Raw genomic sequence first — 72,089 nt, forward strand, 5'->3', positions numbered from 1 at the left:
AGAAAAAGTAAACATACATACACTCTAAAAAGTGTGTGTGCAGAAAGTTGAAATCGCTTAAAATGTTGAGTGAAAAGCAACATTTCTCCTTTTTTCACTTCTGCCACAGCTAAAGCAGAAATGTAGATTTTCAATCAAAATTTTAAATGACTTCAACTTTTTGCAAATATTTTTTTTATTTTGTAAATGTTTTTGTGAAGCTGAAAAGGTAACAGTCAACAGACACACAAAACCTGATTCAGATACACACACGTAAAAATTATAAAAGTTAGGTTTGCTTTCTTTCTGAGCACAGATTTTATTTGGGAAATGTTTTCATCAATTTGTGTTTTATAACTGAGAAAAGAGATCATTTTTATATTCACCAAAGTCAAATATCCTGCAGCACCCACATTGTTACTCAGACGTTGTCCATTATTCATTTATATTTCACTGACCAATATTAAAATTTAAGTAGAGAACTGAGAGGCTGGTGACACAATGTGAAGTTTTAGCTGCAGAATAATCTGGAGCTACTTTCAGCTGCTCTCCTTATCACAAGGGGTCACCACAGCAGGTAGCTTTGCATGCTTTGATCTGGTAGTTTTATGCCAGATGTCCTTCCTGATGCAAACCTGAAGGGATGTGACCTCCCACCAAAGTCCTAAAATGCAAAAAGCATGACCTTGGGACATCACCCTGAAAGGTTTTCTAGAAATTCTGTAGAATCCAAATTCAGTTGAATCCAGAAACATCTAAATTCTAAGCACACCCTCCACACCAGGTTCATAACTGATAAAATAGACACAATCCTACCAAGAGATCACAAGCAGTGTGAAAACTAACCATGAAAAGGAAATGCCCCCCTCTCTCCCATAAGTCCGTACAATACCTTTTTTTTTTTAATTTAATTTAATTTGTGTGTGTGTGTGTGTGTGCGCTGACAGGGCCAGCTTTCTGCTGTTGGTACCTTCATTCAGGTGTCAACAATAACTACTGTTTGTAATTTTAAGAGCCCATGCTGTCTGAAGTGGCTTCAAACAACAAGGCAGCTCAATATTTTGGAAAGTTTCATCTGAGAAGTGAGCTTTTACTATGACTTTCACAGGGAAAAACTACAACGGAAATAAATTTGGAATATTTTTTAGACAATCTTGACTGAAGAAATTACCACCCCTTCCTTTTCTGTACGCTCTCTTCATTCCCTTGGAAAAAAACAACTGTTCCAGCTTCAGCCATATGCTTAGTAAGCAAACCTTCAGTTGGCACTGTATGTGAAGTGCCATGTACAATGATTATTATCAAAAAAGAGATAAAATAATATAAAGAGGCTGACAGAGGTTTTATCGGGAGAGGATGTTTGGCATAATCTTCTCTGAAACAGCAGAATCACATTTGCTTTTAAAAAGAGATGAATTAAACTTTGGTTCAAATGGAAAATTCATAAAGAAATTAGGGTAAATTTAATCTGCCAAATGTATTCACTGAGTTCCCATTCATCAAAAGTTGTTCTGAAATGTTAAGAATACTGTCTACATTAATGTGGTGTAAAAGAATACAAAGAATACAAAGTTCAACAGATGGTCATTTATATTCCTAAAATGAGCTTTATGTCATGGCTGTAAGGTACAGCTAGCCATTGTTGCTCAGCAATGTTTTCCATCATCTGTCAGAAGAAGAAAGGCAGGACCAAGGTCAGCAAGGCACCATGGTGCTCACCTCGTCAGCTATGTGACGGGAATGTGAGCTGGAAAATGAATGTGCTGCACTGTATACACACACACACACACACACACACACACACACACACACACACACACACACACACACACACACACACACACACACACACACACAGACACCTGACCCTGCTCTCACCAACTGACTGGAAAATGTTCTCAGGTGTGTTCTGTTCATGCTGCTTTTTTTCCTTATCTGTGTATTACTTGAGGGCAAAATACTTATTAATCAGTAAATATTTTAATGATTTCATGTTGTTTCAGTTATGGTTTTATGCACATCAAATCCCTTTTGATACTGTATATATACTGAACATGTCTCCATTGCTCTAGAGTCCAGTGGCAGCGTTCTTTATACCGCTACATCTGACTCTTTCCATTGTGCTTGGTGATGTAAGGCTTGGATGCAGCTGCTCAACTATGCAAACCTATTCCATGAAGCTCTCTACACACTGTTCTTGAGCTAATCTGAAGGAAATTTGGAGGTCTGTAGTGATTGACTCTGCAGAAAGTTGGGAACTTCTGTGCACTATGAGCCTCATCATCCACTGACCCCGCTCTGTGGTTTTACGTGGCCTACCACTTCGTGGCTGAGTTTATCCCCAATCACTTCCACTTTGTTATAATACCACTAATAGCTGTGGAATATTTAGAAGTGAGGGTATTTCATGACTGGACTGGTTGCACAGGTGGCATCCTATCACGGTACCACACTGGAATTCCCTGAGCTCCTGAGAGTGACCCATTCTTTCACAAATGTTTGTTGAAGCCTAGATGCTTAGTTTTATACACCTGCAATCGTGGAAGTGATGGGAACATCTGAATTCAATGTTTTGGATGGGCGAATGAATACTTTTGGCAATAAAGTGTGTGTGTATGTGCGTGCGTGCATGCATGCGTGTGTTTATAGATGTGCTTGTAGAATTTTTGTACTGTATGCAAAAACTGATTATAAAAAAAGTTCATTTAATGTTACTCTGCCACTGTTAACAGTGCACAGTGCTAGCAGTAATTTAAACAAATAACTACAAAGCAGTATATTCAAAAGCAACAGGGCTGTGATTTTGAAGTGCACAGGCTAAGAGCCACTATAGCAAATACATGCAAAATGACCTTAAGCTCAATACACATCCATTTGATACTTTTCACACATGACAAACAGAATCTGAAGAAACACTCCAGCCCTCTTCATGAAAGAAAATCCGTTTAGAACAGCCAGCACAAATTGAAGTGTCTTTGCTGCTGTTCCATGCTTACTATAAATCACTCTCTGTATGTTGTAAAGTTAATGTTTTATTAGCACAATGAGCTTTCCAGTATTTTGCAACATTAAGAATTTTATGTTGTAGATTTTCTACTGCATTCAAGTGACAGACTCAGAATAGGCACGAGTGCACACAGTTGATCTCAGTGCCAGCCCACTGCAGCTGCTGGCTCAGCTCATATCCTTTTACACACACACACACACACACACACACACACACACACACACACACACACACACACACACACATGCTATCTCATAAAAATACACTATTTAGCCCACCTACAATTCCTGTGAAGCTGCAGGTTGCTTTGCAACCCACTTCCACTCCAATTAATCCTTTTATGTTTTTTTTTTGGTTTTTTTTACTTTGTATCTATTGTCAGTGATGCTCATCGGTGATGTAGGGTTCTCTGTTCTCTCCACCTCTGATGTTCCCTATAGTGTAGGAAGGCCTTGAATAGAGCTACGTATATTAAAGCCAAATAAATTACTGCAGAAAATATAAATTTTCTTTTGACTGTAGTGGCACTGACTGAAATGATTTTTTTTAGCCCTTGATGTTCAAATTGTCTGTGGTTAAGCAAACTGCTGGCCCTTCAGTCAACCTTTCCTTCCCTGATTCTTTTTTGATGGAAAAGTTTTGCTGTATTGCTTTAATCCCTTCCTTCTGCAATTTTGAATGTCTGGCAGTCATTGGCAATCACTTTAGCAAGCCCTCCATCTATATTCTCCTGTCTCTCTGTGGGGTTTTGGCCTATTGATGGTGGTTCTGTGAGAATTTGTGCCTGGCAAGGCAATAGTGGCAATGATGTATGCCTACTGCTAATTTCACAGGCTGATATTTATGTGATTGACATTTCATGAAAACGTTCACTATTTAGTAAGTAGCTCCTTCTCTGCTCTGTTGTAGTATCCATCCATACATTTTGAACCCTAAATCGCAATGTGTGTGTGTGAGAGGATAATCTTTAAGCGCTGTATGAATGTGTAAATTATTGAAAGTGGCTCATAGTGTATTGCTCTTTCAGTGTTTAATCGGGCTAGAAATGTGCTATCTAAATTATACTGGTCCAACGGCCAGCCAACGCTGGTTCCAACTTAAATCACCTTTCTTCCTCATCCTGATGCTCGGTTCGAGCATGTCACGCCTAAATGCATTAGTTTGCCACCATGTGATTGGTTGGTTGGCAGTTGAACAGGTGTACTTAAAAAAGTGGCTGTTGAGTGTATGTCTAGTCAGGTGTACGTAACAAAGTGGTGAGTGTATGGCCAATTTGCAAACAAAAATTCACTTCAAAAGTAGCCTAATTCCACAGAAAAAAAGCAAACGAGGAAACCTGCTTTGCTAGATCTCACGTGTGTTGCTCAGGGGACCCATCCCTAATCCCCCGATTCTCTGCATGCAGATAAGTCAAACTGCACAACACCCACCATCACATTCTCAACCTGTTGAAGTTTGGGCATAAAACACAGATAAAAATGAGTTGACCTGAAATTACACTGAAATTACCATTTAAAGTAGGAAGCGTTCATATTCCAATGCTAATTTCTCAGATGTGTGCAGCTTGAATGTCACTGTATAAAGTCCTTTTCTACAAAGTCTAGCTTACAGGTGACCAGCTCATCTGCCACAATTGTTTTCAGCCACTTCCTCTCCGCTTTAATGTCCACTGACTTGTTTCATAAAGGCTGCACTCCTGAGAGATTTCCTAAGGCGCCTGGCTGTGATTACACGGCTTCTTTCATGCCACGGTACTTCTCTTTTTATTCACATTTTGATTGGCTGGGGTAATGGAAACATTAGCCAGCATGGTCTTATTTTCCCCTCTTCAGTCCAGATTTTTCATGCCTCGCTTGATGCTTGTATGCACCATCAAGGTTTGTAGCTTATGCCTTGGAGCAGTTTTACAGAAGCTGCTTCACTCACGATTAGGGAACACTGAGGGTCGTTTTAACCACAAGTTCTACAGGAGCTCAACTATTACTGCAGAGAAATCTCACATAACTGTGATACACATATTTTATTCACAGCTGTATTTCATTTTAATCTATAATCTATAATTTAATCTCTTTTCCACTTGACTATAAATAAAACCACAGAAACATACACGGAGAGATGAAAACAGCATTTAGACATGAAAAGGATTTTTAAAGGATTTTTTTTAAGGCTTCCAAAATGCTAAAGTGATTAAGGTTGAGCAATATGCGAGGCAGTATGTGTTACATATTGCTTTATTGTTCGATTGTATGTAAATTTCTCTACTCCACTAGTCCTTAACAATGGGGAACAGCAGCTTAATGAAGGCAAAAAATAACAGCTTCAGGCAAATTGTTTTGCACTTTGGCACCTCGTCTTTGTCCTGATGGCAGATATTCATATTTAAAAAAATGAGGGGGTGTTTAGAGTCCACTGTGATTTTTGTTGCTTGCTAATACAGGCTCTGTATGGGTTCATATTCTTTCATTTCAATTATCTTTATTGCTGTTTTGTGCCAGTGGTCCTGATTTTCACTCGCTTTGTTAGGTTACTAAACCATGCTGTAATGTTTTCTCTGATGATGCCCTCTAGGGTTCTGCAACAACACACAACATCACGTAATTCATGATTTCTTTGCTGTGAGCTGATTTTTTCTTTCAAACATTGCTAATCATTTGCACGCTGCATTCATAACCACAAAAATGGACGTGCAGATATCTCAATATATTGATGCACACAAAATCAAGAATTAAGAATTTGTAATTCTGCTAAATTAAAATCTGGAATAATCATGGGTTTATTAACAATAGTACATACTGTAGCTTCTTCTGACGCTACTGTTGCTCACTACTTAGTGGTAGCCTATACATTCAACTTCATTTGTATTATCAAATGGGAACACTGTTTCACATACAAAGAGTTTAAAAATACACAATGATTTGTAAAAGTTAAAAAGAATCATAAAGCTATAAAAAGCTAGCTGCTGTTGTTCGAGCAGTACTGCAGACTTCTTGCATACGTCAAATATGGTGCTAAAAAAGTGTGAAAGTGTTGTCTCACTTAAGCAATATTCAGTGATAAAGGTGATTAAAGTTTTGTGATATGTAGTGATATGAAATGGCATGAAATAGAGACATATTGAGAGCTGGATTAACAATGTTGACCTTTTGTTGTTTTTGTTTTTTTTGGGGGGGGGGGGGGCACTTATGGTATTATTTTTTAAAACTCACACACACACCTCATTTTCCTATTAGACAAAAATTCTAAAATCTAAAAGTAATGTCTACATATAAACATGGGAAACTGTAAACATGGATTAGTTAATTTTTTTAAATTTGCTGAATTAAAACCATCTAGTTGATATAATAGGACTAATTATATGAAAAATGGCTGAATAAACCAGAAAAACTGTAAATGAGTTCTGGAGAATGAATAGGAGCTGTAATTTACTGGAACAAATGGTTGGAATTTGTATAAGAGGTAAATTATCACAACAATCTTCTTATGTTCTTTGCCCATTTGAATTTCTTTCTTGGCGTTCTACTCAGGGCTGAAGCATAATTTCCCTTCTTGTTCCTCATATTCAAAAGGGACATGAAAATTGCCCAGCACTGAAAATGTAATAGGACTGGAAAGCTGAGCAGCTAAGCCAGGGCCATGTCAGTGGTGTAGCTGCCCACTGCTGACGCATTTATTCTGATGTGTAATCTTCTTGGCTACTTGACTTCTGCTTATTGTCTAATTGTCACTACTTTGAAACTCTGCCAGTGTGGCTCAGTGTGGCTTTCCCAGGCCAGTATATTAACATTTCTCTTGTTCACAGAATAACTGGATATATGTGTACAGATTCAGCTGCTGGAAACTGCTTTAATGAAAAAGCTGGTACCTCGGTGTGTTTGGCTCCAATTTAGTGTAACCTTTAGTGTATTAATGTAAGAGGAGCATTATCAAATGCAGGTGTTTTGGCAACCTCGAATTAGTTGCAAGTAAGTAAAGCAACTGCTGGGGTTTACTCAGCTGTTTCTCTAATGGATATTTGATTTAGTGGTCACACATGAAAAATATGCTTACAGACTAATTTTCTAAAAGGTAGCACCAATTAATGTCATTTGACATTTGAATCACCATAAGATTTTAATCACTTCTGAACTCTACAAACACGGAAAATTCATCCTGACTTTCTTTCAATATAATTACTATTATTTCAATTTAAATAAGGAGGAAAGGACTCGAAAAGCAGTGTTTGGGAATGAGCACTGAGTACTATGCACGGTCTTTACATCAGTTTTTGGCCTGCCTTTCACAGTAATAAAGTTTGAGCCATGGCAATTGAATATCTGTCAGAGATACTCAGAATTAATCTCTCACTTTTTCCTCGCACTGCCTTGCTTGGGGTTATGCCAGTGGCCTCCCCCTCAGAGGTTGTCCTCTGTGCAAGAAGGTTTATTCTAAATTGGAAACCACTTGCAGATTCTCCAAACTCAAAGGGTTGGGGAGACTGAAGGGAACACAAAGGAAAAAGCTCTTTAGCCCTTCATCCTTTTTCCTTGGTAGTTTTGTATCTTTTACTTCTTTGAGGTGGTCACTGATTGTGTGCATCTATTGTTGGAATTACTTGTTGGTGACTTTAGATGTTGCACCCTGACTAGTCTCAGACCCTTGAAAGTGCTGTTGAACGGTTTCTTCTTTTCAGCTGCAGCCACAGCTGAAATGGTTTCATCAGTGAAACTGAACCTGGATCCCTTTGTCATTACTTGGCAGTGAAGGTGGGCTCTGCGTTTTTCTTTTCCAGTTCAAAGAAACTGGGTGAATGGGTTTTGTTATAGTGCTCCTGACCCACACAAACCTGAACCTGAAAGATGGCAGATTCACTGAAATTATACAAAACGGTGCCCTACAAAATGTCAAGCTTAAAAAAAAAACAAAAAAGAAGCAAGACTAAAGATTAAAGGCCATGCTATGAAACTCTACATGTGCACAGAGAAATGTTAAAATCTGTGTGGCAACATGTCTCTAGCATGCTGGCCGCAATTCACCATATTCACTGTTTTAGTACAGTGGAATAGATGATGAGCTAAATTATTGAACAAGATATAATTTTGAACTGGAGTGATAATAATTTATCCTAAGTAGGCGTGAATGTCTGTAGAAAAGTTTATGGGAATCCATTCAAAAGCTGCCAAGCCATTTCACAAAGAGCCACGTATGTGAACCTCAGGATGGCACAAGATAAAAAGACCAGCAATCATCAAAGCCACCACCAACTATCCTCTGGGATTCATGCACAAAATCTTAAGGCAATCCATCATTACAGAAACGTCAGCAGACTGGAACAGTGTCACTGTGAGGCCACACTGCTTACATGGCTAAAGTCTGATATGCTGTCTGATATATAATATAATTTTTTTGGGGGGGGGGGGGGGGCACAATATAATGTGGCAGTCAGTTAAAGATGCAGCGAAATAATTGTTGCACCCTGTAATAATCTGATCTCAGCATTTGTTTTAGGTCATTTTTCCACACTTTCATTTTTTATTCACCGTAAATTAAACTCATCTACCCCCTAGCTGAGATTCATTTGGACATGTGTTAGCACAGTTTTACTACTCAGGTGCAGACTCAAACAACTTTAGAGAGGTGTTCCCAAATAAACTCAGTTTGTTCTGGGACTGCGACTGAACCTTGATCGGCCCAGTCTGCCAGTTTTACTTTGCAATTTTGAGCTATAAGGCTCACGTTGCTATAGTTTGTTTTGTATTTTGGGATGTGGCAGAGTATGCAAACTGCAGCAGCTTGAATGCTAACTGAAGTAGCAGCTGGCGTGAAAAAGGACAGAGGTCTTGCTTGCAATGATCTCACAAAATTTTAGTGATGTATTTTAGTTCACTTTCATTTCTCTGAAAAGAAACTCATTCTTTTGCAGTTCCCTGTTTGGTCACAGTTAGTTTCTAGTTAAACATGCTTAGAGCACATTTCAGGCAACAATCAACAAGTGAAGCAGATTTCTAGTGACAAGTCAGGTCAAAAATGGACAGATCTGCAGGGTGAAGAAAATGAGCCTGAGTGCATGGTTCCTGAAAAGCACATTTTCATTTTTGAAACATTCCATGGCAGATTGCCCATCTGGAGCACTGGGACATTTACCAGTGCCCTGATAATCATTTTGGCCTGACAAGAAAAGTCAACTAGAGCCATGATAAAATAACAAGAAGGGATGAGCTGGTAGACATCTCAGAATTCACGCATCAGTTGTAATCATCTCACTTGTGCAGTTACAACAATCTCTCCATTCATGAATAACATCATTCTTACTTTCAGTGGCTCCATAGTGTAATTGTTTACACATTCACCTATTGCATGAAAGATCCCTGGTTTAATCCCGGGAGGCCTTCACATGCATTTGTGAAAACAATTGTGTGGCATTCAGATTACAGCTAGAGTGCATGCAGCTGATGAAATGCAGTCAGCCAGTCAGTAAATAGTACCTCTATGTACCAGGGACATCCTCTCTCAGCACATTAAGCTCTTTCCAGCTCTATAACGGTGCAGGAGGAATTACTGATACACTTTAGTGGTAGCATTATCACTTAACAAAATTGACGGAGGTTTGATGGATCAGATATTTAGAGACATTACCAACAGTAAACATTCGTTTTACATGGGCGGCACATTATTCTTTTTGTGTACATTTAGGCTTTGATAGTTTCAGCGAGAGGAATTCGTGTCAAGCCGGGCCATCACATGGTGAGTGATTTCAGAACCAAGCAATCAACACCTGTGATTGATGTCCTTGGTGTGATCGCAGCTCACAGAGCTATCTGCGCCTGACTCATGACAGCGTCTTGGATGAGGCACTTTCTTCAATGGCTCCTGGTAATGAGATGTTGGTGGAGTTGTGGAGAATTGGGAACAAGAGCACATATACCAAGGTATCAATAATGCATCATCTCCAAGGTGGTGTAATTGTCATCTGTATTTATTATTGACAAAGAACGTTACAAAATACAAAGCAAGCCATCAAACAGCTACAGCAGAGAAAAGCGACCTCCAGACAGGAGCGTGCACAAAAACACTGCATCAGATAGAAACTCATCAGGTAGGACTTCACAAAAGCCTGCGTTCATGCTCCTGACAGCGCAGAACACAAAGTATCCATCACAGCTGTTTGTCAAAAAAATTAAATATGCTTCAACTGAGAACAAAGGGAGAAATTGAAAATTGTACAAATAAGTGGTACATCACACTACAACTACTACAACCGTTTAATTTTTTTTTTTTCTCTTCACTTTCTTCTTCTACTTGTGTTTAGCCCTCACCCGCTGGTGTGAAATGATAGCAAACACACTGATGGAACAATAGATCAAAATGAGCAATTATTTAAAAAAAAAAAAAAAATGCATTTGCTGCCACAATTTGAAAACACAATACCCATTGAATTTCACATTGCACTGCACAATCAATTTCAAGCAACTTGACAATATTGACAGAAAAAGCCTTCGCTTTAGCGTGAAAAAGGTCCCTCTCACGGAGTTCCTTTCTCATACATCCCCTTGACACATCTTTAGCTTACACACACTGTACATGTAGCTCAAAGAACTAGAAGATCCGTCCTTTAATAGCCGGGTGTGAGCTATATACATAGTGTGGATTGCACCAACTCAGGTATGGCACTTTGTTGTGATCTATTTACACCTTTGCTCTCTTGGGTTTTGCTGAGCAGATAAAAATGTGCTGCATTCTGCAGTTTCAGTGAATTACTGTCATGACAGCTATTGGACCCTTTAACAAACAGCCTCTCGTTCTGCATATCTGAGCTGCACACTCTTCTATCTCATATCGATACACCGGCCACTGACCCACACAGGCTCTCCACAGTGAGTCCACAGCAGTTATCCAACATAAGACTTTGGTGTGTGTCTCTCACTGTTAAGTTTAAAATCCACACATAGATCATTAAACTTCAGAAGATTTTAAATTGGCAAAACAAGTTTAAGTCGTTCTTATACTTAGACCTATTTTTAAAAGCTCAATTAAATCCATATTTTTGCTTTCCCTGTAGCAGCAAGACTAAAATGTCATGCATATTGGATTTATTTGAATTACAGGGCCTCTGGTGGTATATTAGCAAAGAGAAAAGACATTTGTAAAACCTGTGTACAGTAGGGTTGGTAAAATGATATCCTGTAGGGCTGGGTAATGTAAAAAATATAAACATCTATCATGGGACTTTGATATACATGTGGTCAGTTCTATGCTGTTCCAACACAGAAACAAAACTTTTTCAAGCCAGTCTAATATTGTACATACTACACAAAATAATGTTACTTTACAGCAAAAGCACTTAAACTTTCCATCTAAAATGTGTAATGATAAATTAAAGGACATGACATCAGTGTTGAGGGACTCGACTGGGAACACACCATTTAGAGGTCCTCTGAAAACTCAAGATCGCCTTTATCCCTTTTAAGGAAATGTTTCTGTCCCGGTGAAAGTGGTCTCTTCCAGGAAGAGAAACCTCCCATCCATCCACAGGGCACTTATGGTCATATAATCAATAATAATAATTTAAATGAATAATTTAATTGAGTATGAAATTGATAGGATTACTATGGGAGATGTTTTATGGAGTGTTCTTTACTATCATCATCAAAACACCAAATGAGAGGGTGGACAACCACATGCTAAGGAGCGCTGAAGCTGCTGTGGTGGCATGTGGTCATCCACCCTACTGAGACCATTTATTTTTGTTTTTTTTTTTAGTTTCTCACTGGTGTGTTGCTAGTTTGACATTAGTCCCACATGACTGCACATCATGGTGGATGGTTCACATCTTCCTACTATGAATAAACGCAGTTTATTCTTGAATGCTGCCTTGCCCTGTGAGTGACATTAACAAGAGAAATAATAAGACATGAGCCCCTGCACCACACATCCCTGACCATATCTGTCCACTGAATGCACAGAGACATCAGCCTGCCATTAGACTAACAGCAAGTCATCAACCAAAGTGTAAATGTGTAAAAGTGTAAACCGAAGGTGTGAATGGTGGTCTGTCTCTATGCAATTGCCTTGCAATAGACTAGAGACCTGCCCAGGGTGTACATTGCCTTTCACCCTATGACAGCTGGTAGAAGCTCTAGCAGCATGCAACCCTGAATTGGACGAGCAGTTAAGAAAATGGAATAAAAATGAGTTAATGTCCACTTTAAGTGTGTGTTTCTGCCACTAACGATTAAAACATGTCTGAAGCTAAGCTCTATTTAAGTACTGTTTGTTACTAAGGGAAGAAACTAGTGAAAAGGGGGGTGTTTGAGGCACACTATGGAATTACTTCTTTTTTTTTTTTGCCTGTTTGCAGGCAGTGAAAATGCTTCTGATCAGCTGGCAAATTTAATTTAAATGTTAGGTATCTGGGGGTCCCCGGGGGAATATCTGATCTGCTGAATGTCCACTGTGTTCACCAGCAGCGCTCGCTAAATCTGTCAGCTGTTTCGTGCTGAGCAGGTAGTGTGGAGTGAGAGCTGTTTGTTCAAAACCGCTGCCTGCTGTGGCTGAAAGTGGCACGATCAGACTAATGGGAATGAACAAAGAGTTAAGGTAGACAGCTAAAATCGTTTTAAACTTGCTGTAAAGGTCCGTAATGGCAAGGCTATTATCACACAGACCTATGATATTCACTAAAAAAAAAAAAATCGGTGTCATGCAAGTTTATAGTGTAAAGCTTATAGTAAAGTTTATACAAAAGGTGTCTCAGTATTACATCATGTGGCTGAGGTGCATTAATAATTGATACTTCCTGTTTTTGAGACAAATAAGCAGAGATTTTCTCTGCAGACTGTTCCTGATCATTCTTACAGCACAGGGCAGCTCATCTCGTTGCATCCTATTTGTCTACTTGCAACTGTTGTCAAATAAAACAGACATACAAGAGGAAAAAACCTTGGACAAATTAAGGTGGAACTGCCTGTATATTCAATACATGTCTGAATCAATCCCGCAGCTGTCTCTGATACCCCCTTTAAGTGGAAAGTTTGTTTCCAGTCAGGCCTTGACATCCTTGCTCGATGGAGAAGGCTCTTCATACGGCATTTTTTTGGCACTTGGCAGGATGCTGGCAGGTACATACTGATCAGATGGTGTGTGGAGCTCGTCCATGACTGTAGTGAAATGGTCAGGACTTTCCCCGTTGGATGTGTCCTTTATGACACTGTAGGTGAGTGCCACGCTGTAGGTAGCGGGTTTCTCGATGCGCTGATGGCCACAGTGACACAATTTCTTAAAAGCGGCACGGAACTTCTGGGACATGGCATTATAGATGATGGGATTGATGGCGCTGTTTAGGTAGATACAGAGACGGCAGAAGAGCAGGAACCAGGTGTCTAAGTAGGCCTTGTCCAGGAAAGAGTTGACCACCACCAAGGTACGGTAGGGCATCCAAAGCAAGGCGAAGAGGATCACCACCACAGCTAGCATCTTTGTCACCTGGTAAACAAAAAAAATCAGTCGTGTTAGAGAAGATTAAAAAAAAAAAAAGTTTACAGGAGTGTTTTTTGATGCTCATTAAGTATATTTGAACCACAGTAAATCATACTACTGCACAGGCCTGTTCAATAGCACTTAAGTGGTGAAACATGCAGGGGCTTTTTTTTTGTGAAGCAGCCCATTTGTTTCAGGTTTCAGAGCACAGCACAAATACTTCCACATGAAAAACAACTCTAATTTGAAAAAGATAAAGAATTAAATGCTGCAGGCAGTAACAGAATGAGATGGAGCAACCACAGTGAGCTGTACAATTCAGTTCTAGTAACCATAGGTGTCACCAGTTGACCAGAAAATCTGAAATCTTTTTTTTAATTCATAGGTCTATGTAAGGGCACTGGATTCATTTTAAAAGTGGTGGTAGTGGCAGGTACGTGGATAGACAAAAAATACAATTTAAAAAAAGGAAAAAAAAGGTAAAACTAAGCGCAGTTTACCTCCTGACCTTGTGAACCTTTGTTCTCCTGCCTTTAAGCCACCTCCACCCATCCAGTGTTGGTTCTTTAATCCCTTCACAGTGGGAATTGCCTGAAAAGGCACGCAAAAAGCTTAAAGCGTGCTGTCATGACATGGGAAATGTCATTACAAACAGCCCACTATGATCTAAAAGTCATGACAACATTTCCAGCAAGTGTTCAAAGATTTAAAACCGCAGTGAAACATCAGGTGTCCTCGTTTACAAAGAAGATGAAGGTGATAATAAAAAAAAAAGGTTATGCTACTCTTTATTTCAGCTTCATTTGATCTAATGTCTTGGAGTAGATGGGAATGACTGAAATGTTTTGTGATCCACAAATTAAAAATAACTTTTGGGCTGCGTGTGGCATCATCGTGCCCCCGCTCCCACACTGATGAACTAACCACGATATTTAAACACCACAATCTTTAATTTAGAAGAGGAAAGCTGTCCCGTACTGAACTTCAAAATGCTGTATAGAAAAAATATAAATTTGTCAGGACAATTTATTTGCATAACAGCTCATCTCAGTGTCAGCCCACATCAGCCGGTGGTTCCGCTGATGTGCTTCTGTGTTTCCAACTGGCAAACTCTCATATAGGACGTGACCCACCTCCAGCTCAACTCCTCCTTTTCATGCTGTGTCCGACTTCATCAATGTCACGTCTGTTGTCATTGATGCCTTCTCTGATCTGTATTCTTAGGGGTCATGCTGCACCTCTCAGCCTCAAGATTTTCATGCATGCAAATGGAAAGGCAAGAAGCTGCCAGTGCAGAGCCATACTGTCATATGTAATTTACTGTAGAAAGAAATAACCACAGTTGTTATGACCAAAACATGAATGTCAGGGCTGAGTAAATGTGCTCAGGTTACCAAGTCAGTGTTCTCTGTGAAATTTCCAGGTTGATGAAGGGAAATTCTGGGTCCCCAGTTGCTATCAAATGCCTAATTCTACCTTTGTCTTCACAACTTTGTGCTCAAATTTGATAATGTGGGTCCAGAAAACTAAGATACCGTCACAATGTTTGGACGTCTTCATGAAAAGGATGCCAGAAATGGTAAAAGTTATAAGACAAGGGGCTGCAGTACCTGAATATTACCTGCTTCAGTCCCAAAATTGAACCTCTCTTCCTGATACAGACTCTTTTAAAGACCCCTGCCATGATTTATTTCACATCTAAAACTGACAAGACTGTTTTTTCAGGTTTTGGGTCTGTTTTCGTAGAATACGTTTTTTGTCTGAGGTTCCATCTTTTTGAGAAAGCCGTGACCATCCATTTTCTTCCGCTTATCCAATTTAGGTTCGTGGTAGGGCTGGAATCTATCCCAGCGGTCACAGGGTGAGAGGCAGGGTACACCCTGGACAGGTCGCCAGTCTATCACAGGGCTGGCACTTAGAAACAGACAACCATTCACATGCACACCTGCAGCCAATTTAGAATCACCAGTTAAACTAACCTGTAAGGTTACTTGGAGAGAGAGCCCATGCAGGCACAGGGAGAACATCCAAAGTCCACACAGAGAGGCCCCGGGCTGCACTAAACCCAGGATTTTCTTGCTGAGAGGCAATGGCGATAACTATCACACCAATGTGGAAACACCTGCGAGCTCCTTAATTTCCTTCCTTAATTTCCTTTAGGATCTATCTATCTATCTATCTATCTATCTGTCTATCTGTCTATCTATCTGTCTGTCTGTCTGTCTACATTCTTTGCATCTTTTTTTTTTTTGTTGTTTGGGGTTTTATTTTTGTTTTTGTTCCATCTTCTCTTTGCAGTAAGAGTTGTGAGATCAGTTTGGGCACATGTGACAGACTTCAAAGATTTTTAGCCTGTCATCAGAAAGACTTTTCATTGATAATTTTGTATCCATATTCTAGGGGTATCATTTAAGTTGAGAACCTTTTGATCTTAAAAGCTGTGAAAATGCCAGCAGGTCTGTTAGAACATTGGTGCAAATAATACGAGGCATGGATTGACCTTTTTACTGGTGGGGTGGGTTTTTGTCAATTACTTTTCTGGAAAGTGTTTTGGGGTGGAGTTACTCACACAAAAACAAAAAGCAGCACAGAGCAGAGGGCTGTTGAGGCCCTAGAGAGAAAGGTCAGCAGCTACTTGCAGAGATGGCTTGGCCTGCCCGATAGCCTCTGCAGCACAGCTCTGTATAGCACAAGACACATCTTAACACACCCCATCATTGGTCTCACTAAAGAGTTCGTGGTGTCAAGGGTACCGGAAGCTATGCATTACAGAGAATCAAAGGATCCAAAGGTGGTAGCTGCACGCATTGAGGTCTGCACAGGCAGGAAGTGGAGTTTGGAAACAGCATTGGAGATGGCTCAGTCAAGGCTGAAGTAGAGGGAGCTGGTTTGGTTCATACCACAAGGGCATGCAAGGATTGGGCTTCTTCCCGTAACTAGTGTTCAGAGTGCTGCAGGAGGAAGTGCAGGCAGGTATGGAGGAAGTACGAGCCTGCATAATGGTGGGGATGGTGAGCATGAACTAAATGGGAAGGTGCAGTGCAGCAGAAGATCACCTGGTCTGACATCTGACAACTAGCATTTGATTGCATCATGTTTTTAGTTCAGACTGTATACGCTGCTTTATCTAGTCCTGCAAACCTCCACATCTGGGGCAAAAGTGAGACCCCCTGCCTGTCCCCTCTGTTCAGGGAAAGGAACCCTAGAACATCACCTCAGCAGCTGCCCAACAGCCCTTGAAGGTGGACAGTATCACTGGTGTCATGACAAAGTTCTTTAGGAAGTTGCTGAGAGTATTTCCAGTGCCAGTAACACCAACAAGGTACACCAAAAACCAAAGACCATCAAATTCCTCAAGCTGGAGAGAAGCCCCATAGACTACCTAGAGCAAGATCAAGCCTCTTCACCACTGCAACCCACTGGGAATTTGAGGTAGACCTTAGCAAGCACCTGAAGTTAATCAACTTTGGTTGGGTCACCTGGGTGAGCGTGTCTGATTTGTCAAAAGACCCAAAACACCCTGTGACCCCACATCAAATCACTGATGATGATGTAGCGCGTCGGTAGGATGTATTGTTCATCATACTATGAAGCAAGTGTAATAGATTTGCATATGCAGCATATATTAGCTAGGAATCTATGTAACTCATAGAGAGCATCATCAGGAAAATAATTATTGAAAATGTGTGCTTTGTACAGCTGATTAATACACAACTCTGAAGTAAGCTTCTCTGGAACAGGTCAGGTGTGCTGCATAAGCAACCTTCATGAGACTGAAAACTCAAGCTTTAGGCTCAAAATACCTCACTAACCCATTTATATGGCTTCGTGGTACAGCTCTCAGGGACTGGATAGTTTTTACTGTGCTTTCAGCATGGGGGAAAAAGGGACAAATAGTCTACTATTGACCCATTCATTTTTCAATTGATGTAGTACTTGATCAAGGCAGCACTGATGCTACAGTACATGTCAGTGAATCAGTGATGCTGCTGGTTTTGCAAGTTTAGAAAAAACTTTTTGCTGTTTATTTATTTTATAGTCATTGCTGAATAACTAACTTGATCAAATATTTAATCCCAATGTAACAAAGCCTGGATTTGTTCATTTAATTACCAGGTGAAAATCTTGATGTTTAAACGTGCATGGAATCAAATCTTATCCATATTTATGTTGTGTTGTCTCAGCTGCAGTGAGGTGAGTCTAATTGAATTGGATAGGGGCAATGCAAGTGTCATCAGGGAGCGGAATGCCTAATCTTAGCTCCTCCTGACATTTAGGTAACTCAGTAAAGTAGGTTTTTTTTTTTTTGGTTTTTTTTTGTTTTTTTTTTTTGAGCTTCTGGCGCCGCGCGAGCAGGCAGCCAGTTTCAGCAGCTCCGCACTCATTCCGTGTTTTTTCTCATTTTGTTTAGTATTAGATGTGTTTTTGTGTTTCTGTATCTTCTGCTCTTTTTCCTCATGATGGAGCAGACTTTTTTCTGGAAAACTTTGTTTTTGTTTTTTACCCTTTTTATGGTGTTTATGTTTGGAGACTGCGAGAGGGGCCACGCTCCTATTGTTTACTCTCGGGACCAGCTGATCTCCATCGGGCGCTCCGCTGTGCCTACTCCTGCAGAACGACTCGATATTCCCCGCGAACTGAGAAGGAAGAGACGCGGGAGACGTGCGGGCATAGGTCGTCGTTGCCAGGGGAGAAGGTACAGGCCCGTCATCCCGTCCATCATCATGGGAAACGTGAGATCTCTTCCCAACAAAGTGGACGAGCTGGCGGCGCTAACGCGACATCAAAGGAGCTACCGGGAGAGCAGCCTCATGTGCCTGACGGAGACGTGGCTAACCGAGCTAACCCCGGACTCACACATAAACATGGACGGCTTTCATTTGATCCGTGCCGACAGAACCAAGGAGAGTGGTAAGAAGAGGGGCGGGGGTCTGGCTGTGTTTGTGAACGATAGATGGTGCAACTCCAGACATCTAACCATCAAAGAGACGCTCTGCAGTAAGGACATTGAACTGCTCGCTGTTAGCATGAGGCCGTACTATCTTCCTCGGGAGTTTTCACATGTTATTGTGATAACTGTGTATGTGCCGCCCTCTGCTAACGCTGCTGCAGCCTGCGATGTCCTCCATGCTACTACCAGCAGACTCCAAACACAGCACCCACAGGCCCTCTTTCTGATCTCAGGGGACTTTAACCACGTCTCCCTGTCCTCCACTCTCCCCACCTTCACCCAGTATGTCACCTGCCACACCAGGAATACCAACACACTGGATCTACTGTATGCCAACATCAAGGAGGCATATAGCTCATCACCTCTGCCTCCCCTGGGGGGCTCAGATCACAACCTGGTTCATCTCCAGCCTGTGTACAAACCCTTGGTACACAGAGAACCAGTTGTGACACACACAGTGAAGAAATGGTCTGAGGAGACTGAAGAAGCTCTGAGAGACTGCTTTAGCTCCACTGTGTGGGAAGAGCTTTGTGCCCCTCATGGGGAGGACATCGACAGCATCACGGACTGCATCACTGATTACATCAATTTCTGCGTGGAAAACACTGTGCCCACCAGGAGGGTACGGTGTTTTTCAAACAACAAACCCTGGATCAACTCTGAAATAAAGGCTCTCCTGAAGGAGAAGAAGAGAGCCTTTAGATCAGGAAATAAGGAGGAGCTGAGAGCCGTGCAGAAGGATCTGAGAAGGAAAATCAGGGATGGAAAAAACATCTACAGGAAGAAGATGGAGGACCAGCTACAGCAGAGCAACATCAGTGGGGTTTGGAGGAGTTTGAACTCAATTTCAGGCCACAAACCAAGCCCTAGGGTTGTGGGAGACTTAGAGTGGGTGAACAACCTGAACCAGTTCTTTAACAGGTTTGACCAGCCACCCACCCCTCCCCCAGCACAGTCCCCCCTGCTGTCAGCCCCACCATCTTTAATGACTGCCAACCTTTCTTCTTCTTGGGACCTCACACCTCTCAGCTCTCAGCCATCACCCACCCCCTTCACTTCTGAGGACTCCATCTCACAACCCCCATCCCCCACCTCCATCTTGTCCCTCTCAACTCATCATGTGAGGAAGGAGCTACGTAAGATCAAGGTGCGAAAGGCTGCTGGTCCAGACGGCATCAGCTCCAGGCTCCTGAGGTGCTGCGCAGATCAGCTGTGTGGCATCATGGGATACATGTTCAACCTGAGCTTGAAGCTGGGGAAAGTACCACAACTGTGGAAGACCTCCTGTGTGGTACCGGTACCAAAGACCAAACATCCAAAGGATCTTAGCAGCTACAGGCCGGTAGCCCTGACATCGCATCTAATGAAGACCCTCGAGAGGCTGGTCCTCAACCATCTACGCCTCATGGTGTCGTCTTCGTTGGACCCGCTGCAGTTCGCCTACCGGCCTGGCATCGGGGTGGATGACGCCATCATCTACCTCCTGCACCGAGCTCTGACCCACCTGGAGAAGCCTGGAAGCACTGTGAGGATCATGTTCTTTGATTTCTCCAGTGCTTTTAACACCATCCAGCCAGGACTTCTGAGAGACAAGCTGGAACTGTCAGGAGTGGACCACCACATCTCCGAGTGGATACTGGACTACCTCACTGACCGCCCACAGTACGTGAGGACACAGGGCTGTGTCTCTGACAGGCTGGTCTGCAGTACGGGGGCCCCACAGGGAACTGTGCTGGCACCGTTCCTCTTCACCCTCTACACTGCAGACTTCTCCATCAACTCCCCACGCTGCCATCTGCAGAAGTTCTCTGACGACTCTGCCATAGTTGGCCTCATCACAGGTGAGGATGACTCAGAGTACAGACAGTGGACTCAGGACTTTGTGGACTGGTGCCAGCGGAACCACCTCCTGATCAACGCCGCTAAAACCAAGGCGCTGGTGGTGGATTTCCGCAGGCGCAGACCCACCACACGGACACCGGTGAACATCCAGGGAGTGGACATTGAGATAGTGGACTCTTATAAGTACCTGGGTGTTCACCTAAACAATAAACTGGACTGGACTCATAACACTGATGCGCTCTACAGGAAGGGTCAGAGCAGACTCTACCTGCTGAGAAGGCTGAGGTCTTTTGGAGTGCAGGGGACACTACTGAAGACCTTCTATGACTCTGTAGTGGCATCAGCCATCTTCTATGCAGCAGTATGTTGGAGCAGCAGCTTGTCTACAGCTGAGAGGAAGAGGATAGACAAGCTCATCAGGAAAGCCAGCTCTGTCCTAGGATGTCCTCTCGACTCAGTGCAGGTTGTGGGAGACAGAAGGACTCTGACCAAAATAACATCACTGATGGACAGGATCTCCCACCCCATGCATGAAGCTGTTGCTGAGCTGGAGAGCTCCTTCAGTGACAGACTGCTGCGTCCTAAATGCACAAAGGAGCGTTACCGCAGATCCTTCCTCCCAGCAGCTGTAAGACTTTATAATCATCACTGCTCCCAACAAAAACCACAATAACCTACACAATGTAGGATAATATATAATATACTGTAAATAGTCTGGCCTGTTAAGGTTCAACACACAGGCACATCATGTACATTGTATATAGTGTTATTATTATTAGTAGTATTAAGGTTAATCTTGTTTGTTGATTTTATATATATATATATTCTTTTCTTAATAGTGTGAATTATTATATTTTTATTTATATTTATAATAACTGCGGCTGCTGTTACACCCAAATTTCCCCTCTGTGGGACAATAAAGGCTGTTTCTTCTTCTTCTTCTTCTTCTTCTTCTTCTAAGTATGTGGTAGAAGGGAGTGGTCATTGCTTGTGTCCACAGTGAGTTGTGAATACTGGCCATAACAAACAAACATGACTGTATTTTTGCAGGAATGTGTTAGAATGAAAACCGCACTGATGGTGAAAAGGCCACAAAGTCTATTTGAGTTAAGGTTAACTGATTTGAGAATCCAGCAGAGCATGGAGCTCCCTCAGGGTACCACACCCCCTGTCATTCCAGGAAGGCTTCTTCCCCTGATCTGATAAACAAACATCTCTCTCTGATGTCTACCTAGGTGTCTGCTGTGGTGTGTCTTTGCCTTTAGAGGATTCAGGTTTATTCACAAAACTCTTTAAAAAAAAAAGAAAGAAAAAAAGAAGCCAGTTCATGAAATAGTTGTACCGTGTGCAGTAGTGTGATGAGATAAGATAAATAGAAGGGATGAGCTCCTCCAGAAAATCCTTGTGTCTCATCATTTTTGTCCAGTATTTAAGTGAACAATCTGCTTCTTCTTTAATCTTCAACTATTGGATCTCCTCTGTTTCACAGCAGGGAGAGGGATGGACTGAACCCAACCTTATTTACACTCCACACAACTCATGACAGTGAGTGGGTGCTGCTAGTACTTTAGTGACTGAATATCAAAAAATAATTTGTGAAGCTTAAAGGGAAATTTCCAGAAACTAAATAGTAATAATAGAAGCTGCATTCAGCTATATGAATTTTCCCTATACCCCTCCAGGAATCCCTGTGCAAACACTGGGCCCTACTGTATGTGTACTTAAAGCATCTGAGAGAAGGTCTGCTAGGTTTGTAGGGACATAAAATCTGTCACGTCTTGTAGACGTGTCTGAAAAGCACGAAGCCACTATTCATTCACTGCAGCTGTGTGTGTGTGTGTGTGTGTGTGTGTGTGTGTGTGTGTGTGTGTGTGTGTGTGTGTGTGTGTGTGTGTGCGCGTGTGTTGTGCCAAAAAGTGATAGTCTGCCAGAAAGTGATTTTTGATGTTTCTATGTGCTTTTATGTGTAATGTCTTTGCTTATATTGGTGAATAGAGTGTAGTCAATAGGATTTATGAAGGGCTTAGATATAAAATAAAGAAATGAGCTGTTATTCAAATATGTTTATGACTCTGCATTATTGCACATACATTATAATAAAGCCAGTCCTCTTTGGTCACTTAAAATATCTTTATAGAGTGTAATGTCATATTTGTTCTGATTTCTGCTGCCCTCTTGGCTAGATATCTCCTTAAAAATCTGGCCAATCGCAATTTTTACCCTGATAAATAAAGAATATATAAAAGTCGCTGCCAAAAACTAAATTCAGCTTCTAACTTGTGACAGAAATGTTGTTTCTTACTCAAAATGACTTGATATCATTCACGAGAGATATGTTTGACATATTTTTCACAGATTATAGGTCAGCAAGTCATTTACAACAGTTTAAATATGGGCAATCATTTTCTGGCAATCACTTTTTGGCAGACGATCACTTTTTGGCACAACACCGGCCTTAGTGAAATGCAACAATTAAGAAAGTAGCCCCGCCTCTGACACGAACGAAATCGGTGCAGCATTGACGGAATTGCAGCTGAGGATTTTTGAGATTTTTGCTGGAGTTTGCAAATTCTCACCCCCCTCACATGGAGACAAGAATAAAAAGACATAAAAGATCAATTTGATCTTACAGTTATAGAGCCAGCAAAATTTGGTGGAATGCATTTTTGCAGGTTCACGGTTCAGTGTTATGTTTGTGTCCTTCTTCCCAGAGAAACGGGTCTAAAAATAAATGAATATAAACAGCAAATACTTGTTTGATCACGGTGATGCTTCACAAATTCTCAAGCTTTTTTAAGAACTGTTTTATAAGGATATAGGATCCCATTTTGAATACCCCCCACCCCCACCCCCACCCCCATATGCCAGATTTCACGCTGCACAAAATTTCCCAAATTCCAAACAGCTCAGTTTGGATTTTTTTTTTTTTTTTTCTTTTTTTTAGAGGTCAGCGTCACCCTAAACATTCAGACATTTCATTGTCTGAATGGTTTTCTCTCTGGACAAAAAGCAGACAAGCAGGAGAAAGATTTAGGAAATGAGTCACCTAATTTGTTTTTAATTAGAAAGAAATAGAGCCCCCCCACAACCCCATTCACACAGAAAAGTGCTACGGGGATGGTGATAATGAACAACCTGTCTGCGGGACGCAGCCGTGGTGCTGCTGGAGGAGCTGGCGCTGATCATCCTCCCTCCCTGAGTCGTCTCCTTCTTCCACTTCTTGGTGCTGTCCTTGGGATCCGAAGGCAGTGGATTTATGAAAAGTATCCTGGCGATCAATCCGTACAGAACCGTGGCCAGCATGAGAGGCAGCACGTAAAACACCGTGAAATCCGTGAAGTAGATGGGCAGGTAGTGACTCCTGGACACTTTGTAGGCGCAGCTGAGTAGCACCACGTTGTCATAGACCAACTTTTTAGTGTCTGACAGAAAGAGCCACATGATGCAGTAAACAGAAGTTAGCGCCCACACCAGCATGATGATCTTCTTAGCCCTGGATAAAGTGCATAAGAATTGCGCTTTAATGGGGTGGCAGATGGCGATGTAGCGCTCCACTGTGAAGGCTGTTATGGAGCAGGAGGACGCGTTTATCCCCAGGTACTGGAAATAAGTGATGCCCAGGCAGCCCGCGTAGCCGTACACCCACTGCCCGTGCAGGGCGTCGGTAATGTTGGGCAGCCCGGCGGCCGTCAGGACCATCAGGTCAGCCGCCGCTAGGCTCACAAGGTAACAGTTAGTGGGAGTTCGCATGTGCTTGGTGGTCAGGACTACCAGTATGACCATCACGTTCCCCACGATCCCTACCCCACATATCAGCGACACCAAAAACACGCTGACCACTTTGTATTCAACGGAATAGTCAGTCCACACGCCCAGGGTCTGGTTGTCATGCACCGACGTGTCATTCTCCACAGTCATGTTATCCATGGTAAGGTTTTCCATGACAAGAGGGGGCTATAACTCCCTGAAATTTAAAGAAAATTACACTGCGCATTCAAAAATATACATTACACGGTCTTTGCAAAAATGTGCAGGGCCCCGGCATGAACTAAGAGCCCCCCTCCCTCCCCTCTACAAATCCTTTAAAAACTTTATTTCATCCGCATAGAATCCAGTCAATTTGTCTTTTCTTTTCAGTGAAGTCCATCCAGCTTTCTGATACCGAGAATCCATCAAATCAAAATCCAGTGCGTTTTTTCCCATTCAAACATAATAAAGAGATTGTTGCCTGAAGTTTGCAGCCAGAGGAGAGGAGGTGTTGCAGGCAGCCCCGCGCTTCGCTCCTATCTCACCGCTCACACAGTCATGACTGAGAGCTTCCTGCAGAGCATCTCTGCTCCTTCGAGCCCAGTGAAGTCACAGGCTGACGCACAAATGGATCCACAAACTTTTTTTTTCCTTCCTCAAGCCGTGGACTCCCACGGGGCCGTTCATATCGACGCTGGTATGTTTGATAGGCGCAGTGAAACACGTCATGTTGTTTGTGACTGCAGATGGAAATATCATACATGTCTTGCGCAGGATTTATGTGCAAAAAAAGGCGTAAGGACGGTATGACAGTGTGAATCTAGGATAATGGTTGTTTATTCAACAAGTAAAAAGTAACTAATAGCAAGTTAACAGAAAATGCCAAAAGAAAATTACAGATGATAGATATTTAGTAATAGGATAAATAGCCACAGTACAAATGACAATAAAAAGTACAGTTTGTTATAAAGATTCATTATGAATACCTACATTGGCATGAAAATGACAAATTTACTGTAATTAACAACTTTATTTCATAATTTCAGAGAGAAATGTAATTTTTACGTCACAAGTTAACATTTAAATTGTTCTGCTAAGTGTAGTATAGAAACTGTGCAGGTTTTACATACAAAATATGAATTCACCAGACACTTTATAGTTCTGGGCTGGACTGTTTTAATTCTTCATGGCACAGATTCAACAAGGTGCTGGAAACATTCCTCAGAGATTTTGGTCCATGTTGACATGATAGCATCACACAGTTGGTGCACATTTGTCTATCATGAGAATATCTCGTACCTACCTAACTACCTAACCAAGTGGCATTGAGGTTATGATCAGCACCACCCCTGGAAAGCTAATGCATATGTACAGTATACAGTATACACACTTTGCATGTCCTTTCGTTAATATTATATTACTGCATTTGTAAAAAGAGACGGTAAAACAATATAGAGTGCCAATATCCAGATACCTGGTACCACATGAAGTTAGTAATATAATAAAAGATAAAGCAGAATCCCATAAAGTGCAATAAAATAATACTAAACATGTTATTGAGTCCTGCAGGCACTGAATAAAACCTGTTATGGCACTGTGAGGATATAAAATTATCAAATATAGACAAGGTGACTTTAATATCTCTATAGTGCAATATTGTGATGATGTGTCATCTGCTATGGATCAACAAATGCTCACAGCATGACTTGCAGCTCTGTAATGTATGACAGCAGTACCACATTAGATTTTTAAGCTCATTTGAGCCTCTGAGATTATATTACACACTTTGTCTTTACTCAAATTGACTTGCAGCTGAACCCTGTGTTCAGTGTAGCAGGGGACCGGGCTGTCTTTGCGTCCTTCTCTCATTCTGTTGTCTACCTGCATTAACATGGCTTTCTCCTCAAGAAGCAAAGGAACTGAAGGCTCACACTGTTCAGCATTGCTTTTCCATTACCACACTGCCACGTCGACGGAGAGAGGCGAGAACCCATGAGCAACAATTCTCCTAGGGGTTAACACCTGTAACATTAGCTGAGGGTGCATGTGTGTGTGTCGCTGTGTCGCTGTGTGTGCGTGTGTGTGTGTGTGTGTGTGTGTGTGTGTGTGTGTGTGTGTGTGTGTGTGATGGCGCTGCCTCTCAGAGAGGGAGAAAAAAAAGTCCTCTGCTGTCTGCATCTATCTCCATCTGCATGTAAATCCACTGTGGAATATCAAACTGACACACTCATGATTTAACTGTTTGTGATTAGAACTCTTTCCCGCGTCCCTCTGGTGTTTTTAGGTCCCGTAGCCAAAAAAAGAAACAAACTGACCGAGGCAGTTTGCTCATCACTGGTCCAGATTACAGTGATAGTGATTGTTTTCCTGGGGAAGTTGTGCAGGCTTGAGTAAAAGGGAAAAAAAAAAGGATAAAAAATTACTCAGCTATTAGCAGAGTAGGCAATGCAGCTGTTTATATTACTGTGTGATTAACCTTCCCATGGAGGGGGGCCTGTTCAGCCATGAGAGCTCAAAAGTATGTAGAGAAACAGCTACTCTCCATAGATTGTCCACAGAATGTGTGGATAAACAGCAAAGCAGGTAAAGCCATCAGTAATCATCTTGGGTTTCCTGTGTGTCAGTCTGCAGCAAGTTGGTTCTGTTGGGTTAATCCCATCATCTTTGCAAAGATTTAATATCAGTGTCCACATAACTCATCAGACTGCATTAATTCATTGTCACCTCTATATCGATTCTCTCTGTGCTATTACGCTGCACCACGGGGGCGCAAATTAAGTGTTTCGGTTCAGGTGGGAGACCGCGACAGATCATCGCTCATCACAGCTACACCAAAGGGGTCAAGATGTAAAAATCACACAGTTTGCAGGTGGGCGAGAAATTTTGTAATTACTCCCCTGAAGAACACATTCAGACCTGCCAGGTCATTTTCAACGAACATTGATTCTATTAACGTAGAAGGTTATGCTCGCTGTGATTCATTACTGATGCAGCTACATTCAGCTGACTGTGTATGGAATCATTATTATTAGTCAGGCTTGTGTGAATTGAATAAGATCAATGGTTTTGTTTTCTTTAGCAGGTACTTTAGGATCATGACCACAAGTTTATTTATTTTATTTTTGTGCAAAGGCCACTGTCAGTCCCTTCCTTACTTGTAACAGCAGTTTGACATTTTAGAGAATTTGATTTCTGATGCAGCTTGCCTGAGGTCTGAAGATAACCACAACAACAACAGCAATCCCCTCACCTGCACATTCATAACATTATAATAGACACTAACAATAACTCGCTGCCAAACAAAATGTCAAACTATCCCTTTAAGTAAAAGCAAGCTACAGAATTTTTTTTTTCTCAGCAAAATGTCATAACAGTATGAAGTTCAAGTTATTCAGCGCCATATACGTGGGATGGCACATATTATCATGATATATATATTCCCTTCATAAACTGCACTCTCAAATAAATTTGAGGCAAAAATACAGAAAGAAATAGAAATACTCAAACACTGTTCTGTACTTGAGCAAAGGTACTTTCCACAGCTAATCAGTTCTTAACTTTCCCCTTGATCCTGATGCTGTTTCCTACTTTCACCATCATTCACGGTGGATCTTCACTGCCACCTCATGGTTAAGACGTGCTACTGACTTTAAGCGAGATGGATGAGCTAAGCTACTAGAAACGTGGACTACTGATTACGCTTCATGGAACACACTATAGAAGGACTTGCAGCTCTCCCAAATGACTTCACCCATTGACTTTAAAATATGTATAAACAATTTTGTTACATCATCAATGGGACCTTGTTCTTGTTTTAATATGACTGTGTAAACATTTGGCATTTTATTTATTATTTAGTGTATTATTTTATTGTTGTAAAATTATTATGTTATGGAAACAGGCCTCTTTTGCAAATGACACACTGAGTCTCAATGGGACTACCTGTATAAATAAAGGTTAAATAAAAAAAATACAATAGGTAACAAATTTCCACTTTTGTCTTGTCTTTGGGCTTAAATTATTTTTTCTAGATCTGTACATGTAAACAAATGAAAAATGTATATTTTTGATCCCAAAACTTTTTTCCCTCATAATGCCAATTATTAGTGTTTTTCATTTAGGTTTTAACCTTTTTTCAGGCCGTTTTTTCATTTTTCATACAAATCAAGAAAAACAGTACATTTTTCATTTTAAAAATTTGTGTCAGACGTTTAAAAAAATTCATCTTTATGTCTTCAGAATTTATGTTTTCTGTTTTGTGTCCAAAAATAGTAAAAAAAAAAAAAAAAAAAAAGTGAAATACAGCTATTTGGGGGGCAAGAAAAAGATTCTAAAAACCCACAACATAAAGTTAAACAAGAATAATGAACATTTTCTACTGTTTAACAATTAAAAAGAGTTAGAAAATAACATTTGTATTTTAAAGACAAACATCATGTAACATTGTGTTATTAATAAAAATGCTATTTATGTGTACGTACTTAAGGTCTGTGAGTGCATTTTTGCATCCTTGAAAGTGTGGCCATGTGGTTGCCACACAGTTTTGCTTTAGTTTTTACTTTAAAAGACTTTAAGCCCAAATGTTGCTCAGATTTAATATCGATTCGGTTTTCATGCTGTAGAATTTTTCAGCATTTTCCTCCTCCAGGTATCCAGAAATGTTTTTCTTTCCTCTGCCTCCCTAACCCCCCAAATTAATTTATATTTTATGAAATGCATTCCTTCAGAGTTTCTTTGGGCTGATATTTCACCTCCAGGAATAGCCAACTATTGCTGAAAAATCACTAAGATACAAAACAAATCATGATAGAGAGCCAGCCATCTGATGCTATAAAAGGGTCTCTCTATCTACTTTTGCCCAAGAGGGAAAAGAACTGTTATGAGAGTGGCTACAGATATCTGAATATCTTATCACTGGACACATTCACAAATTCACATCAGTCCCTCATGTGGTAATACAATCCATTATTCATGTTCTGCAGCTTTTAAGAAATAGGTCCTTTTGTTCCTACTTGAAAATTCAAGGTAAACCTCAGAAACAGAAAATTGTAGTGATGGTAGAAGTGCCAATAGACTACTCAATGCTTGGCTCACTGCATTCACCAAATATAAATGAGCTCTTTGGCTCAAACTCAAGACTTTCCCATTTACCCAATGAATAAAAGTCATTCCATTTTCTCGCAAATGTTTGCCTTGTCTATACTAAATAGCAGTTGGGACTTTGCCTGCACACAAAGCTCCCAGAGCTTAACTGATGTTGACTGTGTATTTGTTAAAAGAAATATGTGATAGCAGCTAAAACATGTGGTTTGTTGTGGTATAATTAGGCCACAGCATAATAACTGCGAGAGATAATCAGTGCTGCAGATGGAGACGGGGAGGCAGAAGACAGGATAGACCATTATCATCAAGTGCACCGAGAGCTTTATAGTGCAAAAGCAGCTGTGGCGTGAAGGGATAACATCACATTAATTATGATAAAGAGAAGAAGGGTCGATGGAATGGTGGATTTAATAAATTATCTGAGCTGGCTTGCTTAATCACAAAGGCTTTTTTTGTGAAGTCTAATCTTTGCATGTAACATAAATCTTTGCCTACACACACACACACACACACACACACACACACACACACACACACACACACACACACATACTGGTTTTGGTGTATTAGAAGGACAATTTTTTCAAACCAGTTTTTTGCAACACTAAACGGACACCCCTTTCCACTCATGCTAGAAAGATGTAGTAAATCTTAAAAAATTCTGTTTGAACTATACAACACAAATCTCACTTCAAAATTTAGATACACACATCAGAACTCAAAATATAAGAACCTGACACAATGCTGTATTAAGAGGACAAACAATAATGAGGTACTTAGCTCCGCCCATGACACAAACAGTAATTGCCAGGGCCAACTTTATTTGTCAGGACAATGGCCATACACATACACAAACATGTAATTTTCATGCATAAAAAGGCCAACATGGATAAATGAAAAATGACTAAACAGAAAGACATGGACTGCATTTTACAGCACCTTCACTAAGTAAGCGGCAGTAGCAGTAACTTTCACTAAGCAACAGAATCCTATTTGTGAACAGAAAGGAAAAATTATGAATGGCAAAATGAAATTATGCAAGTCTGTTAAATCATCAAACAGATTAAACAAAAATTGAGTGAACAAGATGAACTTACCCATCGTCTCACAGTAGAAATAAAACTGAAACGTACAGTAACCAATCCACACCAAACAATATATACTGTAAAATATCAGTATGTTTACATATTCTGTTCAACACCCAGTTTGCCAATATAACTGGAATACTGTCAGCCCTTCTCCTGCCTCCACAAGATGAAATATTTAAATTGTCCACCAGTGATATCATCAGGACACAGAGATTGCTTCTGGTCTTACCCTTAATATCCCATGTGTCCTGATGATATCACTAAAGGACAATTCATCACATTCCCATATTCTATCCAGGATTTTCTTTTCTTTTCATAGTTATGCCCCGATTCCTTACAAAATCTCTTATGTTTTGGATAGAGCGGGCAGCCAGAGCAGGATCTTCAGCCTTCTTGCATTGCTGGCATTCAATCATAGTGGCCAGTTTTCCTTTTTTGATGTGTTCGCCAAAATGTCTCATTTTTATTTTTTATTTTATTTATTTGGGACAATGCACATTAATAAAACAATCAATACTTAGTACAGATTGTAAATGAGCCAGATTATAGCATGTTTGCTAATTTGCATCTGTAGTCCCTAGGCAGAAGGACAAACAACAGAAAACGTCATGAATATACAATAGTAGTAAAAGACAACACATTGACAAACATTAAAACAATATGACTGCGACAACCTCCATGGGAGACCATGGATTCTTTTTTGCTCTTCTAGCACTTTCCAGAGATACTAGAAAAAAGACAAATAAATTATTAATGAAAACCAACTCCATTTTAAACAGTTTTTAAATAAGGAAATTTGTGTTTAGTATATTATTTGTTAAAACAATGGTTCTTGGCTATAAATTATGTACTGATGTAATGCCTATTTATTCCCCTTTTAAAATGTGAATTAATAAAGAACATACATTAGCGGGACAAGCTACAGAAATGAGCATGTGCGTTGCACAGATGAAAATAAATTTCTGCCAATGCTAAACAGCTTATTCTGCCATTGACACTTGCTTGGTAAGTGTGGTTGATTATATGATTGAATTCTGAAGAAAAGGCATTTTCGTAATTTCAAAATAGTATTTGTTTGACAAACAGGCCTCAGCAGCTTTCATAGAACCATCCAAAGCCAAAAGAGGCTTGCTGGTCCCTAGATCCCACTCAGCACCACGTTTCTCTATAGGTGCTGTATCAGCAAAAGCCCAAAGTTGAGAACCCTGGTGTACTAAATCTAACTTAATAACCAAATTAGAAAATATATTCCCATTGCTTTGCTTATTACAGTTTTTTGGTGTTTTGCTGTTTTGAAAAAACATTACAGATTAAAATATGTATAAAGAAAGTACTATAAACATTAGTCCTATTACTGATCACTAAATTGCATCTATTTTCTAGCATCTGAATATTGACAGTTTGAAAATGTATCAATTTAATACAAGGTACAGTTTTATATGGTATGTGCATTTAGGCCAGATATATTAGCTAAAATATCAGCTCACAGTATCCTGCAGAAAGAGAATGGTCACCATATTGCCTTTGGGTGGTGTGGATAATTTCTTTTGACCATGCTTCAGTTGTGCTTTTGTGCTTAAGTAATTTGGTGTTTAGTGACTTGTGTATGTGTGGTAGCATTTACCAGAATGTTTATTTGTGTTCTTTTTTCTGCTGGGCTCTTTGTCCTTCTTTAGTTTTGTGTTGGGTTCTTTCTCCTTAGCATCTGTGTGTTTACTTTGTGCTGAAATGAAGAAAGAAAAGATTATAAAACAAAAAATAACAATGGTCTGGATGAGCATTTATTTGTTGTAGGTAGGTTTCTTAAATACTGTGAAGTCCAAGATTCTCCTTTATGGTGTTAAGCAACTAATGGATAAATAATGAATTTATTCTCTTAATGATGAAATCCAGATGTACGGTTTAGACTTGTAGTTCACAGCGACACATGGATGTGTGATATGCCCAGTGCTACTACAGCTTATAACAAAAGATATTGAGCTGACTTATGCACTAAAATAAGACTCAAGCAGTGACTGGAAAGTCGACCAGCTTTTGCAAAACAAGGATGCGATCACAGAGAGAGCTAAGCAAACCAGGCAACTAACAAGGAGACATTCCACCAAATACATACTTTAGTAGATCAGCCCCTTCTTTCAGGTCAGATGGTCACCACAGCAAGTCAACCTCTTCCACCTCCCCTTGTTCTCTACATTTTCTATCCTCACACCAACTATCTGTTAAGTTTCCTCATCCACATCCATCAATCTCTTTGGTCCCCCTCTCTGTCTCCTGCCTAGCAGCTCCATCTCTAACATTCTTTGATCAATATGTCCACTGTCCCTCCGCACATGCCCAAAACAATCTTAGTCTGGCCTCTCTAACTTTTTCTCCTAACTGTCCAACCTGCGTAGTCCCTCTGACATTTTCATTCCAAATCCTATCCATCCTCATTAGTCCCACAAAGAATCTTAACATCTAAGCCTCTGTCATATACAGCTCAGCCTTCTGCTCAGTGCCACTGTCTCTAAATCATACAATATAGCTGGACTCACTCTTCTCTTTTAAACCTTTCCTTTTACTATTGCTGCAACTCTTTGGTCACACACCACTCCTGAAAATTTTCTCCATTCATTCCATCCTGCCTGTACTCTCTTCCTCACCTCTTTTTCATGACTCTTCATTTCTCTGGATAGTTGATCTACTTAAATTCCTCCACTTTTGCAACCTCTGCTCCTTGTAACCGGACTGTTCTACCACCGTCCTCATTCACACTCGTATTCTGTCTCACAACTGACTTTCATTCCTCTTCTTTCCAGTGCAAGCTTTTATCTCTCGAAGTTCTCTTTTACCTGTTCCCTGCTCTCACTGCAAATCATGATACTGTATGCAAACATCATATTACATGGAGATTCCTGTCTGACCTCAACTGTTAGTCTGTCCATCAGCAGGACAAATAAGGGGCTGAGAGTTGATCCTTGATGCAGTCCCACCTTCAACTTGAAACTGTCAGATCTCAAAACTACATGCTTGTTGGGAGGTTGCATCGCTACTCCTTGTTAATGAGGGGATGCCTCACAGATAGAGCCTTCTGTCTGCTGTTGGGGCAGTTTTCTTCCTCGGTGGCCCCTCTGACCTGTGGGGTTCCCCCGGGGTCAGTTCTTGGTGCTCTACAGTTCTCCATTTACATGCTACCCTGGGGTCGACATTTAGGAAGTATAATATTCCTTTTCACTGCTTTGCTGACGATGTGCAGGTTTACATGCCATTAAAGGCACCTTCCAAGAAATCTATTTATGCTGTGTTTAATTGCATGAGGGATATTAAGACAAAGATGGACTTAAAGTTCTTAAGATTAAATTAAAACAAAACAGATTAACCTGTTTGGTCACCCTGACTTGGTCCAGGTTCTTACCATTTCTCTTGGCCTACTAGCACCTTATATACCATCACAGGTAAGGAATCTTGGTGTTATTGATGGGGTGTTCAAATTAGACAAGCAGATTAGCTCTGTGGTCAAGGCTAGCTTCTTTCAGCTTCGGCTTCTAGCCAGAGTCAAACCTTATCTTAGAAGGGGCAATTTAGAAAAAGTCATTCATGCCTTTATTACATTGTGCTTAGATTAATGTAACTCCCTGTACTTAAGCATTGGCCAGTCTGAACTCAACTGTCTGCAGTTGAAAGCTAAGAACATTATTTGCTTAAGTTGATTCATCATTGTGAATGGTATGATAGGAAGTGCTTTTATTTTTATATTAGGAAGTGCAAGCCTAGACGCTGTAGTTGCTGTTGTGCACACTGAAAAGCAGCAGCCATGCCTATATGTTAATTGTTGCACTGTAATGTATTCAATGAGTAAATTGTTAGATTGAAAAGACTGTCCTGGTCATCAGTTATAGCTACTACTTCTGTATTCTACATTCAGATCACTTGAAATTTAGCTTACATATCACCCATTTATTTGAACTGTTGCTGTGACAACAAAATTGAAATGAGTGAAGAAGGTCTGAATCCACTGTGCATTATTTCATAGCCTAAAAGCAATCAAAAATGGTGACATGTTAGTATACTGAGGATATGGGCTAACCTTGTGATAATGGTGATAATGGATAATGGAGGTTCCTCGACAGGTTGCCTAGCCATCAATGGTCCTGCAGAACCTGTAATAAAATATAATATATTTCATTGCATACATAGAAAGATGAGTAAAAGTATTACAGTGAAATTTTGGTTAACTTGCTATGTGGAAAGGTAATGTTTACTCTCATAATAATAATAATAATAATAATAATAATATCTTATGGTTATTTGCCTTTTCCCCTGAAATTTGAAGTCCTTGGGACTGAATTTCATTTGGCACATGAAGTCAAGTTTGGACAAAAGCACACTTTTACAGAATAAACCAGGAAATGTTCAAAAATCTAATTGACATACTACACCCTTTGCCATCTTTTTATGCGACTTCAGAGAGACCCATCTGTAGAACACAAACCAACTGTGGAAGTCTCTTTGCATGAGTGCTCAATTGCTATCTGGGACCTAAGTCATTCAGGCCCTTGCTGTTTTCTAGTATTTCAGATACAAATTAATGTCCCCTCAATATATGTCTGAAATACTAGAAAACAGCAAGAAATTTTAGTTATTGACTTGACAGTGAAATTAAAATTGGTTACGAATACAACATAGCATGTAGCTAAACTGTTAAAAGTCTAACCATCTGGTGACAATAAATACACGCTAGGTTCCTCAACAGATTCCTTATATATATATATATATATATATATATATATATATATATATATATATATATATCACACAGTACTTACCGGTCTGTGGATGTGTGAGATTTGCTTCATCTACCTCACTCTCAGCATCGACCTCACTCTCAGCATCTGAATCGGTCAACTGTAGGTTGTCTAGTTAAAATAAATTATATTGCCTTAATGAACCATGAGGTTAAAGTGTTATAAGTTGCCTATGCACAATGTGTGTTCCATTTTGCTACCATATATTTGCTAGAAACATGTCTAATTTTTAATGTAAACAACTTTAAATGGCATTACCTTCGATTTCATTCTCGTCAAGTGTTTTGCCTTGAAGGCTTCTGAGAGATCCTTTCTCCATGGCAAGCAGCAGTTTGGATATCTTGGCCAGCTGGGTAGTAGCCTCAGGAAGTCTGTAATATTCACGATGAACGCGAATATCGTGGCCAAGGAAGTTAGCAACTTGGTCCAACTCGTGATTCTTGAGGTTCAAGATCTGAGACAAAGTTGCAACATGTTTGCGTAATTGCATTGACCTGAGGAGCTCAGGGTTTTCAGCCCCACATTCACTGGCATAAAACCTCAAACAGTCCTGTCCTCTGTAGGGAGTCAGACAATGAGGTCTGGCAAACAGGAACAGGTTTTCTGCCAGAACACCACAGTCTTTTCTTTTTTCTATTAGGCGTGTTATGGCATTCACCATGTCTGGCGAGAGTAACACTGCAACCTTCCGGCCTCTTTTACCCCTTAATTCAACACGACTGAAGTGTTGACAAAGGCGAAGTTCAAATTCTGTCAGTCCAAATGCGACGTCCTTATGCAGGGGACTTGTGTCTCTTTCCAGAAAGCCATTCATTGTCATCTTTGAAATTTCTCCCCCTCTTCTTCTGTTAAAAAGTATTATATTTGCCATGGTGGCTTTACACAGTTCACTATATGATTTTGGTGAACTATTGTCTTCCAAGTCCTTCAATGCTTGTTCTGTAGTCTTCTCCAGATGTCTGTGAAGACGCTGAACATCTTCGGTGAAAGGAAGAGTGGAGGGCTTGTTAAACTGCTGCTCATTCAACGTAGTTAAAGCGGTGTGAGAGATGAGTTCAGACCACTTTGTAGCATAGAGAGTTTTGAAACTCTGGGTTGACTTTATCAGCGTACTGTCTTGTGCCATGAGTGCTCTGCAATGTAAAATATCACTGACTTTCTGTAGTGAGTGACCTAACTTTAGAGCAAGGCTTGGAGTACGGTAGCAGTGCTTTTCTTCATCATACCCGGATACTTTCTTGACCGCTTTGATAACCACATCAAAATTTTCAGGTCTCACAGCATCCTCAAGACTATGTATTGAGAATTCCTTGCGAAGCGTGAGCAGGAGTCTTCCAGATTCTCTGAGTCTCTGGCGAATGTAGTCATATTTGGTGGGATCCTGTCCATATTTGTTAAAGAATGATTGGGCCAGCTGAAGAATAGAGAAGTCACTTCGCACAGTAGAAGTTATTTCATCATCTTTCATAACAGCTAACACGCTCCAAACACCTGGTGATATCTGCTGACACAAAGCTGACTCATTCATAGAGGCCAAAGACAAAACTTTTTTTCTTCCAATCTCTGAAGTGGCTTCTACTGCTTTTGAAGAACATTTTCGAACATGTCGCCAAAGATCTCGTCGCAGATATAATGCCTGGCAGTACATGCAGTGAATGTAATCTTTTGCATTGTACTTTTTCTTTGATGTGCGTCTTAGTTTTAGTGATCCAACTCCACTCGCCAAGACCTCTGAGTTATGCTTGTGGTTTCCCTTGTTGCGAAGCTTTATAAGCATTTTCATACGTTGTTTGGACCTCTTGGGAAGACTTAAAACTTGAGCAACATCTGCATGTGTTTTCTCGTGAGTTTTTAAGTGACGTGTAAACTTTGTCTGTAGTTTCCCACAAATGTAGCAGTAAGTTTTATTTCTGAGCAAGGATGACGTGTTTGAGACTTTTTCAGCCATAGCATCAGCACCATCATCAACAAATATGTCTTCGGCATCAGCGTTTCCTATATTGCCAGTAACTCTTGATACTTCAAGCTGACTTGTGCTGATCATATCTTCAGTTGATGATTCTGCAGCTTCAGAAACGGGCTCTCTGTTTTCCTCTACAAAACTTTCTTGGTGGTGTCTTTTGTTTTTGGAAGAAGACTTGCTGGTGGAGACCTCACAATTCTGTACTTGTTTGTAACTGATTTTTAAAGGCTCTGATCTGTCATCGCACGAGCTGTTTGAATCATCTATGGAATCAGGAACATACTCCTCTTCTGATGATACCACCTCACTTGAACTTGGTTCTGTACAGACCTGATAATGATTAAAAACCATCGTATATACATATATTATATTTTGCATACTTGGAAAGCATTGCACCGAGAATAATTCTACTAAAAAGCTTACCACTTGCAGAAGTTCAGTGATGTCCACCTTGTGTTTAACATAACACTTTTTGTGCCAGGACTGGTTGCAAACTAGAAAGAGAAAATTAAGAATTAATAAAAGAAGGTAGCATGGAAAGTACTTAAAAAGTCAGTGCAGCAGCAAATGGCTCATTTTAAACATATAGCACAGCTACACATGGAGCAGGTTTTTAAAAGTGTTCCTGTGGCATCACATTCAAAAGATACAGATGAAGCCCCCCTTCCATTTTCAAAAAATTACCTTTACATCTCACACCACTCCATTTCAGAGGTGCAAAAGGTCCTCCACATGAAACACATTTTTCTAAACTTGACATTTTGTCAGGGACAAGATCATGATCACAGTCCTGTTGACCAAAAAAAAGTGTAATCATAAGATAAGAATCTTAACGGACACTTGTGAAGTGTAGAATATCAAAACCAATGAATCGTTTGTACTCTGTTTCTATAAAAACATGAATTAAAGATGAAAGTGACATGATTTGTATGTGTTATCCCTGTTGTGAATGAAATTGTTTAGAAATTAGAAACTTCAAACCTTAAATCTACATTAATAACTTGTTGCCATGTAAAATTCAGAGGAAAAATTACACACCTGGAATAACAGAAAAAAGATCCCCTCTCAACCTAGCTTGTTCTTCAGCAGAACAAACCTAACTAATCAACTAAAATAGAACAAAAACATACATTCACTGTGGATTTACTCTACCAGTTAAAAGTTTGGAGCCAACTTCTCATTCTCATTAAAATGAGAAGGTGTGTCAAAACTTTTGACTGGTATTGTACATAAATATATTGTATAAAAGCATGCATGGAGCATGACCCTTAAGAATATGGTCATGCTCCATATTCTTGATGGTGAGCAGATATCTCACCTGAAAAAAAACAAAAAAACAACCCCACCCCACCCCAAAAAATAATTTGAATATACATGCTTCAGAAGACTGAACTGGATTTATAATCTTCATAATGTATTAACTTGTGAAATTAAAGATTACAAAAACCAACTGAATCTATACACAACTGAATATAATTTATATGAGTGAAAATTTAAAAAAGTAAAAGTTAAGAAGTCGTTAGAGAGGAAAATTACCTCTGGTGAGTTGCCCGAAAATGATCTGCAGGCATCCACATCAGAAGCCTGACACAGCAACTCTTTGGAGAGCTAAAATGAAGGGATGAACACTGAATGAGTCTAGGCTTCTAAATTAAAAAAAAAGAAATAATGTCCACCTAATGTATGAACCTATCAAGCTGAGTATTACACAGGACCTGTGTGTCTGCGCACTTCTAAATGTAACTTTCGTTCTTTTGTACTTGTATTTTCAAAAATCAGTCCTCCAAATTCCTGCATCTTACATTTTGAGGATTACATAGGACCTGTGTATCTGAATAGTACTGAATATCACTCTCATGAGTTTGTTTTATAAAGTAAATAACTCATTGAAGATGTAAATTACCTCTGGTGAGTTGTCTGGAAAAGATCTGCATGCGTCCACATCAGCAGCCTGACACGACATCTCTTTGGAGACCTGAAATGTAAAGAACAATCACTGAATGTGAGTTTGTTCATAATGTTCAAAACCGAGTCCTCCTTATTCCTGCACCTGACATGTTGAGTATTACACAGGACCTGTGTATCTGCGTGCTTCTAAGTGTAACTTTCTTTTGTACTTTTATTTTCAAAACTCAGTCCTCCTTATTCCTGCACCTGACATGTTGAGTATTACACAGGACCTGTGTATCTGCGCGCTTCTAAATATAACCTTCATTCTTTTGTACTTGTATTTTCAAAAATCAGTCCTCCAAATTCCTGCATCTTACATGTTGAGCATTACATAGGACTCTGTATCTGAATAGTGCTAAATATCACTCTCATGAGTTTGTTTTATAAAGTAAATAGGTCATTGAAGATGAAAATTACCTCTGGTGAGTTGTCTGGAAAAGATCTGCATGCGTCCACATCAGCAGCCTGAAACGAAATCTCTTTGGAGACCTGAAATGTAAAGAACAATCACTGAATGTGAGTTTGTTCATAATGTTCAAAACCGAGTCCTCCTTATTCCTGCACCTGACATGTTGAGTATTACACAGGACCTGTGTATCTCCATGCTTCTAAGTGTAACTTTCATTCTTTTGTACTTGTATTTTCAAAACTCAGTCCTCCTTATTCCTGCACCTGACATGTTGAGTATTACACAGGACCTGTGTGTCCCTGTGCTTCTAAGTGTAACTTTCATTCTTTTGTACTTGTATTTTCAAAACTCAGTCCTCCTTATTCCTGCACCTGACATGTTGAGTATTACACAGGACCTGTGTATCTGCGCGCTTCTAAATATAACCTTCATTCTTTTCTACTTGTATTTTCAAAAATCAGTCCTCCAAATTCCTGCATCTTACATGTTGAGCATTACATAGGACTCTGTATCTGAATAGTGCTGAATATCACTCTCATGAGTTTGTTTTATAAAGTAAATAGGTCATTGAAGATGAAAATTACCTCTGGTGAGTTGTCTGGAAAAGATCTGCATGCGTCCACATCAGCAGCCTGACACGGCATCTCTTTGGAGACCTGAAATGTAAAGAACAATCACTGAATGTGAGTTTGTTCATAATGTTCAAAACCGAGTCCTCCTTATTCCTGCACCTTACATGTTGAGTATTACACAGGACCTGTGTATCTCCGTGCTTCTAAGTGTAACTTTCATTCTTTTGTACTTGTATTTTCAAAACTCAGTCCTCCTTATTCCTGCACCTGACATGTTGAGTATTACACAGGACCTGTGTATCTGCGCGCTTCTAAATATAACCTTCATTCTTTTGTACTTGTATTTTCAAAAATCAGTCCTCCAAATTCCTGCATCTTACATGTTGAGCATTACATAGGACCTCTGTATCTGAATAGTGCTGAATATCACTCTCATGAGTTTGTTTTATAAAGTAAATAGGTCATTGAAGATGAAAATTACCTCTGGTGAGTTGTCTGGAAAAGATCTGCATGCGTCCACATCAGCAGCCTGAAACGAAATCTCTTTGGAGACCTGAAATGTAAAGAACAATCACTGAATGTGAGTTTGTTCATAATGTTCAAAACCGAGTCCTCCTTATTCCTGCACCTGACATGTTGAGTATTACACAGGACCTGTGTAACCCTGTGCTTCTAAATGTAACTTTCATTCTTTTGTACTTGTATTTTCAAAACTCAGTCCTCCTTATTCCTGCACCTGACATGTTGAGTATTACACAGGACCTGTGTATCTGAGCGCTTCTAAATGTAACTTTCATTCTTTTGTACTTGTATTTTCAAAAATCAGTCCTCCAAATTCCTGCATCTTACATGTTGAGCATTACATAGGACTCTGTATCTGAATAGTGCTAAATATCACTCTCATGAGTTTGTTTTATAAAGTAAATAGGTCATTGAAGATGAAAATTACCTCTGGTGAGTTGTCTGGAAAAGATCTGCATGCGTCCACATCAGCAGCCTGAAACGAAATCTCTTTGGAGACCTGAAATGTAAAGAACAATCACTGAATGTGAGTTTGTTCATAATGTTCAAAACCGAGTCCTCCTTATTCCTGCACCTGACATGTTGAGTATTACACAGGACCTGTGTATCTCCATGCTTCTAAGTGTAACTTTCATTCTTTTGTACTTGTATTTTCAAAACTCAGTCCTCCTTATTCCTGCACCTGACATGTTGAGTATTACACAGGACCTGTGTGTCCCTGTGCTTCTAAGTGTAACTTTCATTCTTTTGTACTTGTATTTTCAAAACTCAGTCCTCCTTATTCCTGCACCTGACATGTTGAGTATTACACAGGACCTGTGTATCTGCGCGCTTCTAAATATAACCTTCATTCTTTTGTACTTGTATTTTCAAAAATCAGTCCTCCAAATTCCTGCATCTTACATGTTGAGCATTACATAGGACTCTGTATCTGAATAGTGCTGAATATCACTCTCATGAGTTTGTTTTATAAAGTAAATAGGTCATTGAAGATGAAAATTACCTCTGGTGAGTTGTCTGGAAAGATCTGCATGCGTCCACATCAGCAGCCTGACACGGCATCTCTTTGGAGACCTGAAATGTAAAGAACAATCACTGAATGTGAGTTTGTTCATAATGTTCAAAACCGAGTCCTCCTTATTCCTGCACCTTACATGTTGAGTATTACACAGGACCTGTGTATCTCCGTGCTTCTAAGTGTAACTTTCATTCTTTTGTACTTGTATTTTCAAAACTCAGTCCTCCTTATTCCTGCACCTGACATGTTGAGTATTACACAGGACCTGTGTATCTGCGCGCTTCTAAATATAACCTTCATTCTTTTGTACTTGTATTTTCAAAAATCAGTCCTCCAAATTCCTGCATCTTACATTTTGAGCATTACATAGGACTCTGTATCTGAATAGTGCTAAATATCACTCTCATGAGTTTGTTTTATAAAGTAAATAGGTCATTGAAGATGAAAATTACCTCTGGTGAGTTGTCTGGAAAAGATCTGCATGCGTCCACATCAGCAGCCTGAAACGAAATCTCTTTGGAGACCTGAAATGTAAAGAACAATCACTGAATGTGAGTTTGTTCATAATGTTCAAAACCGAGTCCTCCTTATTCCTGCACCTGACATGTTGAGTATTACACAGGACCTGTGTATCTCCTTGCTTCTAAGTGTAACTTTCATTCTTTTGTACTTGTATTTTCAAAACTCAGTCCTCCTTATTCCTGCACCTGACATGTTGAGTATTACACAGGACCTGTGTGTCCCTGTGCTTCTAAGTGTAACTTTCATTCTTTTGTACTTGTATTTTCAAAACTCAGTCCTCCTTATTCCTGCACCTGACATGTTGAGTATTACACAGGACCTGTGTATCTGCGCGCTTCTAAATATAACCTTCATTCTTTTGTACTTGTATTTTCAAAAATCAGTCCTCCAAATTCCTGCATCTTACATGTTGAGCATTACATAGGACTCTGTATCTGAATAGTGCTGAATATCACTCTCATGAGTTTGTTTTATAAAGTAAATAGGTCATTGAAGATGAAAATTACCTCTGGTGAGTTGTCTGAAAAAGATCTGCATGCGTCCACATCAGCAGCCTGACACGGCATCTCTTTGGAGACCTGAAATGTAAAGAACAATCACTGAATGTGAGTTTGTTCATAATGTTCAAAACCGAGTCCTCCTTATTCCTGCACCTTACATGTTGAGTATTACACAGGACCTGTGTATCTCCGTGCTTCTAAGTGTAACTTTCATTCTTTTGTACTTGTATTTTCAAAACTCAGTCCTCCTTATTCCTGCACCTGACATGTTGAGTATTACACAGGACCTGTGTATCTGCGCGCTTCTAAATATAACCTTCATTCTTTTGTACTTGTATTTTCAAAAATCAGTCCTCCAAATTCCTGCATCTTACATGTTGAGCATTACATAGGACCTCTGTATCGGAATAGTGCTGAATATCACTCTCATGAGTTTGTTTTATAAAGTAAAAAGGTCATTGAAGATGAAAATTACCTCTGGTGAGTTGTCTGGAAAAGATCTGCATGCGTCCACATCAGCAGCCTGAAACGAAATCTCTTTGGAGACCTGAAATGTAAAGAACAATCACTGAATGTGAGTTTGTTCATAATGTTCAAAACCGAGTCCTCCTTATTCCTGCACCTGACATGTTGAGTATTACACAGGACCTGTGTGTCCCTGTGCTTCTACATGTAACTTTCATTCTTTTGTACTTGTATTTTCAAAACTCAGTCCTCCTTATTCCTGCACCTGACATGTTGAGTATTACACAGGACCTGTGTATCTGCGCGCTTCTAAATGTAACTTTCATTCTTTTGTACTTGTATTTTCAAAAATCAGTCCTCCAAATTCCTGCATCTTACATTTTGAGCATTACATAGGACTTCAGTATCTGTATAGTACTGAATATCACTCTCATGAGTTTGTTTTATAAAGTAAATAGGTCATTGAAGATGAAAATTACCTCTGGTGAGTTGTCTGGAAAAGATCTGCATGCGTCCACATCAGCAGTCTGAAACGAAATCTCTTTGGAGACCTGAAATGTAAAGAACAATCACTGAATGTGAGTTTTTTCATTATGTTCAAAACCGAGTCCTCCTTATTCCTGCACCTGACATGTTGAGTATTACACAGGACCTGTGTGTCCCTGTGCTTCTAAATGTAACTTTCATTCTTTTGTACTTGTATTTTCAAAACTCAGTCCTCCTTATTCCTGCACCTGACATGTTGAGTATTACACAGGACCTGTGTATCTGCGCTCTTCTAAATGTAACTTTCATTCTTTTGTACTTGTATTTTCAAAAATCAGTCCTCCAAATTCCTGCATCTTACATTTTGAGCATTACATAGGACTTCAATATCTGTATAGTACTGAATATCACTCTCATGAGTTTGTTTTATAAAGTAAATAGGTCATTGAAGATGAAAATTACCTCTGGTGAGTTGTCTGGAAAAGATCTGCATGTGTCCACATCAGCAGCCTGAAACAAAATCTCTTTGGAGACCTGAAATATAAAGAACAATCACCGAACGTGAGTTTGTTCATAATGTTCAAAACCGAGTCCTCCTTATTCCTGCACCTGACATGTTGAGTATTACACAGGACCTGTGTGTCCCTGTGCTTCTAAATGTAACTTTCATTCTTTTGTACTTGTATTTTCAAAACTCAGTCCTCCTTATTCCTGCACCTGACATGTTGAGTATTACACAGGATCTATGTCTAGACACAGATACTATATCCCATCCTAGTTAATATATATATAAATATTAGGTCAGCATAATTTTTTTACATGTGACAGTCTATGACATTTTGAATAGTACCGAACAAGTTGGAATAGTGTAGTCTGATTAAGTCTTTCTGCAAGATCTGCTTTTTCAGGCTCTGTGCTCCTCACTTATGTTTTTGACTATATTGAAAGTGTGTGCTACAGCTTGATATATCCTTCAAAATTGTGTTCAAAGGTGGTAGAATGACTGGTGGTAGAGGTGGTAGAGTGACAGTATTGTTACACTTCTATATACCTTGCTTCTCCATGGCCAGTCAGAATCACCATAATTATAAGTGATTTCTTCCCCTGGACCAATATCTTTGAGCGCAAATAAACAGAGATGGGGTCTTCCAGCCACTCTTGTAACTTTCATTTTGCTGTTTGGGTTCACCTCCTCATCATTTACCAGTCTGCCTAATGATCCATCCTCTCTGGCAGCATCAACACTGAAATATCAAGTATGCAATAAGAATAATTACGTCATGTAAGAGAAAGGATTTTGCATATTCAGTGTTAGCATGTCTGAAGAATATTCTTCCACCATCTTAAAACCATCTGGCACTGTGTTTCATAACTGAAACTACTTTTACTGATGATGAGGCAGAAAATGTTTGCATCTCTGTGTTTAGATACAAATTTAGGGGGGGGGCACCTTAAAACAATCACATACCATAACTGTTGTCCATTGAACTGGAAATCAAACATAAAAACCTTGAGTGCATCATGGTAAACTTTCAATCGGTTTTCTTGTTCCTTTCTGCTTATGACTTCCCCTCTATACTCAATAAGGAAATCTCCTTTTTGAAAGCACCGACAGCTGAACACACCCCGACCTGAAGGTACACATAATAAACAAAGTAGAATAATACACTTTAAACAATGCAGAGCTGTCCAATAGTAGCAATTAAGACTAACTTTTGAGATTATTAACTTATTCAAAATCAGTTCATAAATAAAGTATCTCTCTAGGTGTATAGAATTATCTACCCAAGAAAAAAAAAATTATCCAACATAATAGCTTCTATTTTGAACAGTTGTCTCCTTTGGAATAAGACAGATGTTCTGATCATGATAGTCATAGAACATGATCTATGCTCCTAAAGTGCAGTTTAAAAATTGTAAATTAAAAACAATCTTTGTTAACAAACCTTTGCACAATAAACTCAGAACTCACCTTTAAATGAATTAATATATTTTACATTAAATCCTTCCTTATCTTCACCTAAGGAGCAGTAATAACTGGCATCATGTTTGGGATTTCTTTTTGCTCTCTGTGGCCTTGTTGCTGCCATCTCCTGCAAAAATCACATGTTGATAACTTGAGCAACAACGTATTACTGTGTACAATATAATTTAATGGTATTGTATGTGAAAATGTCGTATGAATGAACAGTATCACATCTCCTACTTTCTATTGACAGGTTCTCAAAACTTTCAAATAGAAAAATTAATCTTAATCCTAAGAATTCCTATATAGTATAATTTGTGCCTGAGAAAGAATATCACACACTGATACACATCACAGACAATGACCAAATACAGACTTGACTTTTCCGGCAATTTCATGCCTCGGTTCTAATTCTGGAGTGAGCCACCATCCCTTTAAACTCTGGTACACTGACTAGCATGCTTGCTAATAACTAGCTAAACTGTTGCAAATCAGATGCTTTAAAGTATCCCAACATCAAGTAACCTACACATTCTGCATAATTGCATAAAAATATGTACCTAAATGTGTAAGGAGTTTTATATGGATCTTACCTCTTCCTCCAAAGAATCCCCTGCAAAGAATGACGCTTGTTCAATTAACACGTAAGGGCTTGCACCTGAACTGGACGGACTGTACCACATTGATAGAAGAGGAGGGGTATGACAAATAGAGAATTCTTTTTTTGTTTCTAAAGAGCACAAGGTTTGATTTATTCAGGAACAAGAAAACAAATTTGTTTAAATAATATTTTGTTACTTTGATTCAATATTTCAAAGTGTGTATTTTATCTTACATTTTGCTTTTATTAGGAGGCAGCAGTCACATGGTATCTCCCACCAGCAATGTTTAACCCTTTATCAGGCAAGTGACTTCTTTTGATCACTTCTGCTGACCTCCTAAATGATGTCACAGCAGCTATACTTTAAAACACATTTTTATTCAGAGACACTTTGGTATTTTTTGTATTCATTTTCACCCAAATAAGGTAGCTTAAACCTTTTATAAACTTTTCCTTTATCTGGAAACTGCTGTCTAATGGCAGACCCAGCAGAAAAACGTTTTCTGATGAACCTGCCTATAGACAATCTAGACTACCTAGACAATCCATGTGTATACAGAGTAGCATTATTACCTGGAGATAAGGACAAAATATCAATCTTTATAGTTTTATGCTAACAGTAACATAAGTAATCATGATATTTTTGCACGTTAAGTATTTTTTAAATTAATGCTTTTTATTTTTATATTTGTAATTCTGTATTACCCCATGGGTGGTTATCCATTCTTTCAAGCTTGGGTTCTCTACCACAGGCCTTGGAGCATGAGGGTTCTTGCACAATATCTTAGCAGTTCCCAGAGGTGTGCTCTTCTGTATCAAGAAGTCTGATGAATCTCCGGGTATCTGTTTGAGCCACTCTTCCAGTTTGGGGGTCATTGCCTCGAGTGCTCCAGTGACCACAGGCACTACTGTTGCCTTCACCTTCCAGGCTCTTTTTAATGCTTTTTTGAGTGCTTGGTATTTTTCTAGTTTTTTTTTTTTGTGTTCCTTTATCCTAATGTTTCCATCATTTGGGATGGCTACATCACCACAAAAGCTTTCCTCTGCAGGTTAATGATCCCGATGTGCAGTTGGTTCGCCATTCCCATTTTGTTGTTCTGTAGCTGGAAGTCCCACAGGATCTTAGCTCATTTGTTTTCTACCACCTTGTGTGGCATCTCCCATTTTAACCTGGTTTTCTCCAGGTCATATTCTGCACAGATGTTTCTTTACACTATTCCGGCTACTTGGTTGTGGCGTTCCATGTATTCTTTTTCTGCTAGCATCTTACATCCTGGTGTTAGGTGCTGAATTGTCTCAGGGGACTCTTTGCACAGCCTACAACTGGGGTCTTGCCTGGTGTGATAGATCTGGGCTACTATTGCTATGGTGCTCAGGACCTGCTTCTGAGCCACCATGATTAGTGCTTCTGTGCTGTGTTTTGGTCGAGCCTTTCTGTTCATTGGTAGGATTTGTTCATATCAGCCACTTCAGCTATCTGTCCCTGGTACATGCCATGCAGTAATCTTTCTTCACATTCACTGAGCACTTCATCCTTTGGAGCTATCTTTCCAATGTATTCATATATTTTGTGTTTCATTTAAGACAGTGGCCCTGACACTCACTATCCTCTGTCTATAGCTTCTGGATGCTGGATTTGGGATGGAGCCCTCCATGTATCGTCAGCAGCTTTTGCATTCTTAAATCAGTGGACTGAATTTCCTCCCTTTTCTATCTTATTATTCCAGCAGGGTATCTGATTACTGGTGTTGATTGGCTGGACCTTGTTACACCCATTGAGCTAACATTTCAGGCCTTACTATTTGCAGATATTTGGCTGTTGCTGCTTTCCCGATGGTTGCCATTTGCTTGTGGTAAACCCAGGTACTTGTAGCTCTCCTTTATATCTGTTTTTCTGCCTTCTGACAGTGTCACACTCTGTGTGTATTACCTTCACTTCCTTTGTCAACATTGCGCCATATTTCTCCAGTCCAAATTACACTGATACATAGATATATACAAAGAGAATACAGCTTGATGTCATCCATGCAGAGGAGGTGGCTGATGGTGGCCCCATTTCTGAGTCGGTATACATAGCCAGTCTTGTTGATTATTTGGCTGAGAACATTCAGGCCCAAGCAGAACAGCAGTGGGAACAGAGCATCTCCGCATCTCCTTGGTAAATGCTATATTTGATGGAGACTTGTGCAATTGTGCAACTGGCTTGGAGTTGGCCTCAAAATTTGTTCTCCACAGCTTTGATGTAATGTCCTTAAAACAAGTCAAAATGAGGCTCAGTATTGTGTGTGGCCTCCACGTGCCTGTATGACCTCCCTACAATGCCTGGGCATGCTCCTGATATGGTGCCGGATGGTCTCCTGAGGGATCTCCTCCCAGACCTGGACTAAAGCATCCACCAACTCCTGGACAGTCTGTGGCGCAACGTGACGTTGGTAGATGGAGTGAGACATGATGTGCCAGATATGCTCAATCAGATTCAGGTCTGGGGAACGGGCGGGACAGTCCATAGCTTCAATGCCTTCATCTTGCAGGAACTGCTGACACACTCCAGCCACATAAGGTCTAGCATTGTCCTGCATTAGGAGAAACCCAGGGCCAACCGCACCAGCATATGGTCTCACAAGGGGTCTGAGGATCTCATCTTGGTACCTAATGGCAGTCATGCTGCCTCTGGCGAGCACATGGAGGGCTGTGCGGCCCTCCAAAGAAATGCCACCCCACACCTTTACTGACCCACTGCCAAACCGGTCATGCTGAAGGATATTGCAGGCAGCAGATCGCTCTCCACGGCGTCTCCAGACTCTGTCACGTCTGTCACATGTGCTCAGTGTGAACCTGCTTTCATCTGTGAAGAGCACAGGGCGCCAGTGGCGAATTTGCCAATCCTGGTGTTCTCTGGCAAATGCCAAGCGTCCTGCACGGTGTTGGGCTGTGAGCACGTGGACGTCGGGCCCTCATACCATCCTCTTGGAGTCGGTTTCTAACCATTTGTGCAGACACATGCACATTTGTGGCCTGCTGGAGGTAATTTTGCAGGGCTCTGGCAGTGCTCCTCCTGTTCCTCCTTGCACAAAGGCGGAGGTAGCAGTCCTGCTGCTGGGTTGTTTCCCTCCTGCGGCCTCCTCCACGTCTCCTGGTGTACTGGCCTGTCTCTTGGTAGCGCCTCCAGCCTCTGGACACTACGCTGACAGACACAGCAAACCTTCTTGCCACAGCTTGCATTGATGTGCCATCCTGGATGAGCTGCACTACCTGAGCCACTTGTGTGGGTTGTAGAGTCTGTCTCATGCTACCACGAGTGTGAAAGCACCACCAACATTCAAAAGTGACCAAAACATCAGCCAGAAAGCATAGGTACTGAGAAGTGGTCTGTGGTCCCCACATGCAGAACCACTCCTTTATTGAGTGTGTCTTGCTAATTGCCAATAATTTCCACCTGTTGTCTATTCCATTTGCACAACAGCATGTGAAACTGATTGTCAATCAGTGTTGCTTCCTAAGTGGACAGTTAGATTTCACAGAAGTTTGATTTACTTGGAGTTATATTGTGTTGTTTAAGTGTTCCCTTCATTTTTTTGAGCAGCGTATATACACACACACACAAAACTTAATGGAGAGGTGTACTGTACTGGCTGACTTACTGTGAAGTGGACTGGCTCCTTCACACTGCTGTTGACCTGCTGGATGAAACCCATTATTTGACCCCATTTGTCCACAAGCCCTGCACTCATGGTCAACATTGCAGATAAATATGTACTAATCTGCTCAAGTAGACCTCGACTGTTGTCTTTATGAGCATTTTTAATTTTTCAAGCTCCTCTATAACATTCAGATCATACAGTGGTGAAAACCCAAGAATCACGCTGAGGTTCAAATCCACAAAAGACATCCTCATCCAAGGAGTCAACAGAGTGAGCAAATAAAAACTCAGAGAAATTTGACAGCTATGCAAAAACATGCTTAGCTGGAAATAATGGAAGTGTTATGTTTTTTTACTTCATACTAAAATCCTGTTGGTTTTTAATCAGTCTTTCCATCATACTGTGATTGTCTCGATTGCCAAGAAGGTGATACATGTACAAATGATCTGCTCTATTGTGGCCATAAGAATGTAATTTATAATTTTTTTTTGTGACAGTTTATTAGTCCTTCATCAAAATATTCATCATGTACATGTAGAAATCCATGTTCAGCATTTATTACATTTTAATAAGATAGACTTGTCTTGCATACAGAACAAATAGATTAATGTATTAAGAATTTGAAAAAATCGTGACCTCTTCTATTCTATCTGGCCTTGAATACGCTTTTTTTCATTTTCTCAATGACATAATCAACAAAATGGCAGCAGTGGAGTGCAAAAATATTGTGGTGAAAAAAATGTCTCTTTTAAGTTTTAAATTTTTTGTCATCCATGCACTTATCACACACATTTATTATTCATAATGATTCAAAATTATAAGATTTGATCAAAAAGTATTTTCATTTGTGCATATTTTTAGGTGTCATAAACATTTCAAGGTTGGACAAAAGATTGGGTTTAGGCACCCAACTAAACTTTATAAAATCTTCAGTTTTATAGCATAGCGAGCAATCATATTGCCAACTCATCCCCAGTGTAACTAGCGAAACGTGAATTAGAAGGACAGTGTAATAATTAACAGGACCTTCCGGCAGACAACCAATCAGAATTAGACACTGTGTGAATATTCATGAGGTCCTGCTATTACACAACCTGCCATAGGGGGCACTGTGGCGATACACAGATTATACACAAAGTCAGGTTTATGTGTATTAAACGGACATCTTTTTTTTTTTGCATTTTTCGGGTTAATGGACCAATAGAAACCATTCTACATTCTTAGAATTTCATCAAAATTAGCAGGACACGGCCCCTGTCCTGTTAATACAAAATGTCCTTCTAGTGTGGTGTGTATTCTGACGAATTGTCCTGCTAATACACATTTACCAACGCACACACACACACACACACACACACACACACACACACTAATAGGAGAGTCATTATTATCCTTCCATTATCCCACAATGTCTTTCTTGAAGCCAGACACGCTGCATCATTTAGGAAAGTCACTGTAAATTACCTTTAAGGTCCAAGCGCTAAATAATTCATAAAGGTGTCTATTGCCACCACTACACGCAGTCAAAAAGAAATTAAAAAAATAATAATCCAGACTAACCCAGACGACCTTTCACTTAATTCCCTTGTCATGCTGCTGTCTGCCAGCACTCTCCTCTCTGGAAGGCTTTTTAAGAGCTACTCGAGGCTTTGCGTGCCAGATTTCCCAAACAAGCCCAAGCGCCTGTGCACACCTGCTTATTAATAATCTACTGTACCCCACTGTGTGGCACACTTCATCACAAGAGACCTCAACATGACCTCTAGCTGCAAGAAGCATATTGCACTGATGGCTTACTATGAGCTACAACTTGACTGTGCTTGTTATTTTCAAACTCTCATGCAGCTCCTAAATCAGCCATCATAACTGAGAAGATTTTCCTTCCTTCTATTTTTTGGAATGCATGAACTGGATTGAAACAGCTCTTCCCAAATCTGTTACTAAATGTATGTGCAGATTGGAACCAGTGATTTACTGAATGGGGCTGCACCGGAAACTTAATGTGTCAGCTGGTTGTAGTGAAATACAACGTGCTAATGCGAGAAATCAAGCAAAATGTCAGATATACACCAGAAGCTGCTGCATAAATTTCAGAGTCAGAAATATAAAGTATGAGCTTTTTTTTTTTTTTTTTTTTTTTTTTTTTAAATTAGGCCTTTCTCCTGTCATGGGAGAATTGCATTTCTGTTCACTGTTTTAGAAAATATATGGTGAATTTTACAAGGTTGTTATTCCACTAAGTGAAGCTCCTCCCCCAGAGCTCGAAACAATAAAACTGCAAACAATTAATGAGAAAATTAAATATTATCATTTGCAAGTAATACAATAATTTGTAAATCTCACATTTATCTAATTTTATTCAGAATAGAACATAGAAAATATATCAAATGGTTAACTGACAAAACTGACAAAATTTACCATTTTAAGGGGAAAAAAATTGAATTTGATGGCAACAAGAAGTCTCAAAACAAAATTTGGAACAGGGCAATGTTTACCACTGTGTGGCATCCCCTCTTCATTTAACAACAGTCCATAAATGACTGGGAACTGAGGAGAGCAGCTGCTGGACTTTAATGAGAGGAATGTTGTCTCATTTCTGTCTGATAGATTTTAGCTCCTCAACAGTCCTGGGCCTTCTTTGTCATATTTTTTATTTTGTGACGCTCCAAATGTTTTCAATTGACGAAAGCTCCAGACTGCAGGAAGGTCAGTTCAGCACCTCGACTCTTCTGCTACAAAGCCATGCTGTTCTAAAATTGTAGGTGCAGTAGGAAATTTAGCATTGTCCTCCTGAAATATGTAAGGCCTTCCCTAAGAAAGACAGTGTCTGGATGAGAGCATACCTTTCAGCATTGATGGTGCCTTTCCAGATTTGCAAGCTGCCAAATCCAGAGGCACTAACACACCTGCATACCATCAGAGATGCACACTTTTGAACTGAGCGCTGATAACAAGCCAGATGCATGCATAAATGCACACATCCCACAGATTTTTGATGCTGCAGGTATGTATTAATATCAAAGAAATCCAAGGGTAACAAACATGCCATCAGTATGTCTAAATGTGTTTCAGTGACACCTGAACGGCATTACTGCTGCATTCATGCATGAATGGAACACACATATCGATGTGAGTTGTATTAATTGCTGTACTTTAACAGCTGACACTGACTTAAGACACTCAGCATAGGGTTAAAAAGTAACTCACTGCATGCGATACATGGATTGCTTGCATACATGTTGTAGTGGGAAACTATTCTTCCCTGCCCTCCTTTACATTGTGTTCTGTCAGTTACATTAATAGAACAGCAGAAGGCCAGAAATATGCAAGACTCCTGTCTCAGTATCTGTCAAACTACAGGTTGGAGTCATAGTCTTAGCATTGTGCTCAAAGCTGCGAGACATCCACCTGCAGCAATTATCAGTTCAGTGAAAAATTCTCCTGTCACCCCAAAATAACTGCTCAGAGCAGCTACTATTGCAGCCAGGTCAGGTGCAAATGAGTTGAGACATGCTTTTTTTGTGTATCAAATAATGATGCATCGAAGCGATTCTGGCAAACCGTCAGGCGACTCAGGAGGGGAAAGCAGTGCTTCACTCACACTGTTTATAGTGCGGGGGGGGTGCTGCTGACTTCAACTGAGGCTATCGTCGGACGGTGGAAGGAATACTTCGAGGACCTTCTGAATCCCACTGACACGCCTTCTGTAGTGGAAGCAGAGTCTGGGGATGAGGGGGATGACTTGACCATCACTGGGGGTGAGGTCACTGAGGTAGTTAAACAACTCCTTGGTGGCAGAGCCCCTGGGGTGGACGAGATTCACCCTGAGTTCCTGAAGGCTCTGGATGTTGTAGGGCTGTCTTGGTTGACACGCCTCTGCAACATCGCGTGGAGATCTGGGGCAGTGCCATTGGATTGGCAGACCGGGGTGGTGGTCCCCATCTTTAAGAAGGGAGACCGGAGGGTGTGCTCCAACTTTCGGGGGATCACACTACTCAGCCTCCCCGGTAAGGTCTATGCCAGGGTGCTGGAAAGGAGGGTGCGTCCGTTAGTCAAACCTCGGATTCAGGAGGAACAATGCGGTTTTCGTCCTGGTCGTGGAACGCTGGACCAGCTCTTTATCCTCTCAAGGATATTCGAGTGTGCGTGGGAGTTTGCCCAACCAGTCTACATGTGCTTTGTGGACTTGGAGAAGGCATTCGACCGTGTTCCTCGGGGTGTTCTTTGGGAGGTTCTGCGGGAGTATGGGGTGTCTGGCCCATTGTTGCGGGCCATTCAGTCCTTGTACAACCACAGTGAGAGCTTGGTCCGTATAGCCGGTAATAAGTCGGATTCGTTTCCTGTGGGTGTTGGACTCCGTCAGGGCTGCCCTTTGTCACCGATTCTGTCCATAATTTTTATGGACAGAATTTCTAGGCGTAGCCAGGTGGCGGAAGGCTTCTTCCTTGGTGGCCTCAGAGTCTCATCTCTGCTTTTTGCAGATGATGCGGTTCTGTTGGCTTCATCAGGGGGGGGCCTCCAGCTCGCAGTGGAACGGTTCGCAGCCGCGTGTGACGCGGCTGGCATGAGAATCAGCACCTCTAAGTCTGAGGCCATGGTCCTCAGCCCGAAAAGGGTGGAGTGCCATCTCCGGCTCAGGAACGAGTTCTTGCCTCAAGTGGAGGAGTTTAAGTATCTTGGGGTCTTGTTCACGAGTGATGGGAGAAGGGAACAGGAGATCGACAGGCGGATCGGGGCTGCTTCTGCAGTGATGCGGACGCTGCACCGGTCCGTCGTGGTGAAGAGGGAGCTTAGCGTAAAAGCGAAGCTCTCGATTTACCGGTCGATCTACGTTCCTACCCTCACCTATGGTCACGAGCTTTGGGTAGTGACCGAAAGAATAAGATCGCGAATACAAGCGGCAGAAATGAGTTTCCTTCGAAGGGTGGCTGGCCTCTCCCTTAGAGATAAGGTGAGGAGTGCGGCCATCCGGGAGGGGCTCAGAGTAGAGCCGCTGCTCCTCCACATCGAAAGGAGCCAGTTGAGGTGGCTCGGGCATCTGATTAGGATGCCTCCTGGCCGCCTCCTGGGTGAGGTGTTCCGGGCATGTCCCACCGGGAAGAGGCCCCGTGGTAGACCCAGGCCACGCTGGAGAGATTATGTATCTCGGCTGGCCGGGGAACGCCTTGGGGTCCCTCCGGATGAGCTGGAGGAGGTGGCTGGGGAGAGGGAAGCCTGGGCTTCTCTGCTTAGGCTTCGGCCCCCACGACCCGGCCCCGGATAAGCGGAAGAAAATGGATGGATGGATAATCTCTGGAGCTTGAAAAAAGGCGACTGGACTTCTTTTTGTTTCTTGAAGACGTTTCACCTCTCATCCGAAAGGCTTCTTCAGTTCTCAACCAAATGGTGGAGAGACCCAGGTATTTAAACCCCTGTGGGCGTAGTCCCCTGGAGGTGGTTATGACCCTCTATTGATCATGTGCTTGAACACATGTGCCCAGGTGTGAAGGGGGCGTGGGTCATATTTAATCAGTGGTTTCAGTTGAAACCAACTTAGGACTCCGCTCCATTGTTTCCTGTGGCCTATTGAGGTCACTGGAACAAAGGTGTGAATGGGGGTTGAGACGTCTGGGAAGGGAGCTCAGGACAGCACTGTAAGCGGGGGAAAGTTGGTGACGTAATCCACCTCCTCTGTTCAATGATGGTTGTTCACAGTGGACATAGATGGCTTCTTTCACTCCTCTTTCAAACCATCTGTTTTCCCTGTCCAAAATGTGGACATTGGCATCCTCAAAAGAGTGCCCTTTTTCCTTCAGATGGCCAAACACAAACTACAGAGAATGGGAAGGACAAGAGGAACAACATTGTCATCCCATATGTGTCAGGCTTGTCAGAGAAACTCAGAAGAATTTTCTCCAAGCATGACATCTCAGTATACTTCAAACCAAGTCACACCCTAAGACAAAAACTGGTTCATCCCAAGGACAAACCCGCCAAACACAAGATCAGCGATGTAGTGTATGCTGTTCAGTGCAGTGAAGAGTGCTCGGACCTCTACATTGGTGAAACCAAACAGCCTCTTCACAAACGAATGGCACAACATAGAAGAGCCACTTTGACAGGACAAGATTCAGCAGTACATCTGCATCTGAAGGAAAAAGGGCACTCTTTTGAGGATGCCAATGTCCACATTTTGGACAGGGAAAACAGATGGTTTGAAAGAGGAGTGAAAGAAGCCATCTATGTCCACTGTGAACAACCATCATTGAACAGAGGAGGTGGATTACGTCACCAACTTTCCCCCGCTTACAGTGCTGTCCTGAGCTCCCTTCCCAGACGTCTCAACCCCCATTCACACCTTTGTTCCAGTGACCTCAATAGGCCACAGGAAACAATGGAGCGGAGTCCTAAGTTGGTTTCAACTGAAACCACTGATTAAATATGACCCACGCCCCCTTCACACCTGGGCACATGTGTTCAAGCACATGATCAATAGAGGGTCATAACCACCTCCAGGGGACTACGCCCACAGGGGTTTAAATACCTGGGTCTCTCCACCATTTGGTTGAGAACTGAAGAAGCCTTTCGGATGAGAGGTGAAACGTCTTCAAGAAACAAAAAGAAGTCCAGTCGCCTTTTTTCAAGCTCCAGAGACTACTATGACCTGGATAACTGAGAATCTACACAGACATGGATGGATAATGATGCAATTTGCAGAAAATTGCCTGCTGTGAAGCATACTGTTTGATTGATGTCCTGTAATATTCCCCACCTCAGCATTTGCTTTTTGATCTCTATTTATTATACGTTTTGGAAATATAGCAAATAATATACAATAAATCTATAAGGGAAAAAAAAAGCACAAAATCCAGAAAAAAATACACATTTCTTGTATGTAAATGTGTTTTTATGAGCAACAGTGCAGGTGCACATACGTGTATGCAGAATGTCTCTTATGGTGTAAGAGACAGAGACGTGCCAGAAAGTGATGACAAGTCTGACCACAGTTGTGAAGCCACAGCCAGGAAAGACCAGTTCAGCCACATTCATCTGCATGATGAAAGTGCTGACTGTCACACTATCAACATCCACATGCAGGACTAGTAGGTCACCCACATCAGATGTCTGATAGCTCAACTAATGGAAGGACTTATCACCTCCAAGAGCTTCAGTGCAACCAACAACTGCAACAGGTCAGAGGGGGTGACCTGCAGAAGGAGCTGCAGGAGTTGCTCAATGTAACTGAACATCTTTGTGATTATTGACTCTGGGAGCTGTTACCGTGGAACCCCAGTATGGAGACCTAGTTCAGCCTTCATATTAAAGTGGTGCGGCTAGCTTGCCTGATTATTCACCAGTGCAAGGTTCTAATTAATTTACTGAAGGAGATTCATCCAGCTTTACAGTCTTCTTATCAAAGCCTCAGCTGCTGTGTTTTCATAAGCATCCCTACTGACCAACTTCAGGGACACCTATGAAACATACTGGTTCACATTTCCTCCTAACTGTAACATCTTAGTTGTTGGATTGTTTTAAGATGTAAACATACTTTTACTGCTAAGGGGGTGTTCATTTATGATTCTAGAAACAACAGAGTAGGCCCACATGATCTGTATTTCACACCACTGATGAGAGGCTGCTGGCATTTAAAGACACCTTTGATTCAAATACAATACATACAGGAGAGTTTTAGCTACAGGTTTTATGCTTTCTTTATTTTTTCTCAGAGGTTTTATCCAGCAGTTATAAATCAGACAAAAATAAATCAACCAAAAATTTCATCGACCACTGATCCATCTTATCGTGCTCTACTCAGGACCCACTGGGATTTTATGAAGCATGGCTGTATGAAAGATGAGCTCAAAGGTAGTTGTCCTCAGCTATGGTAGGTCCCCCATGAAGGGGGAAAAAGGTCTCTTCCACAGAATGTGGGCTCATGGGGGCCACTTAACAGCGAGAGCAGAGGCCTCTAAGTCCCTATGCAGGTCTTTGAGGTCTTTGCTGACCTCAAAGACCTGCAATTACTTACACTGCAGGAATGTCCTAAAGACATAAAGGCCTGGATGACCTCTAAATTTTCTATTTCTAAATTCAGATAAAACTGAAGTTCTTGTGCTCGGCCCCACAAACCTTAGAAACATGGTGGCTATCCAGGCATTACCTTGGGCTCCAGTAACACTGGACGACGCGACAACAGGCAGAGAAAACGCAGGACTTAAATACACAGAAGGGCTGATGAGGGAAGAGGAAACAGGTGGGAACACAGGTGACACTGATAACTAAGACGAGACCAGAGGGAAGCAAAACTGAATACAACAGACAGGGGCTAGATGGATATCAAAATAAAACAGGAAGTATGACAAGGGAACAGAGATGCAAACCTGACACAGAATACAGAGAGACACAAGGAACTAGAAATAACTGAGGGCAACTCTAACAGATAACAAAACAACCTGAGAAAACGGAAACCATATCAAGAAAACATAAAACACTGGGCCACCGGCCCCGGCCAAGACAAGAAACAAAAACCAGACCAGGGCGGGAGGCGAGGGACCAGGAAGGAGGGCCCGAAACAAAAACAAAACCCAGGCAGGGAGCAGCAAGGAAGAAGGCCCAGGGACAAAACCAAAACACTGGGGAAAAAACAAAAACAAAACCGAGCAGGGGGCAACAAAGTCCAGGAACAAAAACCAAAACACAAGGAAGCACAGGGGCAAGATCAGAACACGAGGGCAAAGAGACAACAAACAAAAGGAACAGAACCAACAAAAGCAATGGCACCAGGCTGAAAAACAGGACATGACAGGCAGATGACTGCCCCTCCCTGAGCCTGATTCTGCTGGAGGTTCTGTCCTGTTAAAAGGGAGTTTTTCCTTCTCACTGTCACCAAATGCTGCTCATAGGGGGTCATTTTGATGTTGGGTTTTCTGTGTGATTATTGTAGGGTCTTTACCATGCAATGTGCCTTGAGGTGACTGTTTGTTGTCATTTGGTGCTATATAAATAACATTAAATTGAATTTGCTGGAGGTGGGGGCAGTCCTCCTGGCCTCTGCTATGAGAGCAGAGGTTTCCAAGCCTGCTTCTACACTTACAGGAGCAAAGTTTTCACTGTGGGCTAGGTGAGTTTCGTTGTCCTTGCTAACATTCTTGGGACCAGTGTGTCCTCATGCGGTTGAAGGAAGTGTACAGAGCTCAAGGAACTCAAGGCATATATATACTACCTTTATAATCCATTTCTCCACATCTTCCCTCAGCTCATACTTCAACTTCCAATTAGACTGAGAAGCATGACATTGCGTGACAAGTACAGGATCACATACGTAACTCTTAATTTCACAACAGTTTAGGCCTCAGCATCATGGTCATACTGACTTGCTGACTACACATATATGTAGAAGTGCTAAGTTATTGTATTCACTGGGCATGAAAACAGTGAGCAAGAGCACTTAAATGGAAAAAGTTCATGACCACGTAGACAACCCTGATTCTCGCAGTTACTCAGCAGACACATTGCAGGACCATTGATTTCTCAGATTAAACATGAACCACAACTCCATATCAGAGTACATTAGCTTAAAACATCAATAACTCAATCATTAGATGGATTTGCAGTGTGTGTGTGTGTGTGTGTGTGTCTATGCTGGCATTGATGAAAGTCAAAGCACCTACTAGCATTGACTAATGTATACTACCTTCAAAATTGCATTCAGTGACACCTGAGCATGTGACATTCCTACATTACTCTGACATACTTCATAAGTGAGCTACATTAACATCCGTATTTTTTAAATATTTCCACTATGTTTTGGAATTGTTCCAATACTAGAGAGAAGTTTTTTAAGAAAAGATGCAAAATGAGTCAATTTTCGAATGTTGTGTGTACCTCTGAGTGAAACACACACACAGGTTTTTGTGCTCTCTGCAGTTTTCATTATGGACCAGTGTCTCTGTAGAAAATTTACTAAAAATGTAAAAGGCAGCACATCACTCTGCTCACTGTCAAACCTAACTCATACATCCATGCCCTGTTCATGTCTTGTGTTGGGCAGCTGTCCTCGGCATCCTTCTGACTCTCCAAGTTAACCTCTGCTCTGTTACATTAAAATAACCAGAAAAATGCAGGCTCACTCAGTGTGAGGACTCAATGAAGAGCCACAGGATGGACCCAAAGTTTTGATGCTGTTTTCACAGCTTTGAGCATCCACCTGCACCAGCAGTCGTTCTGCTAACAACTCAACAACTCGCAATTCAAAAAAATTAACACTACCAGTGACAAGAGCCACCAAATATTTTGTTGGGTTTTTTTTGTTTTTTTCCAGCATTTCCAAAGTGTTGCAAACAGCAGTAAATTGTTACAAATCTCACAGTTGCACAGTGTACTTACAAACATCATTAGGCTGAAAAAAAAAAAAATTTATCAGAGAGAAAGCTAAACTTTAGTGACCAAATCAAAAATCTGGTATATTCTGGAAAAGAAGGAATGCACTGACCAGCTCAGCATCACCACAAGGCCTGAAAGACCACAGAAGACAAGAAAGGTGGGTGAAGACTCTGTCTATGGTTAAGACAAAGAACTTCACAACATCTAACCAAGTCCATAACACCCTCAGAGGTAGGCGTATCATTGTCAAAGTCTACAACTGAGAAATAACTCGTGCTCCAAAGCATATCAAGTATTTCTGCCAGTGGAACCAAGTCTTTGGTGTTTATTGATGATGTGACTGCTGATAGAGGAAGCAGGATGAATTGTGAAGTACAAGAAGAGGAGGAAGAACAAGAAAAAGGAGGATGTAGGCAGTCTGAGCTTCCGCTATTGACCATAAAGCGTAAATCTACACATGCTTAACAGAGGACAGTCACAGCTCAATTAACGCTGGCATTGCTCAAATAAATTCATGGCGTTTTTTTTAACTTTTCATTGGATATGTTGATTTAAAATATGGAATAGGTGTATCATCTACAGATGATAGATCATAAATTAAGGAGGGCTCAAAACCCAGCAGAGAGCCAAGCTTTCCAGTTGTCCAATTCTTGTCATTCCCACAATTGAACCTATGATGACGCAGTGGTGTTTGTTTGGTTCTTTGTTAGTGTGATGTAGTAATACCACCAAAAAAAAAAAAAAAAAAAAAACACTCAGCTGCTGGTTAAGATGCTGCATTCAAAATGTTTCGTACAGTTAGTAAGAGTACAGAAGTATTATCATCATAACATACTTTAAAAACTATCAGGTAAAAATCATCTTTATTCAGAAAAGGTAAAACATTTTAAATGAAAGGAAAGCTACATTCAACTCCAAACTAATATTTTCTTAACATTATTTTATTATTGCAAACTTAAATATTCATTTACGTTCAGCTGAATGCGTCCCTGTCACAAATGATTGCATGTCCAGCTGAATTGCTGTGCCCCACGGTAGAGCTCAAGCAGTTGAGTGGAAATAATTTAATGAGGGTGCATCAAATTAACACACATAAAAAAAAAAAAAAAAAAATATATATATATATATATATATATATATATATATATATATATATATATATATATATATATATATATACATATGGGGTTTTTTTGTTTTGTTTTTTTTTCAGCCTTGTATGATGTATTGGCCATACATCATACAAGGCCCTGATGACATGACCTCAGAGACCTGGTGGGGATGCATGTTAAATTCTGGAAAATTGTAACTTGCCTGACAAGTTACAATTTTCCAAAATAAAATAAAAAAACAAAAAAAACAATGTCCTTTTGCATCATTAGTTGTGGAAAGCTTTCTTTTCTTTAATATTATTTTCAGATTTCAGTCACAGATTTGATAGGTTTAAGCAACAAAAGTACTTTTATTATGTCTTGCAGAACATCATTGATTGGTTCAAGGTGAAGCCTTTCAATAGTTCTAACAAACTTTAGATAACCGAGTCTGGAAGAAAGCATTAAATACATTAAAGGCTTCTGAGACTGGGAGTTGATCTCCAAGTACAGCTGAGTATAAAAGGATACCCTGTCACATATCTAACTCTAACAAAATGCTTTATTTTATATATTCTATATACACTTGATGGACACTTCATTAGGTACACCTTGCTACTACTGGGAATCTCCTTTTGCATTCAGATCTGCATTAATTCTTCATGGCATAGACTGAACAAGGTGCTGGAAACACTCCTCAGAGATTTTGGTCCATATTGACATGATAGCATCACACAGTTGCTGCAGATTTATTGGCTGATGCACATTCATGATGTGAATGTCCTGTTCCACCACATCCCAAAAGTGCTCTGTTGGATTGAGATTTGGTGACTGGGTACAGTAAACTCACTGTTATGTTCAAAAAACCAGTTTGAAAGTATTTGAGCTTCATCTTGTTGCTGACCATCTCAGAGGATGGTCAGATAGGCTGCCTGTTTAAACAATGCTCAGTTGGTACAAAGGGGCTCAAAGTGTACCAAGAAAATATCCCCCACACCATTACACCACCAGCCTGAACCACTGATACAAGGCAGTGCGGATCCATGCTTTCATGCTGTTCACACTAAATTCTGACACTACCAAACGAAGGTTGCAGCAAAAATCAAGACTCTTCAGACTACAGTAGGCAACATTTTTCCAGTCGTCTCTCATGCAATTTTCATGAGCCATTGTGAACTGTAGCCTCATTTTCCTGACTTAGCTGACAGGAGTGGCACCTAGTATAGTCTTCTGCTGCTGTAGCCCAGAAATGTTGTGCATTATACTGGGAAAATCGCAGTAGAGCAGCAGTTCTTGAAATGCCTGGTCCAGTCAGTCTGGTCCCTTCCTTCCCCATTCTGATACTTGGTTTTAACTTCAGCAGGTCAACTTGTCTGCATGTCTAAATGTTCTGAGTTGCTATCATGTGATTGGCTGATTAGATAGATGCATTAACGAGCAGTTAAAGAGGTGTATTTAACAAAATGGTGTGTAAAAGTAAGTGTAATCTGGATCATATTTAGCTGTAGACTGATTAAACCTAATGGTATAACTAAAAACATATTTTAGACATAAGACCTATATGAGGTTGAACATCCCTTGAAGAGTGTATCGGAGTTCAGCCTGGGACAACTCCTGGCTCAATTTAACCCCTGCTGACACTTACTGTGCTGGAGTGTCAACTACGTACTCACAAGTGCTGCATTAATGCCTGTATTGTTATGCAGCAGTATCTGATTTCTATGTAAGAGCGTGTTTGTAATTCAGCCTGTTTTGAGTTCATTATGCATACATTTGTAAGATTAAACCTGCAAGATGGTGCAAAGAGCCTCTGGGCGTTTTCCCTGGTAGGAGCTTATTCCACATCTCATGTAGTTCTGTTACCTATTTTGCTATGCAGCCTGCTACTGCTGGACGCTGAACAACTCCGGCAGCTCCTGGAGCAGCTGGAGGTAAGGTGAACTCAGTCATTAATTCACTTCATATTTCACACACATTCTAGCTCTTCTTTTCCCTCATGTTGCCCCCTCTATCCATCCATGACAACCACTGCTGACTAAAGAAAAGAGCATCCATCTTTCATAGTTTTTACTCTGTGTACTGGTCCATGGCTGTGGTAGAAGAGGCTATAAGGACATATGGATATGTAGCCTTTAGAAGCACTGACTCCCCTGCTTCCCCTCCTCTTCCAGGCCCAATGTCCTTGCCAGCAGGAAAAGTGGTGCACTGTTGCAGACAGATAGCATCTCATGTTGGCTGTTGTTATAGATTTCAGCTTGCTCTCTCTGTCTCTCTGCACAGAAGCTGACCACAGTCTGACTAAACACACCATAAACCATTATGATCCATCAGTCACCAACCCGGGAGTATTTGTGCTTCCTATCCCTCTGAAAACTCATTTCTGGAACAAAAAGAGTGAAGTAAATCTTTGTTTCTCAATGCCCTCCTTTCTGTCTCCCCCTCTCCCACTACTGTCCCTCTCTCTTTACTCATCTGTTAAATGGAGTCTTGTTGGGAAATGAGCCAAAGCTATTCACCCAGCCACCAGGACTCCAGGAAAATGTGGCAACTATATTTATAGCTGCTGTCTGCCTCCCTGCACCAAATAAGGTGGAACAGTCAGCAAATGAATATTCCTTTTAAACTAGGATTAAGCACTTAAATGGTTGATGGTGGTGTGTACTTAGCATTTAGTTTACAAAGTGTCACTTTCCAAGAGTAATGAGTCATTTTACTGTGTTAATTAATCTGAATCCTTGCATATGCTACCAAGACAGGGACACAGAAGATGAGGAATAAATGGCAAGAACCTCCCAAAGATTTACATGGGGTCACAGATCCGACGACCTAATAGAGCTCTAGATTAAACATGGATTAGGATGGCTTTGGCATAGTGACCAGTAATCTTCTGAGAGAGGTCAAGAGAGCAGATGGATACACATAACACAGCTGGATAGCCTTTTCTGATATGATGATGGCATTAACTGACAAACAGAACAGATTATTTTATGCTTGTCTATGATCTTCAGCTGTGTGGCTATATGACATGCTGTACTGTATTTGTCCTTTAGAGTAGACCACATAGTTCATATTAATCGCAACTGATCACTACAACATCAGTCATTTTGTTACAGTGCAGTAACACTATAACACTTTGACAGGTATGACCCTCCAAAACTTTGTTGCAGAACAATTACACACACCTCACAGCAAAGGCAGCCGAACAATAACAAAAAGCCCAGAGCACTGACCCAGCCTCCAGACTTATCGCATTAAGCCTGATCCGTGGAGACCCCACTGCAAACTAAAGGCTCCGCTGGCATTTTTGTTCCTTTATCTCTACTCGAATAGCATTTATGTATGAATTTGCCTCTGTGGGGTTCAGCATTGACTTGAAAGAGAGTCTTTATAGCACTGAGCTCCTATAAATTCACCTAGGGACTCTTTTTTTTTGTAATTTCTTGATGTTATTTGATCTTATAGGACGGCATTTCCCACTAGGCTGCTCTGGGTGTTTTTAGCTCTTAACTGACATTTCAATGGCATCTGATGTAGCTGAAATGTTCCTACAGGAAAGTCATCGCCAGTGTTTTATCTATATATATATATATATATATATATATAGATAGATAGATAGATAGATAGATAGATAGATAGATAGATCAATCAGGATTCCCCTCAGCCCTTCAAATCCTCAACCCGTTTCTGTTGACTGACTGTGATCTCAATCGACTCACAGATAGCGGCGCTCCTTTCAGCGCCACATCGCGGGCAGCTGAGACTGTGTGTGCGTGGGAGGGACTAAGGGGAGAGCTCCCCTCAGTGCGGACGGCCGCCAAAGCACTGAGCAAGCTCAGAATACATTCAAAGCATATCTACCGATAAGGCTTTTTGTCTGCCTCCGTTGTGTGGTTTCATCCGCTGTGAAAGAGAGAAGTCGGAAGGGATGCTGAAGTAGCGCGGTGAGTTTATTTCTGTTTATTTGTGCAGCTTGAGGAGGATTTTTTGTTTTGTTCTGTTTGAGGGATTTTTTTTGGTTTTTTTTTTTAGTCAGGGATTAGAAAAAATGTGCATGGCTGGTCCAACCCTTATGCAGAGGAGCATCTCATATCTCACGCTGAATCCAAATAAAGTGTGCAGGACGATTCGCACACGTATTTAGGAAGTACTGCTTTTATTTAAGGTTGATGATGCTCTTATTGGAAGTATATTTACTATGGGTGTTAGTGGCTATGAATATATTTGCTCTGCAGGGATTAGTTGTAACCCAGTTTTACAAATGTGTTTATTCATCAGGCAGTATCCATTTTTAAAACAGAATTAAAATAGAGAGCTTAATCTCGGTTTGGACGTGAATTATTTACCTAATTGGATTAAGAGGCATTTGGCTAATCACAGGCATGTAAGCGCCTTTTAAGGTCTCCTCTTCAACCATCTTATCAACTTTAAAGTGGTCTTTTGTCAGCATTTTTCTATTGGAACTCCTGCATATGTGCATTTTGCAGTTTAATTTTACGCACAAGTTTTAGCGCATTCGTGGGGGAAAATTAATAATTTTACGCTTTACAATGACAGGAATCTAATTTATATGCACCATTAAACTTAGACGTGGTGTGTGTTCTTATTAGGGATGCTGTGGAGTGAAAACATCGTGGGAGGAAGGCTCAGAGTGAACCAGCGGGTGGTGAAACACGAATGGCTTCTTCAGAGCTGCTTCCCGCAGATGAGGGTGGAAAACAGCCCGACATTTCCGACGCCCTTGACCGCGTTTCTGCCAAGCTGCATGCCCGCAAGTCGAATGGATCAACAGGAGGAGTGATCACAGGGGAGGGCGCCTGTAACCCGGTCCGCAGCTGCCATGGCCGGTGTCTTTCAGCACCAAGGACGACGCCGCGCAAGGCGGGCGCAGAGATTAAACTTGGCCACCTCGGAGAGGAAAAAATTAGAGTTTGTTGCGACGAGGAATTAGAGACATCTTTCACCTATATTGATGAGAATGTTAACCTGCGACTGGCCAGCCCAGTGTCTAGCTGCAAAAGTACTCACAGACCCGTGCGCAACGGCGAGCCTTGCTCTGAGACTTTACCGGAGCTTTCTTTTATGTCCGAGGATGATCTCTCCTTCGGGGAGGGCTCCGGGAATTCCATAGACTACGGGTTTATCAGTGCAGTCACGTTCCTGGTTACCGGGATCTCATTGGTGATCATCTCCTACGCCGTGCCTAGGGATGTGGTGGTGGACCGCGATAGCGTGTCGGCGAGAGAGATGGAGAAGCTGGAGATGGAGAGCGCCCGGATAGGTGCCCACCTGGATCGCTGCGTCATAGCGGGACTCTGCCTGCTCACGCTGGGCGGCGTGGTGCTCTCCACGCTGCTGATGATCTCTATGTGGAAGGGAGAGATGTACAGGAGAAAGGTCATCGCTTATTCCAAGCGTTCAGCCAAACTGTACGGCTCGATCAACCTGAAAACTAGATCCAGTCCCAGCCACTCGTCTGGGCAGTTTTCCATAGAAGATGACATGGAGGAAACTGTGACCTAAACTGCTGCTATGCATAAAAAACAAAAAATGTTTAACTGGGAATTAATGCCATTCACACTCATTCTCTAACATACTGTATTTATACATTCAAACTGTAAGTCTGCAACATTTTTGTCTTAAACTGTAGCAATAGTTCAAGTCCCCAATAACATTTTCACGTGGCAAATAGAGTGGACAAGAAAAGCACCCAAAGCAAAGTGGGTAATCACCAGAAATGCTTTATGTGGTATTAAAAATCACTAAACCATAAAAAAAGGGAGCAGGGAGAACATCAAGAGCTTTGTGTCACAAACACTGGATTACCTTTTTACAATTTCTGAGAGCTTCCATTTATTATTAAGGCTATTCATATTTAATGCGAACAGCAAAGATTGCACACAGGCACACTTCAGGAAGTAGGGGAATGCTTGCGTCCCCAGGGCAGGAGAGTGGGAGTAAGAAGGGATGTATCGCTGTCCCTGTCTCCTGTGACGTGGGCGAATCAGCTCAGCAGACCACATGGTAATATCCAGTGACAGTCCCTCTCTGGTGGAGTGCTGAGGTAAGCCAGCAAGCCTGGCTTCATGCATCTAAGCCAAAGCTACACATTGGTTTGATAGTTATGACAAATTTGACTGCAGTTGACAGCCATGACATCCGCTCTGCACCTTCCTCTGCTCTCTGTTGATCCACTCTGCGCCTTTTTTTCAGCTACTTGCCTCACCTTCTCTCTGCCCCTTCCCCTCCTCCTGCAAACCTTCAGCATACTTAGACTTAGATGCCTGTGGGAGGGGTCCCGAAAGACCACAACCCAAGTGCCTGTTACATTTCAAGGCTGATCAGCCTCTTCTTGCCAGTCTCTTCCCAGCTTCTGCTACATGAGGATGGACTTAAGAACATCTAATCACAGATGAAAGCGCTGCCCTACTTCCAAAATGGAAAGCTGTCACTACTTCAAAGAGCTAATTACCTCTCTCACGTGATGTATCACTCTTTTTAAAAGGTTACATTTGATGTTAGAGCACTGATTTACTGAATAAAAAAAGAAAATGCAGGTGAGCACAAAGAGTTGAGGAAAAGAGGTTTATTGTGTGCAGACTTGCTAAAAATGTTAATGCTCTTGTGACCTGACAAGGTGAAGACCAGCTTCGGTTTCTCGGCTGAGGAGGAATTTCACTTTGGACTAGGCTAAGTCTGAGTTAAAGTAACCTTCTGTTTCTCCCCGATGATTATTAATTCAGGTTGAAGAGAAAAAAATAAAAAATGTCACACACACACAAAAAAAGTCATTTTTCTGTGTAGGTTACACCTTGAGGCTCATAAATCATGCATGAAGTGCTAATTCATATTTGCATATATTCTTACAAACAGCCAAATGTTGCATTCTGCAAGACGAGTTCAAATGATTCTTATGCAGTGTTACTGTTACCTTAGTTTCTTGTCCTTTCTTTTCCCGGGCCATGTGTCCCTATTTCAAGGCTTGCATTCAAAACGACATGAGTCACCCTGTATTAATGAGATGCGTAGGCTTATTACTTGACGGTAAACAGCTCGAGGCTGTTGCTGTGCTTTTGTTTAGTTGTATTGCTTCTATATACTGTCATAACATATACACGCATTCTGAATGACAGTCACTTCACAGGGAGATGAAGGAAAATGGTCTGTGATGAAAAGATTATTCAGAAGACATTTATGTATGAGCCCGGATTTTGTCAACAGTGGACTAATGCAAGTTTGTGTTACTAGAGCATTTCATTTCCCGTGTGTGCATCCCTGAAGAACAACCATTACATTTCAAAATGGCAATAAAGCACTAAATGAAGATATTTCCAGGAAAGGTAATAAAAATTAATGATCCAAATGAGGCAATATTGTCCTGTTCTCTTCATAGGAGCTGTAAATCTCAGTCATATTTCAATAAAAAGGGCTTTCCTAGTTTCATTGGCTGTGGAGATGAGGTGCAACAGCCAAGTTTGGTTGCTGGATGCTCATTCCTCCCTGCTTCCTCTTTCTGTCTCACTCCTTAGTAATGTTACATAAAATTAAACAAGTTCATCACTTAAAAATCAGCGAACATCAACCAAGCCACTGCTAAAAACTGTGAATGAGAATACTGAGCAACTAGATCAAAAACGGGAAATATAATGACTGCATTGCCTTCAGTTTACAGAGGTTGCAACATCTGTGACAATGTCACTGCTCTAACACACAGGTCATAAATCCCTGAGGGAGGCAATTAACAGACATCTTATGGTGTCGTGTGTGGTATACATATAGTGCATTACCCCTGTAGGTTTTCATATACTATTCTTCTCCTGCTCCCATTTTTCCTCTTTATCTCAGTTTCTTCTTTCTGTCCTCCTCCTCACAGCCAACACCAGGCTTCCCCTTATACAGCTAACTAAATGTGTTTGGGGGATTTAATCGGGGATTTGCTTGAAGCGACAGCATTTTACATGCCAAGCTCAAGTGTATTTCCAGAGGTTTCATGCATAAGCTCTTTATCCTTGAGAAGTGCACAGCTAAATCACCCTTATTGATATTTGGTTGGCTTCTCTGTAAGTCAATCCTTTCGGGTAAGGCTGAGGAGCAGCTGAACTGCTGCCATCAGCTAATTTCCCAAAGGTGATATTACACTCCTCCATCCTGTCATTGCTAAGCCTCCACATTAGTGCATGAGTATGGGTGTATTTATATGAGCTGGCATAGGTGTTGTGTGTCACCTTTAGAGCTTAAAGAGTTGCTGACCGGAAAATTTCATTTCAAACTATTTTTGTGGACACATTTAGAATCCAAAGATGATCTAAAGAGGCCTTTCCACAGCAAAAAAATGCAGGCAGTGGAAGAGAAAGCTATATAACATTTTGAAACTCTCTCTCTCTATTTTATTTATATATATATACATATATATATATATATATAATATATTCTTTTCTTTTTTTTAATTCATTATTACTTTTGTCAGTTTCAAGTTATTTCAGTAACCACTGTGTGTTTTATATATATATATATATATATATATATATATATATATATATATATATATAACCTGTAAAACAATGGTTTTACAGGTTTTACATGTGGAGGCCAATGACATTTTTTACCTGTTTTCTCACTAGTTTTGTATTTGGCTGGGGTCAGTGTCACTGCTGGTATCATGAGGTGATACCTGGTCCCTACAGAGGTTGCACAGGTAGTCCTACTCTTCCAGGATGGCACATCAATATGTGCCATTGCCAAATGGCACATATTGATGTGCTGTGTCTCCCAGCACAGTCTCAAGAACATGGAGGAGATTCCAGGAGACAGGTAGTTACTCTAGCAGAGCTGGACAGGGCCATAGAAGGTCGTTAACCCATCAGCAGGACTGGTATCTGCTCCTTTGTGCAAGGGGGAACAGGATGAGCACTGCTAGAGCTACAAAATGACCTCCAGCAGACCACTGGTATGAGTGTCTCTGACCAAACAATCAGAAAGAGACTTCCTGAGGGTAACCTAAAGGCCTCACATCCTCTAATGGGCCCTGTGCTCACTGCCCGGCACCGTGGAGCCCGACTGACATTCGCCATAGAATACCAGAATTGTCAGGTCCCCCACTGCTGCTCTGTGCTTTTCACAGATGAGAGCAGGTTCACCCTGAGTGCATGTGACAGTTGTGAAATGAGCCAGAGAAGCTGTGGAGATGAAATCCTTGGACCCATAGTCAGACCCTACATGGGTGCAGTGGGTCCTGGGTTGTCCATGTGCTGATAGCATGCAGGCAGTTCCTGGAGGATGAAGAAATTGATACGATTGATTGGCTCCCACGTTCACCGAACTTAAATCCAATAGAACACCTCTGGGACATTATTTTTTGGTCCATCTGACACTGCCAGGTTGTACCTCAGACTGTCCAGTGATGCCCTGGTCCAGATCCGGGAGGAGAGCCCGCAAGACACCAGCCATCGTCTAATTAGGAGAATGCCCCAATGTTGTCGGGCAAGTATACAAGCATGTGGGGGCCATACAGTACAAACTACTGAGTCCCATTTTGAGTTGCTGCTGTCAAATAGATTTTCAGGGTGTCTTTGAATTTATTTATATAGCACCAATTCACAATCTTTTTAATTAAATTTGTTTAAATTTGGGGTTTTTTTGTTGTTGTTTTTTTTGTTTTTTGTTTTTTATTTGGGGGGGGGGGGGGTCTGGTCCAAGACATAACAGTGTCTGTTATGTCTGTCTGTTAATTTTGTTATGTCTGTCTGTTAATATGTCTGTTTAATTTTGTATTTCTATATTTTGTATTTTAATGCTAATTTTAGCTAATCCAAGTCGTATTGACTGTTTTCATCTAGTGCTCAACAAAAGATTTCATTTAATTTCATTTATTCATTTATTTAAATTAGGACAATGCATATTAATCAACATGTCTGCAATGAGCATCAATGTAAATATGCCGGAGTTAGCACAAAAGCTAATTTTCACCCATTGTCCTAAGGCAGGTAAGACCAGAAAACATCAAACAGGGTGTGATCACAGTTCTACTCAAAAAATTCAAACCACAAACCTCATTTAAATTTGGTGAATCTCTCCTATGTGACTTTTTTTTTTACATCACACCACGTAAATCCCATTCTGACAACCTATCTGCAGTGTGCACTGGATCATCTGTAGTCTATCAGAGACCCTTAAACAAGTCGCAGCAACAAGATTTGGTGAGTAGGATGTGTTAAGAGAAGACTGAGAAGACTGTGTTGGTGTGACCAGCAAACTCTTGCATTTACAATGTTTGCACATTAGCATGCACCAAAGCTCAGTCATGTTCTTCCTCAGACGCATTAGGATGTCACAGCAGAAATACACATTGCCATTCTGTACTGCAGGGACAAATTCACGCTGCACAACACCATTAATGTAAAAAAAAAAAAAAAGACAAATATGCACCCGGTGCTATGATACACTCTCTTTGGATTCCGGTACTGGGGACTTTTCCATTGAAGACTGCTGTTTGGTCTCTTCACATGTCAGAATCCAAAAATCAGAATCAAAGAAGTCCTACCATTAATTAATTCTTCAATCTTAAATATGATAAATCTGTCTTTATTAATTGGCTATGTACCACAGGCTTTAAGGTGGCAGTAGTTAAAACATTACTTAAAATGCCATCATTTGACCCAGCTGTCTTAGCTAGTTATAGGCCAATCTCCAACCTTTCTTTTATGTCAAAAATTCTTGGAAGAGTAGTTGTAAAACAGGTAACTGATCATCTGCAGAGGAACGGTTTATTTGAAGAGTTTCAGTCAAGATTCAGACTTTATCACAGTACAGAAACAGCATTAGTAAAGGTTACAAATGATCTTCTTATGGCCTCTGATAGTGGACTCATCTCTGTGCTTGTCCTGCTAGACCTCAGTGCAGCTTTTGATACTGTTGATCATAACATTTTTTTTACAGAGATGCCACAGGTATTAAAGGTACTGTGCTGAATCATATTTATCTAACAGACTCCAATTTGCTCATGTAAATGGGGAGTCTTCTTCACACATAAAAGGTTAATTATGGAGTTTCACAGGGTTCTGTGTTAGGACCA

General features: G+C 40.8%; 3 protein-coding genes across 3 annotated transcripts; 1 reads left to right on the forward strand and 2 right to left on the reverse strand.

Moving 5' to 3' along the window:
* Nucleotides 1–9,958: 9,958 nt before the first annotated feature.
* Nucleotides 9,959–24,264, reverse strand: trhra (thyrotropin-releasing hormone receptor a). Its single transcript, XM_030750025.1, has 2 exons — nucleotides 23,367–24,264; nucleotides 9,959–13,444 (listed from the first exon to the last, which is right to left on the reverse strand). Exons 1-2 carry the CDS (start codon nucleotides 24,171–24,173, stop codon nucleotides 13,004–13,006), a joined length of 1,248 nt encoding a protein of 415 aa, XP_030605885.1. The 5' UTR covers nucleotides 24,174–24,264; the 3' UTR covers nucleotides 9,959–13,003.
* A 6,448-nt stretch (nucleotides 24,265–30,712) lies between these two features.
* On the reverse strand, nucleotides 30,713–38,554 carry LOC115794488 (uncharacterized). Its single transcript, XM_030750024.1, has 8 exons — nucleotides 38,453–38,554; nucleotides 37,601–37,706; nucleotides 37,340–37,410; nucleotides 35,212–37,246; nucleotides 34,975–35,064; nucleotides 34,236–34,308; nucleotides 31,794–31,892; nucleotides 30,713–30,896 (listed from the first exon to the last, which is right to left on the reverse strand). The coding sequence occupies exons 2-7, from the start codon at nucleotides 37,674–37,676 to the stop codon at nucleotides 31,883–31,885; spliced, it is 2,355 nt and encodes a 784-aa protein (XP_030605884.1). The 5' UTR covers nucleotides 37,677–37,706; nucleotides 38,453–38,554; the 3' UTR covers nucleotides 30,713–30,896; nucleotides 31,794–31,882.
* Nucleotides 38,555–64,840: 26,286 nt separating this feature from the next.
* tmem74 (transmembrane protein 74) lies at nucleotides 64,841–68,354 on the forward strand. Its single transcript, XM_030750026.1, has 2 exons — nucleotides 64,841–64,962; nucleotides 65,629–68,354. The coding sequence occupies exon 2, from the start codon at nucleotides 65,696–65,698 to the stop codon at nucleotides 66,539–66,541; it is 846 nt and encodes a 281-aa protein (XP_030605886.1). The 5' UTR covers nucleotides 64,841–64,962; nucleotides 65,629–65,695; the 3' UTR covers nucleotides 66,542–68,354.
* The last annotated feature ends 3,735 nt before the right edge of the window (nucleotides 68,355–72,089 follow it).

The sequence above is a fragment of the Archocentrus centrarchus genome, chromosome 16 (genome assembly GCF_007364275.1).
Source record: "Archocentrus centrarchus isolate MPI-CPG fArcCen1 chromosome 16, fArcCen1, whole genome shotgun sequence".
Lineage (NCBI taxonomy): Eukaryota > Metazoa > Chordata > Actinopteri > Cichliformes > Cichlidae > Archocentrus > Archocentrus centrarchus.

Excerpts from the sequence above, each read along its gene's own strand:
- LOC115794488 (XM_030750024.1), bottom strand. The coding sequence starts at position 37,676 with ATGTCAAGTTTAGAAAAATGTGTTTCATGTGGAGGACCTTTTGCACCT. Across the intron at positions 37,411-37,600 it reads GAGTGGTGTGAGATGTAAAG|TTTGCAACCAGTCCTGGCAC; the intron begins GTAATTTTTTGA and ends TTCTCTTTCTAG. Across the intron at positions 37,247-37,339 it reads TCACTGAACTTCTGCAAGTG|GTCTGTACAGAACCAAGTTC; the intron begins GTAAGCTTTTTA and ends AATCATTATCAG.
- tmem74 (XM_030750026.1), top strand. The coding sequence starts at position 65,696 with ATGGCTTCTTCAGAGCTGCTTCCCGCAGATGAGGGTGGAAAACAGCCC.
- trhra (XM_030750025.1), bottom strand. The coding sequence starts at position 24,173 with ATGGAAAACCTTACCATGGATAACATGACTGTGGAGAATGACACGTCG. Across the intron at positions 13,445-23,366 it reads CGGCTGCGTCCCGCAGACAG|GTGACAAAGATGCTAGCTGT; the intron begins GTTGTTCATTAT and ends TTTGTTTACCAG.